Source organism: Silurus aristotelis (genome assembly GCF_946808225.1).
Source record: "Silurus aristotelis genome assembly, chromosome: 5".
NCBI classification, from domain to species: Eukaryota; Metazoa; Chordata; class Actinopteri; order Siluriformes; family Siluridae; genus Silurus; species Silurus aristotelis.
In genome coordinates, this window is record NC_139578.1 from 16659978 (window position 1) to 16726425 (window position 66448).

At 39.2% G+C, this 66448-nt stretch overlaps 2 protein-coding genes across 4 annotated transcripts in view; one reads left to right on the forward strand and one right to left on the reverse strand.

The window, feature by feature from the left end:
* Positions 1-29875: 29875 nt before the first annotated feature.
* dhx15 (DEAH (Asp-Glu-Ala-His) box helicase 15) lies at positions 29876-60597 on the reverse strand. Of its 3 annotated transcripts, none has more exons than XM_083540846.1 (14): positions 60338-60597; positions 56473-56836; positions 54937-55130; positions 52922-53081; positions 51256-51474; positions 47688-47855; positions 42539-42625; positions 42165-42314; positions 40883-40991; positions 34440-34631; positions 33453-33575; positions 33107-33297; positions 32063-32232; positions 29876-30434 (listed from the first exon to the last, which is right to left on the reverse strand). In XM_083540846.1, the coding sequence occupies exons 1-14, from the start codon at positions 60343-60345 to the stop codon at positions 30317-30319; spliced, it is 2253 nt and encodes a 750-aa protein (XP_083396972.1). In that variant the 5' UTR covers positions 60346-60597; the 3' UTR covers positions 29876-30316. The 3 variants fall into 3 exon arrangements, with proteins under 3 accessions (XP_083396972.1, XP_083396971.1, XP_083396973.1); XM_083540845.1 differs by having other exon boundaries at positions 60151-60588; XM_083540847.1 differs by having other exon boundaries at positions 56473-57043; positions 58124-60588.
* A 5466-nt stretch (positions 60598-66063) lies between these two features.
* Positions 66064-66448, forward strand: part of sod3a (superoxide dismutase 3, extracellular a) — a 1089-nt gene continuing 704 nt past the window's right edge. Inside the window, exons 1-2 of the mRNA XM_083542444.1 lie at positions 66064-66137; positions 66390-66448. The exon at positions 66390-66448 is cut by the window's right edge and continues 704 nt beyond it. Coding sequence (XP_083398570.1) covers positions 66135-66137; positions 66390-66448 — 62 coding nt within the window. The 5' untranslated portion in view covers positions 66064-66134. The remainder of the gene's footprint in view (positions 66138-66389) is intronic.

A 66448-nucleotide genomic window follows, 5' to 3' on the forward strand; every position in this document is an offset into this window, starting at 1 on the left:
ACAGCAGGACAAGGAGACGTGTAGGAGAGTGGATGTTTGGGTGGGCACTTTAAATGTTGGTACTATGACTGGTAAAGGGAGAGAGTTAGCTGATTTGATGGAGAGGAGAAATGTAGATATGTTGTGTTCAAGAGACCAAGTGGAAAGGGAGTAAGGCCAGGAACATTGGAGGTGGGTTTAAACTGTTCTATCATAGTGTGGATGGAAAGAGAAATGGTGTAGGGGTGATTCTGAAGGAAGAGTACAGTAAGAGTGTAGTGGAGGTGAAGAGAGTTTCTGGAAGTTGAAAGAGTGATGACAAATGTCATCAGTGCTTATGCTCCACAAGTGAGAGGAGAAAGAGAAATGCTGGAGTAAGTTAGATGAAGTGGTAGAAGGGGTACCTAGGAATGAACGAGGCAGATTTTAATGGGCATGAAGGTGAAGGGAACAGAGGTGATGAGGAGGTGATGGGTAGGTATGGCCTTAAGGAGAGGAATGTGGAAGGGCAGATGGTGGTAGATTTTGCTAAAAGGATGGAAATGGGAGTGGTGAACACTTAATTTAAAAAGAAGGAGGATCATAGGGTGACGTATAAGAGTGGAGGAAGGTGCACACAGGTGGACTATGTTCTATGTAGGAGATGCAACCTGAAGGAGATTGGAGACTGTAAGGTGTTGGCAGGGGACAGTGTAGCTAGACATTCAAACATAGATTGAAATGGTTTGGACATGTGCAGATGAGGGACATGAGGTATATCGGTAGAAGAATCCTGGATTGAGCCATCAGGCAGGAGGAAAAGAGGAAGGCCATGAAGGAAGTTAATGGATGTGGTAAGTGAAGATATGCAGGTAGTCGGTTTGAAAGAGGCAGATGTAGATGACAGGGGGGTATGGAGACAGATGATCCGCTGTGGCGACCCCTAATAGGAGCAGCTGAAAGAAGAAGTAGAAGCTACTGATATGCTGAGTGGGAACAATGGTAGTAAGAAGGCTAAGATTCTGCCACCACTACCGATTGAATACAGCTGAAGGAAATTAAGTTTGACAAAAGCATCCACAAAGGAATGAGACATAGCAAGATAAATTACCTTAAAACTGATGTCACATTTGCTTTGCTTCAATCTGCAGCCAATGCTTTGCTTTGTTTCTGGTTTATCACTTTAAAACAATGCACCATTCTCCCAAATTAACTTTAGAAACTAATTAAATAGATACAAAATGATTATCATTAGACATACACATTACAGACAAAGGTTTGTGGACAGCTGTATGTGTTTTTTTGATCATCCCATTCCACATTTAGTCCTCAGTTGCTGTTATAATAACCTCCAATCTTCTGAGAAGATGTTCCACTTGATGCTTGTGGAGATTTGTGCTCATTCAGCCACAAAAGTCAGCATTTCAATTAATCCCAAATGTGTTCAATAGGGTTGAGATCAGAGCTCTATTGCAGGCCACTCCAGATTTTCCACTCCAAACTATATAAACCTTATCTTCCTGAAGCTGGCTTTAAGCACAAGGGCATTGTCATGCTGGAACAGTTTCGGATCTCCTAGTTTAGGTAAGGGTAAACTTTAAAGGCATCGTATACAATTGTGTGCCTACAACTTTGTGGTCAGGGGAAGAAACACCGGAGCTGGAAAAGTCAGGTTTCCAAGTACCTTTGTACATATTGAGAATGCAGATTTCTTTCCTAATCTCTATATAACTGTACAGGCTCATTCAATGCAGTGCTTTTTTTTTTACAGTTTGTAGAGAAAGCATGGGACTAGGGACAAAAAATCCTGCCACTGGCTGGAGGAACCCAATCAGTTTAAGACTTTCGATGACTAAGAGTGACAGATTACCATTCAAATATAATAAATAGTAAAGTAGATCGGCTTTCTATAAGTATTCCAATTGAAACAGTATATATGTTGGATGTGTCATACACCGCCTTTAATAGTCTCTCTGATTTTGTCCCATTCTAAGAGTCTGTATTCAAAGTTCCACTTTAGGAATAAAGACTATCAAAATATCAGACATTGCAGATACCCAAGTGTTATATGCATTAATGAGAGGCAACTTTCTATCTATAAGACATCACTTTAAAATACTTACGCCAGGACTTCAGTAGCTTATTAGACAGTCTCCCCGAGGGGCACCTCTGAGCTGCTTGTTTTATATTACCTCAAACACAGAGAACTTCTTATTGCATTTTATGCTGAGCAAATAGTCAGTGTAACAGCATAATTGTGAGTGTGAGATTTATACTATAAACTGGACAAGAAATTAAGTACTAAATAACTAACAAATATTTTCTTCATTTTTGTTCTGTCAGTGAAAATAGTTTCCAAAGAAGTCACAGCTTAATCCTGGCACGCATTCCTTGTTAATGTGTTTTAAATGAGACATACTGTAGACCTTCTTCAAGTGGGTTTTAGTCAGCCTCACAAAATTCTGCCCGTGTTCACTGAAAGTGTTTATTGCTATATGAACAGTAAAAAACAGAAACGTAAAATGTACGCATGTAAAGAAAACATGTGCATGATGCACTAATTTGTGTTCACCACTGGGCTTTTTGACTGCACACCATTAGTCAGTAGACTTTTTCAGACTTCTGAACTACAGTCTATGTATGATATATCTTTATCCTGTAAAGTTATCGTCAACACTGATCATGACCAAAAACCAGACATCAGATGTCCACCGTGCAAACGTTAATTACATGATAAACTTTTACTATATTATTTCTAATTAGACAACAGTTCTGGTGCATTAATCTGAATGGTCAAGCCAAGTGACTTTATTATATTTAATGTAATGCCAGTTACTCAATGTTTAAGGCTTGTTTATAGACCTGTGGTATAAACGCTACATCACAATCATCTCATTTTGTTTAAATATCGACATTGGCTGCGATCACCTTTTTTCTTAGCCGGTGACCAGTATAAACACATTTTTGCCTGTGAAATTTTGCTGAATTATTTCCCTCTGAAGTTGATCCCCTGCACTTGCCTTTCCTGACGTATCCTGTAGCTTCGGTGACGTGCTGGTTTGGGAATCCAAAGACAAATAATCCATGTAGAGCATATAGAGCACAAAGAAATTACACATAAATAAAGAAGAAAAAGAAATCCAGAGAACAACAAACCAAGCTAAATCCTTTTTTTTTTTTTATATTTCTTTAGTGGTTAAGATGCAGCGCTCCCACCGCTGCGACCCGGGTTCGATTCCCGGTCAGGGAACCATCCCCAGCCACTCTTAGTGCCGGTCCCAAGCCCGGATAAATTGGGGAGGGTTGCGTTAGGAAGGGCATCCAGCGTAAAACATGTGCCAAATCAAAACGTGCGGAGGATCCGCTGTGGCGACCCCTAACGGGAGAAGCCGAAAAGAAACTTTTTTTACCTTTAAAAATGAACTGCTTTTAAAAGTTTAAAAAAGGTTTATTTGTATGTGAGATAGCAAACAAGATGGAGGAAGTAAAATAGAAAAATCAGAAAGATGGTAAAAGGTATTAAAGACAAATTAGCCAAAATAGAAAGAGAAAGTGTGTAAGTAGTCTGGTAAGGACACATTTGACCTCATGCTCTATTCATGATCATGATTTTTGATTAAGTATTGGTGAACCACTCGTATTTGAGCATCCCATAGCAGCTGACTTTGTATATATTTCTGATTGGAAGAGCAGTGATGTATACAGTTTGTAAACCTGTATAATTAACCGACAAGTTGTACTTTTTAGTGACCATCCAGTAGCGTTGCATCTATGTTGAGGTCCCGCCCCATCATCCCATCATGTTAGGTGCTAGTGTGGAAGCTATTTCGGGGTTTTTTTTTCTGTGAAAGTGAAGAGATGCACAGCGGAATTCACAACGATGCATCGACATAAACGCATTGATTTAAAGGCGTGTGCATCGCATACAAGTTGGCATTTGTATTGCGATGCATTGTTTTTTGTTTTTTTTATATTTGAATTGGTTAAAAATGATTTAATTATATATAAATATTAGTACATGCGCTGCACTTTTATTACTTAGATACTAACCAATAATTTGTGAGCAATATTTAGTGAGTAGATTGATTTCTTCTCGCTCAAATCGTTCCCTCAGCATCACTGCTGCTAAGTGAATATGACATATTGCAACACTGGGCGTGTCCTGAGTCACCCAGAATACAGATTAACATGGCAGAGGTAGAGCTGCAGCTTCCTAGAGAGAGAACAGGGAGAGAACGTCAGATTTAATTAATCTTTTTTTTTCTTTGTTGCAATACAAAGGCGGGTTTGTGAAAGTCAGAAGGCCCTTAAGTAAATTAATAATTTGCTGTTTTTCTGACCCAAAGTAAAAAAAAGTAAACTTCTGTACCATATTGAATTGAATAGCATCATATTTTTTCCATTGCATCGTATTGCGTTGAATCAAGTTGAAAGCGGATCGCACTGCATTGTAATTGGGTGAATTGTATTGCATCGTATCAGTAGCTGCTTCATATGTATCTTTACTGTATCTCATCGTTGGCTGTGCATCGAAATGCGAGTCACATCGGCCTTAGTAATGGAGATGCACATTCCAAGTACATATGACCCAATTCAAATATAAACACACTACGCGGCATTTAGCAGCAGGGTTATTTCTATTGCCTTATCACTTGCACTAATACATTCTCACAGAAGCCTGGGTGTCCCTACGGGTTAAACTCTATACTCGCCCTTAAACAGAAACCACAACAAATTGATATTTCGATAAATCATATAAGTCCAGACGTGCACTCATCGATCAAAGTGACTCTTTAAATGTTGAAAAGCACAAATTGTGCATAAATGTATGAGATTGATCGGCCTTCGTCATCTCTGTGTGCTGGAAATATCCATTTGCAAAGTGTCGCGTTTGATTTCGCTGTGATTTTTTTTTTAAGTAAACAAAAGCAGTGCTCATGGGCCTGTTACGAGGGTAGTCACCTTTGGGAGGGAAGAGAGGCACCTTGTTAAGGATCAATTTGTGCGGACAGGCGTGCAAATGGCAGCGAGACACAACGTTGTCTTTGGCGCACACCCATGTGATTGATGGCTCCACACCTGCGCCGTAAATCCTCCTGACAATGCGGAGACGGATCTCCTGTGTGCGTTCGCCCTCTCTCCCTCCGCCTCCATCTCTCCTTACGTCCCCATATGCCTGTGCCATATGCTTCCAATTCTTCCCTTTTTAAAAAAGATATCCAGAACACACCACACACATTTCCTCTTTCTTTCTTTTTTTTTTTTTTTTTTTTACAAATTTAGCACTGTAATGTGCAAAGTCGCATGGGCTGCACATAAATATGCTTATCACACACTTTATATGTAAATTCACAGCGAGCGGTAGGTGGCGAAGAGTTTATACTGTGGAAGCTGTTCTAAAAACTCAAAAGCAATCTTCAATGGGTACAGAATAAAGTCTCTTTAAATTAGTCATCACACTGTTCTCCTTTCTTTTCTCTCTCTAACGATGTTAGTCCTTTATATAACACCGAGCATGAAGATGTTGGCAGTTTTAACCCCAAAATTAACAGGAGCAAAAGATAAGATCACTTCCCTGGGGGGGGGGGGGGGGGGGGGACTTGCCTGAGAACGAGAAAAGAAAAGAAGAGACAGACAGAGGGGAAGACAGTAATAAAAACAACAGGAGAGAGAGAGAGAGAGAGAGAGAGAGAGAGAGAGAGAGAGAGAGAGAGAGAGAGAGAGAGAGAAAGATTCCCTCAGGAGTCCACACTTCTGTCTGTTTCTATAGCGCCACCATAAAAATCTCTTTCTCAAGGCTGGTGTTCTAATCAAATATGATCTGCCCACATGTGTGATGCCTCTTCACACAGCTGGCTTTAGTCTCACTGATAAAAAAAAAAAAAAACATTTCCATTCCACATTTCATTTATGTTGTTAGACCACAAAGTATATATATATAAATAAATAAAATAAAAAAAAGTTTTTCCATATATCCTTTTACCCGATATTTCTCTGTCATCGGGTCTGTGGATGATATTCAATATTGTTCATGAAAAGAGCATACATTTATACATGTAAGAAATATGTACAAGTGCTGCATAACGAATCACCTCGTAGACTGTTTGCATTCCCGTGTTTCAACAGCAGCAGGCATGCAAATTCAACATCAGTTCATCTGGCAGTAAAGCGTCAGTACAAATGAACAAAAAAAACCCTTGTATTCTTTAATTCTTTGCACTATGTTCAGATCCTAACCAGAATACTTGTGTTATGAAATTGAAGATTGTTCACTTGTGTGTCGTTTGGCAGTCAGTAATTATAAGTGGCCTGATTTTGGTGAGAAATTCTTTCAAATTCTCTGAGGAAGCTGTTATTCCTCTTTCATTCTGCGATCACAGAATCCTAAAAGAGGGCTGCATATGTTTCAGGGCTCGGTTCCTGTGTGTGACATTTCTCAAAGGTCTGCAGTGTATGATGTAAATGAGGAACGATGTGTATTGTTTATTACGTGTAATTGTGTGTTTCACGGTTTCCGCAGGGTCTTAAAAATATATTTTTTTTAAATAATCTAAATGTTAGGCTTTTAAATGTTAGGCTCTGATCACATGCACATTATCAACTTGTGCTGTTAATATCATGAACAGCAGCTACGCTAATTCCTCTCCACTGCTTCTCTTTCTCTCCCCATCCCGAGGCTTCCTGAGGTTTGGCCAGCTCCAGTCACGTCCCACCTCGTGAAGATTATGGACCTATGGATGATCATGTAGAAGTAGATGCCGAGTGTTTAAAGGCCCTGGCATGGAGAAGCTGATGCTGGATCTATGATGATCACAAATTGTTCTGTATTGTTGAAAGATTTATGACCAAACTTTTGATGTCACCCATATGAGGATGGGTTCCCCTTTGAGTCTGGTTCCTCTCAAGGTTTCTTCCTCATATCATCTAAGGGAGTTTTTCCTTGCCACTGTCGCCACGGCTGCTCATCAGGGACAAACGCACACCATTCACCTTCACTGTTGTTTTCTGTAAAGCTGCTTTGAGACAATGTCTGTTGTGAAAAGCGCTATACAAATAAACTTGACTTGACTTGACTTGACTTAAAAAGTCTTAAATTTGCTGTTCTAAATAATAATGTTTTAAATAATATTTAAAGTGTCTTAATTTTCCGATGTCCAAGTAACGTTACCTTTAATGCTCATTGAGAGGCTTGTCCAAATATCATTTATTACGACTACAAATGAGACCAACATTAACAGCCAATTAGCTTTCTGTTATTGGTGGTGAATCTCTCTTGGATTGTACCACAGACATAAAACGTGAAAATTGTAATTTTTCTCAAGTTTAGCGATATTTAGCTTAAAAAAAATATTTTAGGTTTTGGCTTAGGCCAGATACTTACAACATATTTGTGTGTGGGTTTGATGTTGTAATATATGTCTTAAATTTCATTGTTAATGGTCCTAAAAAAGTAAAAGAAATTTTTTTTTATTTGACTATGCAGAAACCCTTGTCTTTATGCACTGTAGATATTATTTGCTCATGGGAAGTGCTACCTTATTGGTTAAGATGCCGGATTTCCACTGCTGGGCCCTTGAGCAAGGCCCTGAACTCTCTGCTGCTCAGTGTATAAATGATCATTGTAAGTCGCTCTGGATAAGAGCATCTGCCAAATGCCATAAATGTAAATATAAATGTTGCTTAAAAATACATTTGTTCTCTAACGTGACTCAAAACGGAATAAAACTAAAAGAAACATTGGGAGAATAGTAGACTTCAAACTCTTCAAACGGTTTTTAGTGCAATAGAAATGAACGGTATTTATAAAGGAGAGAAGGAACAAAGCAAGCCATTGTTTAACATCATGCGTAATTTTCTATCCTATTTAAAGAGCACCCATTAATGCGAGCTGTTATGCATTTTTAATGGCATACATTTATGAGCACAGATCACACACCACTGATCGATGATGGACAGTTGCCTCGCAGCATCCTGTGATTAAGTGATGAAAACACTCAACCGCTGCGGAATAAAAATAGAAGATACGCGTTAGCTACAGTTTCTACAACAATATACAAATGTGCCGCCACTTAATGCAAGTAATGCGTCTCTATGCCCTGCCCTACCAGAATTATTTGTTAAATCTATCCCAATACCAAAACTCAAAGTTTACCCTTAAGAAGATTTCCTAATTATGGATAAATCTCTGATTAAATATAAAGGGTCTTCTTTTAAATTTTTATAGTTCATCATATCCAGAAAATTGGCAATTAATCCAATCATCCGATTAAATGCGACAAAAAATGCAAAAAAAAATAAAAAATACAAAAAATATAATGTGTAATGTAAAAAAAAAATCTGTATGAAAAAGTTGATTAATTCACTGATATGGCCTCATTAAATTATACAATTATACAAGAATGAGAACAGGATCAAGTGAGGCAAGTAAGTCAGGAGATCACTACACTATAGTTTATGTTAAAACATATGTTTACTTAATACAGAATTGAATGTAATGTTTCCACAGTGCCACAGAGAGCATAAAACTAGTTCAAAAGTCATTTAATGGGCACACTGTGGATATATTATTGTTCAAAGAACAACCTCTTTACTTATTCCTTCATCCTCAGTAACTGTTTATGCTGGATCTAAAGCTTATCCAGAGAACAAGGAAAGGGGGAAACTTCACTACAAAAGATATAGCGGTCCATCTCAGGGCACCGTAAACACGCAACTAGGGAGCATTTACCACAGCCAGTGAACATACCTGCATGTTTTTGGACAGCAGTGTAAAACAGAAAAGCCCCCACAGAAAAGCCAGGCAAAGGAGAATAGTGCACAAACTCCAGAGAAACCAAAGTTCAGGACCAAACCCTGGAGCTGGGAGACAGTTGTGCTGCTGTGCCACCTGAAACAACCTCTGAAATGACAAGAGAGACTCTGCCTTCTTACTTGATCAACTGACCTAATCTAGCAGTTCATGCAAAGCACATTTCTGTCTCACACACCCACACACACACACACACACACACACACACACACACACACACACACACACACACACACACACAAAAATCACTGCTCGTTCATATTTACTGTCTCTCAGGGAATCTTTACTGTTCGCAATTTACTGACATTTGTAGAGCACTTAAACTACAATTCAAGTAAATGAGCTCAACCTGGAAAGCTGACCTATCAGAGACAGCTTACAGCTTTATCCCACCCTGAAGAGGTATCTATCTTTTCTTAAATCTATGGCTTAAGTGACTGGCTAATAAGAAATCCATCAACGAGTACAGGCCAGCATGTGGCACAAGGAGGAGTGGTATGTGTTATGGATCTGCAGCTCAGCACCTTTCCTTGATATCTAAATTACTGCTGAAAAAGCAGATGAAAGAGGATGGAATGAGCACAAACTGGTAATGAAGTTCAAATCCCAGCACCACCAAGCTGCCTCTGCTGGGCCCTTGATCAGGACCCCTAACCCTCAACTTCTCAGGATAAGGGCATCTGCCAAATCCCATAAAAACAATCAGGAAAAATAAAATTGACCCTCTGTTCACTGAAGGTGATAAACCTTAAAAAAAAAAAAAATGATTTCGTGTACTCTGTTTTACCACAAGTTTGACTTAAAGTGAAATAATGAAGCTCATGACATCATTTTGAATTTCACTGCCAATGTGTACAACACACAACTGTACAGCTTAATGAAAAATCTGCCCTCGGATAAGCATCTGTACTGAATAAACCAAGTCATTATTATGCATCGTCAGCGCAGCAACCAAACTTCAGCATGCAGGGAGAACCAATGCCTGTGATACAGGACTTTAAAATGCCTGTGGCACTTCGCTCTAATCCGCTGTACACTTTGGTTCTATGCATTTCAAATGGGCCAGGAATGCAGACAGAATGCTCAATTTTCATAATCTACCCACTGATAAGCAATCGTATTCAACTTATCCGCTGAGTGAGGAGAAATTAGATGGAAGGGGAAAAGAAAAAAAAAAAAAAAAAAAAAAAAAGAGAGGAGTTGGGGGGGGGTGTAAGAAAAGTCAAGCTGTCCTCACAGATGATGTGCGGCCATGAATGGTGAATCTCTTTTCTCGCACAATTAAACTGAGCATGTATTGATTTCCGATGGGCCTCTCAGGTGACTCTTGCGATTGTCTGCCGTCCCAATGAGCCCTGTGGTAAGGTGACCACTTCCTCCTGTTCTCCGGTGTCCTTTCGCAGGTACGAAAAGGCACGGCGTTTCATAGGGAAGTGCCGCCGCAGCAATTTAACGACTCCGTTCACTTCATTAGCTAATGTAACCATCAGGAGACCTGGGTGCAAGAGTCTGCGCAGGTCCTCAAGGTATATCATAGGATTAAAGAACTTTACTATAAAGACACCAAGTTTTGTGAACTAAAGTACATTAAAAAAAAATTTAATTTTATTAAAGTACATTCTATTTAACCTCTAGCTTCTTATTGATGAATTACTAATTGTGTCATTTAATCCATGTAAAGTGATCAAGTATTAATCAAAACATACAGCTAGCAGCGGCTGCAGCAAGAAAAAAAAAAAAACATTCCTATCAACCAAGACACACAGACCCTCTGAATAAATAACCTTGTGGGATTTGAGGCTTTGATATTTATTGGCATCCATATGTACAAAATAGCTGACTGCTCTCTGTTTCAATAACAAAATGCCCTCTAGAACAAATCTCCTTCCTGCGAGCGAAAGCATTTATTAAAGTCTCTCCATTTTAATAGCCTTCCATTAATGCACAGCAGCAGCACTGCTTTCTGAGGGTTTTAACTGAAGACTGCTACGGTAAACATTACTGCTGTGGAGACCATCAGTGGATCACCACAGTGTTGATGTTGAAACTGTCATATCCTTTAACGGCACAAACTCGAGGATGCAGCAGAAAGGAAGCCACTTTTCGTGTGCATAATCGTCTGCTAAAAAAAAATCCCTCATATTCATGGATATTCTTCATATTCCTACTCATTCTGCCTCTGACAAGCTACATTTTAGCCCGACGCTGGTAAATTCGCAATTTCGACTGACCAGAAGGTTAATTAATTTTCAATAACAACATGGCACTGAGTGTAGCTCAGGCTGCGAGGCAAAATCGCAGGCTTATATTGATGCACTACTTTAAAAAATATCGGAACACTTGAAGAATTTGGCTGGCTAGCACAAGCTTTTTTAAAAGGAAAAAATTTAAAATCGTTTCTCTGGTGGAATGTTTGGGTTTCCCTTAATATTTGGACATGAAACCTTCATGCATCCAAGATATCTGACACAAGAAAGTATCACTTTATTGTTTATCCTTTATAGCACTGCATTTGTTCTCTTGCTAATGATGAGGGAGATTTTTTTTTTTTTTAAAAGAGAGAACGACTGACGAGGGGATGACTGTTTAAAGGGACTGAATGTGCCAGCATTTAAAAATGATCAATTCTAATGAAATTGCTGTGGTGGAATGAAACTCTCTGAATTGTGCTGCTATTTAGAGTGGAAATCTGTACTTGCTTGGCAGTCCAGTTTGATTAAAATTCGGTTATCTTCCCATTACAGCATGATTATAGCATTTCACTTCTTAATTAAATAGCAGAGCATAAACTATATAACCTAAACAACATGTTAACCGCTGAAGAGAACTTCAGAGCGCTGGCCATGTCGAGTAAGTTCTATGCAAATCACCATGTGCAACTTTTTGTTCGGAAAAAAAAAAAGCTCTCGTGTGCCTCCTTCGCTAACTTTCTATGGGTTTTTCTGATTGCACTCTGGAAGCTGTCTGATTATCCTGAAATAGATGCCTTTTTAACACTGCCTTTCTGCAATACAACCGAAAAAAAGCATAAAACATTAGCAGACAGCTTGACTCATTCCTTTCATAACTATTTTTAGTCAACATATTTTTAGACAGCAATTAGACATATACACAATTGCTTGAGTCGCCTGGCAAGTTCATAATCCATCTTATTGCTGTCAGGGTCTGTACAAATGTGCATTGAAGAAGAAAGGAATTATCACGGTGGTCTGTGCGTGTTCATGGAGAGAGGTGAGAGGAAGTGACGTAGACCTTCTCTGGAGGAAAGCCTCTCTTCCAGCAGGGACTCCCAGCTCAATTAACTCAACTCCACCTGGCTCTTTCTGCTGAAGGTGGGAGTCAACGTGGGACATAAGAGAAAGAAAGAGAGAGATGAAGAGAGGAAGACTGGATGTCCGGGTGGCCCAGAACTCTCCAAGTCTTGTGAATAGGAACCCCACAGAGCTTAACCTAACAAGTCTGGACTTGGGGATTCCTTGCAGAACTGCTGAATTTCAGTGATGTTAATTGAGGCAAAATATTAGACAGGGGAGTAAAAATAAATCCAACTAACAAAATAGCTGCAGGTTTGAAAGCTCCTAACACTGGTAGAAATTACACAACTAAATATGCTTAGCATAGGTTTATGTAGGTAAACGAAAAAATAGATGTAACCTGTGTTATTTTGAAATACAAGGAGTTTGATACGTGTGATTTTCTTTAGCAACACTGACAAACAAATAACATGTCAATAAGCCAAAATTGAGGAAAAACAGCAGCAAATCTCTTCCATTGAACTTTTTTGCATCTTGTCATCATTGTCCTTCGCAAAACGACTTTACTTCGGGTCCAGTGCGTTGAGGGAACGTGTTCTGCAATGAAGATCCATATAAATCATTGAGATGGGAAATGGATCTGCCTCCAGGATGTCCTAAAAAGGCCAAGGACAAGCGGGAGGTGCTTGGGGAACGCTTTTATACAGATATGGAGGTGTGGTCTCATAGAGGGGTACATGCAGCACACGCTTCAAAGTCGATGTTAAGGATTGGAGGGGATGCTGGAGGTTTGAAGAAGAGGGAAAAAGTAAGAGAGAGAATTGAAGAAAGTGCTGGAGCAGCAGATCTCAAGGCCAGAATCTAATTAATCACTGAATAAGGACAGTTCAAGAAGTGGCAACGTAATATTGCCTGTATAAAAATTCCCTCAACCTCTCCTCGTGACCTAGAGATAGTGGCTCTGACTGCTTTTATGACACAGAATACATTTTCACAAGAAAGAGAAAAAAGAAACAAAAAAAAAAAAACCCTCACCACCCTCAAATTCATTTCATCTTTTCACCACAAACCGATCTTGAAAATTAATATACTGCTAAACCAGACTAGGCTTTCCAACAAAAACGTGGGAAGTCTGTTGAATAATTGGGCTCAGTGCCCTGTGGTTCAGCATATGAGAAAACCTGCTTGTGAACTGCACAGACTGTGGCGATAAAAACAATTTTTATGAAGTGTAACAACCAAGGTCAGTAATTGGGTGGAAATATGAAAAGGAAGTGTGTTTTGTGTTTGGTTTTGTGTTAAATTTACGAGGAGTGGAATACGATCCGCAGCGAGGCAGCGTAGACCCAGGAATTCTCTTATTTTACCTTATTCTCTTTCTCTCTCTTTCTCTAAGGCTTTGGAAAGCAATTAAAGCGCCATTGCGATGATCAAAAAGATGCGCAAAATGCTGGACCCAAGTAAGACCTGTTTTAACAGCTTCAGAGTGCACAATCATCAAACACAAACTCTCTCCACTGAGCACAAACACATCTTTCACAGATGCTTTACTCACAGAAATAGTCCTTTTATGTAGCTACGAGTCTCATGGAATAACTTTCAATGGCTTTAAATGGAGAACTTGTCCACTGGATTCTACACACTGTAGAAATGTAGTCGGTGAGACAGTATCGGTTGTTTTTCATTTATATTCCTTCTTATAGGAAGATTCTACCTTTGGGCACATAGTCTGCTTTGTGGCATATTGAAGTGCCATGGATGGATGCCTATCTAATCAGACTTCAGACTGCATAGAGCTGCAGCAAACTCATACCTGGCCTGTTCAATTTTGCCCTGTCGTCTTGGTACTTGCAGAAAAACAACATGAGCATATAACTAGTGGTCCAAAGGCCCTTTTTACAAGCTATTACTATTATTTTGATTCACACAGGGCTGACATACTGTCTGTCAACCATTTCTTAATGGTGTTTCAATGCGGGAAAATGTAAAGTGAGAATGCTTTCAAAAATATAATACAATAATAATAAATATAAAAACATAATAACTTATATTTGCCCACTAAACCTAATAACTGGTACCACCCTTAGCAGCAACAACTGCAATCAAGCGTTGCGATAACTTGCAAAGAGTCTGTTACAGCGCTGTGGAGGAATTTTGCTCCTCTATGCAGAATTCAGACACATTGGAGGGTTTTCGAGCATGAACCGCTTTTTTAAGGTCATGCCACAGCATCTCAATAGGATTCAGGTCAGGACTTTGACTAGGCCACTCCAAAGTCTTCATTTTGTTTTTCTTCAGCCATTCAGAGGTGGACTTGCTGGTGTGTTGTGGATCATTATCCTGCTGCAGAACCCAAGTTCACTACAGCTTGAGGTCACGAACAGATGGCAGGACATTCTCCTTCAGGATTTTTTGGTAAACAGTAGAATTCATGGTTCCATTCATCACAGCAAGTCTTCCAGGTCCTGAAGCAGCAAAACAGCCCCAGACCATCACACTACCACCACCATATTTAACTGTTGGTATGATGTTCTTTTTCTGTCAGACGTAATGGGACACACACCTTTGTAAAAGTTAAACTTTTGTCTCGTCAGTCCAGAGTATTTTCCCAAAAGTCTTGGGGATCATCAAGATGTTTTTTGGCAAAACTGAGACGAGCCTTTATGTTCTTTTTGCAGGTTTCCTCTTGGAACTCTGCCATGCAGACCATTTTTGCCATGCAGACCTCTTTCTCATGAACGAGTCATGAACACTGACCTTAACTGAGGCAAGTGAGGCCTGCAGTTCTTTGGATGTTGTTGTGGGGTCTTTTGTGACCTTTTGGACAAGTCGTCACTGTGCTCTTGGGGTAATTTTGGTCAGCCGGCCACTCCTGGGAAGGACACTGTTCCATGTTTTTGCCATTTTTGGATAATGGCTCTCACTGTGGTTCGCTGGAGTCCCAAAGCTTTAGAAATGTCTTTATAAACTTTCCCAGACTGATAGATCTCAATTACTTTTATTCTCATTTGTTTCTGAATTTCTTTGGATCTCAGCATGCTTTCTAGCTTTTGAGGATCTTTTGGTCTACTTCACTTTGTCAGGCAGGTCCTATTTTAGAGATTTCTTGATTGTGAACAGGTGTGGCAGTAATCAGGCCTGGGTGTGGCTAAAGAAATTGAACTCAGGTGTGATAAAACAGGGGGGCAAACACTTTTTCACACAGGGCCATGTAGTTTTGGATTTTGTTTTCCCTCAATAATAAAAACCTCTATTTAAAAACTGCATGTTGTAGTGACTTGTGTTATCTTTTACTAATATTTAAATTAGTATAATCATCTGAAACATTAATGTGTGACAAACATGCAAAAAAATAAGAAATCAGGAAGGGGGCAAACACTTTTTTCACACCACTGTAGCTATAATACATCAGCAAGGTCTCTCCCAGGCAAAGATACACACCGATCAGGCATAAAATTATGAGATTATAACATTACGGATGGTGAAGTGAATAACACTAATTATCACCATTGCACCTGTTAATAAGTGGGATATATTAAGCAGCAATAGAACATTTTATCTTAAGGGCCAAACTGTGATAGCTAGACAACTGGGTCAGAGCACCTCCAAAACTGCAGCTCTTGTGGTCTGTTCCTGGTCTGCAGTGTTCAGTATCTTTTAAAAGTAGTCCCAGGAAGGAATAGTGGTGAAGCATTGACAGGGTCATGGGCAGCTGAGGCTCATTGATGCATGCAGGGAGCGAAGGCTGGTCTGTGTGGTCTGATCCAACAGTTGAGGTTCTGTAGCTTAAATTGCTGAAGTTAATGCTGTTAATGCTTAATGGATCAGAACTGTTTTGGCAGCAAAAGGGGCACCCATACAATATTAGGCAGGTGGTCATAATCTTATGCCTGATTGGTGTATGTTACCTTGCTCTGTCTGGATCATACTCGAAAAACAGGCCGCCATTTACTAAGAAGGAAGTGAAGCAGCTAATATACCATATAACCCAATTGGATCCTTGATTAGCCTCCATTACATTTAACTATTAGAATCAGTCTAAACCAGGGGCGTCCAAACTTTTGTCATTGAAACTGAAAATCATTAGATTTAAACAGGTAGAGTTTGGTGTACAATTGCTTGGTTGGAATGAAAACCACACTGTTTATTTTTTGTGGAAAAGATTGAACACCGCTGGTTTAAGCAGTGCTGAAGCAGTCAAGAACACGTGGTCACCTTAAAATGATTTTTTGTTCACTCATGGGAATAAATTCTAGATGAAACACCAATCCATTTCCAGACACTATTCACACTCACACACACACAAATGTTCTTTCAAGGTAGAAAACTAGAGAATCTAGAACAAATGTAGACAGACACTAAATAAACTACGATGTAACCACTTTTTCTCCACCTCAGCTATATTTTACTGTTGCCCTGTTGGTCTGCGATATCCCAAATACTTGTTCACATTATGCCAGCAGAGTTCCAGCAGGCTGTACACCATGTACACAACACTGTTGTATACAACAGTGCTGAGGTGACACGTCTGTTCAGATATTGAATGCTCCACAATAAAGTGACGGATAAAGCATGATGTGTGGAAGTCTTGACCACACATCAGTAATGCAGTCTTCCGATAAACTTGGATGAAAGATGCATGTGAGTATGAGTTACACATGACATATACATTTCAAAGCGACTATTCAAAGTACACCATTGTCTTATGTTCAAAATAATATACTGTACAACAAGATATATATTTATTTTTTGTTCACACAAAGTAGGCCTATGTCCTGTGTATGGCCTGTGTCCTTATTTGTACAATTTGGAAATACCAAAGGGTAGTTTAAAAAAAAATAGAATGTGAGGTTAGAAAGATACTACAATTGGCACATTAACATCTTGGTCTTGGAATATCTTGGTCTTGTCCCACTGTCTTACCCACATTCCATTGGATATGGTCTTTTTCATAGTTTTCAAAGTTTCCAGATTGCAATAAACTCACACTTTGCAATAAACTTATAGAATAGACCTGGACTTGAACTCTCACCGTATTCCTTTTAAATGATGGGTTTCAGTGAAGACAGCAATTCAGACTGATGATGTTTCAAAAGCAAAAAAAAAAAAAATCATATTCAGCACCTTGGACAGCTACTGACAGAGCCAAAGAAACCAAAGCAAAAATCTCAGAAAAAGGCCAATGTCTGTACACCCAGCACGTTTGCCTCTGTTCAGCTCCCAAATTTTCTACTGTCAGGGCTGCCGACAATACAGCCCAATCCGTAATAAAAATGAACCTTGTGAAGCCTGAAACACTTAGCTCATGGCTGAAGGGCAGACTCTAGTACTCCAGTAGCAGCACCCAGTGATTTCACAGCTCTGGCCAGACCCAGCACACCGCGTACAGCCACATAAAATATTGTAAAAACTTCCCCCACTGCTCAAGCATGAGTGGATAATCTGGTCACGAGGATGCACTGCATTTATTTATTTATTTGTTTGTTTGTTTGTTTGTTTGTTTATATTTCTGCACCTAGCATCAAAGACAACAAAACTCACACAACTTCTTTTTTCTTTATGATTCTTTTAAGGAAAAGCCTTTTTAAGAAGCTTTTAGGCTCCATCAGCCCACAGTGACTCCTGTGTCTGTGGCGCATAGAAGCGCATAAACCTCTTGATGCATTGGGAGAGTAATTGGTTGTGCATGTGAAAAGCTCCCCTGGTTTTTAATTACCCAGTTTAATTCTGTTTTCCTCCCATTTTTAGCCTCTTTGTGGGAAACTGCGCACCCTGCAGTCTTATTGACGTGGCAATTATATAGCATTTTGCCAATGTGGTAGATCAGTGGTTATGGTGCTGGTTTACTGATTGGAAAGTCAGGGGTTCAAGCCCCGGTATCACCAAGCTTCCACTCTTGGGCCCTTGAGCAAGGCCCTCAACCCTCTGTGCTTCAGGGGTGCTGTAACATGGCTGAGCCTGTGCTCTAACCCCAGCTTTCAAAAAGTTGGGAAGAGAATTTCACTGTGCTGTAATACATATGTGACAAATAAAGGCTATCGTATCTATTAAAATTACTCTTTCCTGCCTTTTTTTGTTTTGTTTGATGCCTAAATATTCTAATGGTATTAGATAATTATGCCCAAAACCCATAAATCTCTGTAAAAATGGATGCTTGTGTGGTCTGAAGTGTGCAAGTCTTTCAAACTGAGACAATGATAGTATAAATATGCAACTAGTACACACAGCATCAGTCACAAGATTTCATGGAGGTTCATTATTACATTATAAAGTGACATTTCTCTTAATGACTGCTCATCGTTTTGGAAGATTAACAACAGACAGACAATCTTGATTATTTAAAATTTGTCTAATCAAGTGACTTCATATAAAAGATCATGTTCAGGAAATGAAACTGTTGAACTCAGATGATGAGATGTTAACGTTTGTGTTCTATGTTCAGGTTCATCATCTGCACTGTTTTCAAAAGGACTGAACTCAATCAAAGCATTAAGGAAAATACGAACACCCTGTAAATATCACCAAGCACCCAGCCAGATTAGAGCATTGCGAAAATAAACTCATCCGACAACACAGAGGAAAGTTTAGTTATCGTTTTACGGAAGTGTTCACAAAGCACAATAAGGCCATAAGTAGAAACCCCACCTACTTTACCACACCACACTACTAATAATAACTGTCAGACACCCATTCTCACCAAAATGCTCGTACATCCATCACCCATGCCTTCACGAAATACAATTTCCCACTAAAGTTATCTAGAACACTGGTATCAATATAGAAATCTGAATTATAGACCCATGCCCAGCGTCACACTACTGCATCAAAGCATGGCCTCTTCACGTTTATTTCATTGACTGGATTTCTGGGGAAGATTTGATGCATTCTGTTTATTGTGCTTATTAATGATTAAAATCAAGGGCTTGGGGTTTCTATCGCTTGCAATGCAATGTAACTTTGAATTGTTATACTTGTAAAATAAATGTTGCTGCTCAGAAGTGAGATGCATGAAATTCAAACATTATTTAAAACAGTGCTTCTCAATGTGGGCTCTATTAAGCAAACAATTTTTTTTTTTACTTTTTATTGTTTTATTATTATCATCCAGCTTATTTATGCAGGGTGTTCCAAAATTCTCCATGCATACAGGATTATGTATGCCAGTGCAATGTCGGTCATGCCTTCATTAGTGGATATTCATATACATCCTCTTCTCGGGTTTGTCTTCCGTCATTTTTGGAAAAAGAATTTGTCTCGCATCAGCGTCATGTCTGATGCGAGACATTCAGCAACATAAGAATGTCAAAACTTTTTAGCAAATCTTTTTTTAGTCTGTTTCCTCTCAAACTGTCTTCCTCATACTGTCTCAGGATAGTTTTTCCTCGTCACTCTCGCCACTGGCTTGCTCATTAGGGATAAACGTATCATGAACAAACAAATAGGCACTAAACTTTTACATTCCAACTTCATAACAGTTTTATCAATGTAAAGCTTCTTTGGGACAATGTCCATTGTTAAAAGCTCAATAAAAATAAAGGATTATCTGAAAATATATAACAAATATAAACTAAGCATGAAATATTTTGAAAGGCATTGTGCTAAAAATGCATTTATCTTCCCCCATGGACAGAGATTTTTGGGACACGCTGTATGGATTCCCGGTTTGAAGGTCATGTGAATAGACAGAGTTAAATCCGAACACCTGAAACTGAAGCACAGGGCCTATTCTTTGTATTCTCCATGCTGTATATATGTGTGGGTTGCCTCTGGGTTTCCTCCCACCTAATGAAATATGCCAGTGGGTGAAACAGCTATGTTGACTTGGCCCTCGGTTTGAATAAGTGCATGAACTGACCTTGTGATGAACCAGGAATCCCGTTCAAAATGTTTTCTCGCCTTATATGCTGTGGTTCTGAGAATCCAGAATCTACAATGACCCTGGAGAAGTGTTTACTGATGAATGGATAAATGAATGAACCAAAGTAAGCCTGTACGCCTATATATATATATTTTATCGCTTTGCATTCCAAGAACACATTACGCCTAATAGGTAAATGTCAGGATTATGTGAGTCGGTGAATTTTCGCAGTTAAAAATGCTCCCTGGCTGCGTAAAAGTTAGAGAACCCCGTTGCTTTAAAGAAACGTTGCTCAGCATCTCAATTCACATTTTTCTGACTATAAGCCACTTTATACAGATCATATAGTGCAATTAAGGCTTTCACTATAATTACAAAAAAAAAAAAAAAAAAAAAAAAAAAAAACACGTGACCTTGTACATTTTACGTCACTGGTTGATATCTTCAAATACAGGCATGTGAGGATTACCATTATTTCAGGGTTTGTCACCTCTGAGGTCATTTTAGAGCACTCAATCAATATCAGCTTTCATTTCTAGACTTTACCTTAGATATATCCACCAAGGTATGCTTCATCACGAATATGGCGAATGAGAGCCATTTTCTCGGTTCTGGATGAAGTGGAGCAGCAAGGTGAAGCGGATACAGGGCTCGTGTCCCCTACCTGCTCAAACGAATTCTCCCAGGTGAAGTTGTGCAGAGACGAGGCGAAGAGCTCCTCTTCCGACAGCCCGTAGCCTTCCATGATCTGAGAGGCTGTGGGGACTTGTGCTGGACAGGATGAAGGTGGTGAAGAGAAACGCCTGCAGACGAGTGTCGGTCGGCTCGGCTCGGTTCCGCTCCGTCCTGTCTGTGGACGCAGACGGCGGATGGAGCGCGAGCTGCTCGGCTCGATCACGTGGGAGTCCTTGAGCGGCGCGAGCCTTCAACGCGACCCGTGTCCTTATTTCTCATGATCCACTTCCTCCTTCACTCTGTGCACAGCGAAGTCCTCCAGCTTCATCCCAAACCAATTGGATTTCAGTTTGGCACTGTAGTGTCACAATATGGAACTTGGACAGTATTTCCCTGGCACGATGGAGTGCAAAAGTTTGCACCCCCTCCTCCATTCTTAAAAGAAATGCAGCTCTAGTTTACAATTAATCTGCAAAGATGCATATCATTCCAAGATGTAGGAATCAGACAACCATTTTAGAAATGAAAATAATAAATTAAATAAACAGTGTTTAGAAAGTTTTACCAGAACCCTTTTAGTGAATGAATGATATCTGGCATATTATTAAAGTTCTACCAAGTTATACTGCAACTAGGATCTTAAGGAAAACTTTTCTTCTGTTAAATTTATTAATGAACAACATAAACCTTGTTTTTGTCTTAATTGAAACTTCCATTTCAAACCACATTAAATTCACAATAGGGATAAAAGTATGTGGACACCTGACCTGACCACTAAACATCCCATTACAAGGATTTGGACATTGATATACAGTTGGTTCCCCTATGCTGATAAAACAGCTCCTATTCTTCAGAGAAGGTTTTTTTTACTTGATATTAGAAGGGGGCTATGGGATTTGTCGGGTACTATTGCTGTCATGTGTGTTTGTATGACTCACTTTTTCACTTCACTGAGATGAAAATGATGTCTCATAGATTTTCAAAGAACGCATAGATACACTAGAACCCTAGAATGCTTAATGGGGTCACTCTGTTTTTGAAAAAAAGTTTTTTTCTATAAATAAAAACATTTCTTTGTTTGATATTCCATGATTTTTTTTTTTTAGAAACATGTTTTTCACTCTCATCAATAAGTTTTTAAGTATTTGGGCATAGTATGGGAAAATAATTGTATTCGTATATCAGTAACAATGACCTATATTTGTGCCTATGTAATTTTGATAACACGGTTTTCTTTTAGAAGTACATGTCAAAAATTAGATAGATAGATAGATAGATAGATAGATAGATAGATAGATAGATAGATAGATAGATAGATAGATAGATAGATAGATAGATAGAAGATAGATAGATAGAGAATTTAAAATAATTTCTCAAAACTTTATGGATTATTCACAAATCTGTTAAAACCTTTGGCTCCAAGCCAATATTTTACTCCATCTTGGTCGGTGCCTTTTGGCTAAAAGAATTAGAATGTGTTGTCCAAGAGCTGTTTTGTGACCCATACTAAATCTACCACGTATAAATATAATGAGGTAGATTTTGATCTGATCTTTAGACCTTTAGACAATTGTTTTGATGATAAGCAAACAAAAGCTGCCTGTCTAGCAACAGACCACATATAGTTGGGACCTCTTTATGGTCAACTGTCAAAAGCGTTTCATCCCTAGTGACTGTGTAAGAGTTGATGAACAGCTGGTACCCTTCTGAGGGAAGATGCAAGTTTACCCAGTACATGCCAAGTAAAGCAGCAAAAAATATGGCATCAAGATTTCCTGGCTCTGTGATGCATATATTCCTTATGCCATAGATAGTATTATTTATACTGAAAGACAGCCTGGGGAGGATATCCAGAGGAACACGGGTACAAATGTTGTCAGAGGAAACACAAGTGTGATATCTGAGTCACTACAACATATTTTACAATAATCCTACAGAAGCTCGAGTTTGTTTAGAACAAGCAGAACTATATTCAAAAAGAATACGTTTTATCTCTTGTTGTATGTAAAAATAAAAGTAAAGAGAACAAATAAGCTTGATGTATTCACACACTTGTGTAACATTGGTTCTTTTAATTAGTTTATTTCTGATGTTTTAAAGAAATTCAATAAGTCTAATAGGGTCAAAAGATGTTCTGAGCATCTGTTTTTTTCTTGTTCTTGCTCCACTGTCATAGCCAGCTTGGCTCAGACTCCATAGTTATGGTATGACTCGGTTTTGATTAAGGCGAACCGAACACAAGTCATTTCCACCATTTTATTTAAAGTAAGGAACACACCGGCACTGTATTCACCTTTGGATATTGTGCATGAAGGGAGAGCTATAAACGAAAAGAACCTGAGTAGCCTCCAGAGAGTCCTGACCTCAACCCCATTGAACACCTCAGAGATGATTTGAAACACGACTGCACACCAGGTCTTCTTGTCTGACATCATTGCTCGACCTCACTAATACTATTGTAGCCGACGGAGTGAATCTTCACCACTTTTTAATAATATAGTAGGAAACACTTCTAAAAAAATTGGAGTTTATAATAACAGCAAAGGGGGAACTGAATTTATAATGGTCAACAAGCCCATGTTGGGTGTATATAGTGTAGAGTGTAGCACAACAGCTACATCAGACATTTATTCAAAATAAGTTTCTTTAATGATTGACAGTGTACCCTGTCATTTTCAAAATATAGTACAGCAACATGTTGGAGCTATTTCTTCAGTTTTTTTCACTAAAATTAGCTCTCTTGGCACTGGTATTGTGATGCTAAGAATACTGCATTCAAAGACTCATCCTATGTGCACCTGACATTTATAGCAACTTACCGTATACGAATGTTTCTATGACTTAAGTGTAGTTGTTAAGATGAGTGGAACTGTGTTTCATCATTCATTCACAATCATACCTGGAACTTTATCCTGGTCAAGGCTGCACTCGATCCAGAGTCCAGAGGCATAGTAGGAGGTGGTCCTAGATGGTACACATTAGATAGTACGCTAGTCCATGTGCATTATTTACATACTTATTTGCTATAGGTCATTTAGCATAGCCAATTCACCTTCCAGCGCAATAGCAAAGCTTGTATGAACATATACAATATTGCCAAAGGTTTGTGGCCACCTGACCACCACAACCATGTGCTTGATGAACAACCAATTCCACTAGACTACCATAATGCAACCCTGCACCTGCGACTTATTTTGGAAATATTATCTGCCTCACTTTTACATACCCTGCACAAATTATATATTTAAAGTCTCTATCTTTATTTATTGCTTAATTATTCTTTTATTTATTTTATTTTATATATATATATATATATATATATATATATATATATATATATATATATATATATATATATATATATATATATATATATATATATTATTTATTTATTTATAGCACAAGCACACCATGACAAATTCCTTGTACATGCAACCCATGATACTTATGGCAATAAAGGTGATTCTGTTCTGGATTCTGATTTACCCCTGTGGTTAAAATAACCTCCACTCTTCTGAGAAGGCTTTTCACTAGAGTTTAGAGCTGTTGCTGTGGGAATTCGCCTTATCGGTCATTAGAGCATTAGTGAGATCAGATCATGTATTAATGTTGGGTGAGCCACAGACAACATTATTTGTTCCATTGCAAACTTGGCAAACCATGACTTCAATGACTTTGTGCACAGAGGCATTGTCATGCTGGAACAGGTCTGAGACGCTTACTTACAAAGTTAAAATCATAATGATATAGATACAAAGACATCCTTTACAGTTGTGTGCTTTTAGAGCTCATATGGGTGTGATGGTCAAGTATCCACAACCCTTTGTTCTGTGTACCTGTATCTATAGTGTACTGTAAAATTACACACAGAGAGAAACCCAAGCTCCGAATCAATCCAGCTGTGAAGCTTCAGTGCTCTCGACAGTGTTTTGCCATTCATCCAACAGGCTTTATCTGAGCAAAGCTGACGAAACTCTTCAAATGAGCAGCAAAATGTCATAAACTGTAATTAAGGTATACCATTGATTGTATAAGATATAATGTTGAGGTATTATTAGATTTATTTCAAGCCAGTTTCGACATCTTTGTGTCCTTTCGCAAAAGTTGTTCTATATTTACATCCAAATAAATACTTAAATCAATCTTTCAGAATATAAATAAGGGGTAATAAGGAGGTGTTATAAGACAAATGAACCTGAAATTGGGCAATTTTTAACTAATCAGGAGAGAATTTCCCAGAGGCATGGTACTGCAGAGTTTTTTTGTTTTGTTTTTTTTCTCAAGATGTTGCCGAGTTTCATTTACATACTCTCTGCAATAATTATGCTGACTTTGGGAATACAAGAACAATAAAGCCGTTCCTACATTACTGATACTCTCATCTTAATATTACAGTCTAATTTGTCCACACAATTATAAGTAGGCGATTTTCGTACAAAAATTAACTTGTCCCTCTGTCCCCCTAGAACACTAGACAAAACCTTTTGGAGCACGCTCGAATAGTTCATTTCATAGGCATGTTCATGCTTACTGAAATTGTCAAGATTCACTACATTGGCTGAAGTAATGAGAAAAAGAAATTGACATTGTTCTGTGTTGGTTGTGTCGCCCAAAGTCATGTCTCACAAAGCCAGTGTGGGATGTGATTTGTTTGAAGTGCCTGATAATATATTGCATACCCACATCTCAAGTGTATTAAATTAAATCAGGACTCAAATAAGTTAACAGACGAATAAAAAAAATTTTCACTTCTGAAAACATTGAAGGTTATCTACGAGCGGAAGGCTCGGGAAATGGGCTTTTGAGCGTTTGCAATCTTCTGCAGGATGTACATTTAAGAGATTAGCACAATGCTCAAACACTGTATTATTATTAAAACTACACACTCTAAAATAACCTGGTCAGGCAAATGTACATTGTGTATTTTTTCCCCCACAAACATAATTTTTGGCAATTTTTTTATGTAGATCTAATCATCGAAATTGAATTTATCTTACTACTGTACTGTATATCCTGCTATTGTTCTCACTCAGTAGTTCTGCAGTGTGTCTAATACATTTTTAAAAAAGCACCAGTACAGCAGATCAAGACTTTCCCTAATACGCTGTTAATCCCACCTCATTGCAGAGGAAGTTTCTCACCCAGAACACTGGTGCCATCTTGATGTCAGTGGCGTAACCTTTCTGTGAACTTTCATTAACCCGGGGTGAGACACACGTCTCAGGGAACTCACCATTTCTTTTGTTTCTGAAATGCGCAGAACACACCTTCTTCCCCGAAGGGACTATACATCAGCACAGACGCACTGTACATCACACAGGAACCTATCACACGCGGGCCGACGAGTTCTGTGTCAGAGATGCTATGATTGAATTGTTCCATCGTTCAGTCACCAGAGGGGCCATTACTCCAAATTAGCATACAAATTCAAACCAGGACAGATGGATTTGTCACATTCCACTCGACTGCATCGTCTTCCAGGCAGGCATCGGCAGCACCGTGTGATGGAGATAAGACACCTGTCTCAGCTTCGTTTGGGACAGACTGCTGTATGAGCGGCGAGAGGAAAGGCTTTAGGTGTCCGCAATAAACTTCCTTAGAAACCTGACAGAATATCACAGGGGGTCGTAGGACACGTGGTGACGATGCTTAGTGCTCGTCTGGATGATGGAGCAACGTTTGTGTCTGTCAGCGAGACTTAAATAGACAGCGGCTGTACGTATGGACATTTCGTATGACTGGATAAAATGTCCCAGGGAGAAATAAATGGAGCAAGGCAAACAAGGGCTGACACTTTTAAGCATCATTTTTATTTGACAAATTACTCTAAGCTCCATAGTCATTAGCACACTCAATTTTTTTTGAGCATGGCTAATGCTAATTTCGCAATTTATCTCTCAAGTTAAAAAAAAAATACAATTTGAGTAATAATTTGGCAAACAGGTTATTGATGCAAAGCTAATTGACTTTTACAAACCTGTGAAGGAGGTCAGTTTTCACATCACAAGACATTCGGTGGTTAAAATAATCTATATTGTGTTTATGTGACTTCATTAATATTATCCACTGACCAGGCATAAGATTTTTGTGTATTTTGGATATCACAGGGCAACAGTAAATTATAGCTGAGGTGGAGAAACTGTGGTTACATTGTAGTTTAGTCTGTCTACATTTGTTCTAGATTCTCTAGTTTTCTACCTAAGTATGATTGTATGAACATTTGTGTGTGTGTGTGTGTGTGTGTGTGTGTGTGTGTGTGAGTGTGAATGTGTCCGGAAATAGATTGGTGTTTCATCTAGAATTTATTCCCATGAGTGAACAAAAAATAATTTTAAGGTGACCACGTGTTCTTGACTGCTTCAGCACTGCTTAAACCGGCGGTGTTCAATCTTTTCCACAAAAAATAAACAGCGTGGTTGCAGGTTTTCATTCCAACCAAGCAATTGTACACCAAACTCTACCTGTTTAAATCTAATGATTTTCAGTTTCAATGACAAAAGTTTGGACGCCCCTGGTTTAGACTGATTCTAATAGTTAAATGTAATGGAGGCTAATCAAGGATCCAATTGGGTTATATGGTATATTAGCTGCTTCACTTCCTTCTTAGTAAATGGCAGCCTGTTTTTCGAGTATGATCCAGACAGAGCAAGGTAACATACACCAATCAGGCATAAGATTATGACCACCTGTCTAATATTGTGTTGGTGCCCCTTTTGCTGCCAAAACAGTCCTGATCCATTGAGCATTAACAGCATTTTTGTCTTCAGCAATTTGAGCTACAAAAGTTCTCCTGTTGAATCGCACTACACTGGCCAGCCTTCGTTCCCCACTGTTCCTTCCTTGGAGCACTTTTGAAAGATACTGACCACTGCAGACTGGAAACAGCCCACAAGAGCTGCAGTTTTGGAGATGCTCTGACCCAGTCGACTAGATCAGTGGTCCCCAACCCTCGGTCAGTGGGTCAAATGGTACCGGGCCGCACAGAAAGAATACATAACTTACATTATTTCTGAACGATGTTTTATTTTGGAAAATGACTGGAATCTCTCTGCCACATATGTCTATGACTCACTCTTGATGCAGGTCAAGATGCCTCGGTCACATGTCTTACCTCCATCCGCTACCTTCTTAAAGGGGCTGCTCCGGCCGCGAACACAATACATTACCGCTAAATTAAAAACCCCCAAGCTAGCACAATAAACAAAAAACAACACAGTGGATTCACGTTTATTATTATATTTAGAAAATACCAGTTTTTATCCCAGTCATATCATTTTGTTGTAATTATCTGCCACACCTTAAAGGCAGGTACGTGAAAATATTGACATTAAACCGGTCCTTGGTGCAAAAAAAAGTTAAGGACCGCTGATCTAGTCATCACAATTTGGCTCTTGTAAAACTCAAATCCTTATGTTTTAAATTTCTGTAAAGCTGCTTTGAGGCAATATCTGTTGTGAAAAGCGCTATATAAATAAACTTGACTTACGCTTGCCCATTTTTCCTGTTTGTAACATCAACATTGAGGACAAAAAGTTCATTTGCTGCTCAATATATTACACTCACTAACAGGTACCATGATGAAGAATCTGTGTTATATCACGTCACCAGTCATAATGTTATGTCAATGTTATAATAAACATAAACTGACCAGGCATATTTTTGCTAATTACATAATTATTGAGAAGCATTTAAAAAAAACAAAACCCAATCCCCTTTCACATCTGAATCAATCCGACACAATTTTCCAGTCAACTCCAACTCCCAGTGTTCTCTCTCTTGCCTTTGGAGAGGTGTGAATTCTAGCATGTTAATTTAAGGATTTAAAAAAAATAAATAAATCTGTTGCTTTCTGTTCAGCAAAGATCTAAACAACAGCGGTTCTTGCTCTCCGGACGGTGCGCCTTTCAAACTGGGGGCACACGCTAACTTAGGGTTGTTTTTGAAGTTACCATGCCTTCATCAAGTGCCATTTTGCATAAAGCTCATCCCCACTTCTCCAATACTACCATGGTGTATAATGCCATAGGTAAGAAACGTGGTTTATCTGCGTCTAATGGATTAACAAAAAGAACCCCCTGGGTGTTGTGATTAAGCGTGCACTCTTCTAGCCGAAGTGTTGCATAAACACAGGGATGAAGCAGTAAATGCTATAATCTCAGGCTAGCGGGGCAAGGCATCGAGATGGATTATGCCTGGTGCCTTAACTAGGATTCTAAGAATTCCCACAATTGAGGAGAAACAAGTCGGATGAGTATTCACTAAAAATTGAGAATGTGGAATGCATTAAACAGCTGGAGTAAGCTCTGAAAGCAGCTCTAGATGCATGCACTTAACCATTTGCATATAGTGGGGTTTTTCAGCTGTCTGGCATCAATGCAAACGAGTACTTTCATGAGCATCAGCACCCGGGAATCCATCCCAACAACACTGGGTGAAAGGCAGGAATGGCTAGAACACCAGTGCAAAGCATGAATGGATCTATGACCAAATACTCAGGTGGCCTCCTTCCAACGGATATTTGACCCCTACTCAAAAGCCAGTGATGTGCCACAAGACCCAGCCTTTCTGCAGAGACGACCCACAACCCACTTTCCACTCTGCCACTCTCGTTCCCTTTCATTTTGCGCACTCGATCCAGAGAATAAAAAATCTTTTCAAGAATCACTACAATAGAGGTCAAGCAGACGCAATTACACCCAGTCTACACACACTTTCCCCAGTCCCAACCATCTTACATGATAAAACTGAAAAGTTATCTACATGCCTTTGTCAGGCCCTACAACAAAAAGAAAAGAATCCAGGCCGCTCAATAATATATTATATATCTGTCTGGTCTTTAAATCACAATATTGTGAAATATAATTGGATATGAAAGAAAAAACAAAGACCGCTTTTAATTTAATTAACTGTACATAAGGGAGACAGGAGTTTATAAGGGAGTACTATTGGAGAAATGACCAGTGAGGAGTTTCCTTTTTCAGTTCCCCCTCCCAGTTTATTCATCCCACCTCTATCCATTCTCAATTGTGTCACCTGCTAAAAATAGAATCAAAATTGACCAGGGGCTTTGTTGAGGTACCATGAAGACTCAGCGCTACTCACATCCCAGACGCACTTCTGAAACAGTTACTCATCAGTTTTTATTAGTCAGCGGTCAATAATAAGGGGAAAGGCCATCCTTTTATATCACATGTAACACGAGCCTGGATTAAATATCTTAACCACTATCACATCCTTTTTTTTTTTTTTTTATGATGTACGCTGCTTAAAACATATTATACATATTTCAATCGTGTTCTGAGAGTCGATCCACAGCCGGTATCAATGTTTTTTTTTTATTGAATCCAAAGTTTTTCTTAACAGAATAAACAAGTACTTGTCTACTCAGTTACATTTCAGTAAAAGTTTGCAATGCCTATAAGGAATGTCAACATCCACATGAATGATCATGCATAAAAATGGTCGATGTCTGTATCTCTGTTGAGCATTCACTCCCAATCAAATGAATCGTTTGTGTCTAGTGAACACTGTGTAACGTCACAAGTGGCCATAAAGAGAGAAAAGCCATTAATTATCCTTATAAAAATAATCTTACCGATAAACTGAAACAAAGAGCGAGGGAGGAAAAAAAAACAAACAAACAAACAAATGACAATCTAATTGTTGACAGGATGACGATGTACAACTTTCAGAGTTGAGAGAAAAAGACGTCAAACAGCTGCGGGTTAAATTTCATATTGTCCTTGAAGCCGTTCGAGTCGTTTAGTATTGAGTGTATTCCTTGGTTTGAAGTTTAGCGACGATGCGCTCCAACTGCCGCTTGGCTTCACACTGAGGGAAATTGCCCAGCTCGTAGTACTGTGGGGCGATTTTGACAAGCCTGGAAGAAGAAAAAGAAAAATCCAGAGTAAGAGTGGTGTAGCTTAAACTCTCAGACCTTACACATCAAGCTAAACTTCAGTTATTAGATCAACACCGATAGTACACTACATTCAACACTAGCAAGGCACAAACAGTCAAGCAATTTTCTAGATATATTCCTGACATGGAGCAACGATTTCAGACAAGGGAAATATTCTTGAAGAAGGAATGACACGAAACAAATGGCTCAGATTTCTCCCCCGACCGATTCTTTAGTGCATGTAGCAGAGCTGTTTTATATCTTATTGTCCATGATGTACCAGTACATACATACATATACACACATTATACACACACACACACACACACATATACACACATATATACACACATACATACACACATACATACACACATACATACACACATACATACACACACATAATATATATATATATATATATATATATATATATATATATATATATATATATATATATATATATATATATATATATACACACACACACACACACACACACACACACACACACACACATACACACAGACATACATAAATATATATACACACATACATAAATAAATAAATAAATATATACACATATACATACACACACACAAAGACAAAAGTACTGAGACACCTGAATTCACCAACTATATGAAGTGAAAGCTCTATTGCAATAGAGCTCTGACCTCAAACCTATTGAACACATTTGGGGTGAATGAACGCTGACTGCACCCCAGACCTCCTCACCTCAAATACATCAATACCTGTCTGAACGAGCAAAACCTACACAAAAACATTCCAGAATCAAATGGAACATCTTCCCAGAAGAGTGGAGGGAATTATAAGGGAATACAATTGGGACTAAATGTGGAACTCAAAAAGAATATACAATATTTATTGACCAGGTGTCTGCAAACTTTTGCCAATATAGTGCAGATATACCAGACACTCAACTCCCCATGAGAAGAAATGATCATCCTGCGATTCTGACATGTTTAGACATTGACTCGAATCGTTCTTGTGTTTATATACCATTTAGATGTTTGGCAGCGTATAATAAGACTTTGTTAAACTTGCGCTGTTTAAATATTATGCGCAGTTTTACATACAGAAGAAAATTATTTACCATGTTTCTATTTTTTTTTTCCTGGGGGTCACACTTGTGTTTGCATTTTTTTTTTATTGGTATATTTTAATAAGATGACTTACTACTTCTGATTAATATTTGGGCTTTGCCTGGCTTTTAAGACTGTGACTTTTTGTGACCAAAAAGTGTTGAATGTTACGATTTTTATATCGTTAATTATATAGTTCAAAAATACCCCCCCCCCCCCCCACTATTATTTTGTCTATATTTTATATCATTCTATTAGATGGCTTCTCACTTTCTGTTGCCTTTGGCGAGTGTATGTAGTTAAAATGAATTGGCAGATTAGCAAACCAGGATCGGTCTCTGCATGTCCACTAAATACACAAAGAAATTGTTGCTTACTATTGTGAACACAGGACTGATTAACACACTCTCCGGCTACTTTCTCCATTATAAAGCTTAGATAAATAAACAAAGAAAGTGCACATCCATACATAGAAAACACAAGCACCAGGAATTTTTTGCTTACCACTCAGGTTTGATGTCTGTACAGGTGCGGATGTAGTTCTTGGTGGTCAGCACAAACTCGTTGTACAGCACCCATTCGGGCTTGTGGTCCAGCACGGTGGACGGGTGCAGCTGGACCACCTGGTTGTCCTTCACTGTCAAATAGTGGCCTGTACGCTCCAGGTGGGCCACCTGATAACACAACGGCAGCAAATTAACAAATAAATCCCCTACTCTCACGGATGCGCTCACACACGCACACACGCACACGCACACACACACACACACACACACACACACACACGAGCCAATTAAACATTCAGCGAAGAATGCGCAGATTAAACGGGGTGATCCGTCTCAATAAAATCCCACTGCAAACAAAGACGTCGGCAACAGTACACGAAGGCACGAGTTTGCCTTGCCAGTAAAGGTTAATGTTGACAAATATTTTGATATTAATGGAGTAATTTAACTAGTCAGGTCACTTGTTTCAGGCGCCCCTTCTAGAGACAGGCCCATTAAAAATGCCATTTATTTTCCTTCAGCGGGCCAAAAAACCAAATTGATTTCTGATTATATGCTTAAATGGTTACACTTTGAAAGAGAGCTATCCATTATAATGGCAAGCCCGAGGTGACTGTGCGCTTGTAGCAGGGTTTAAACCCATTCATTATTCAGTCAACTCTAACTTTCTGGTTGCAGTTCTAAACTAAGAGAGAACTTATACGGAGTGTCGAGTACAAAACCACAGTGCATCTGACAATGTCGAAAGAATAATTATCTGCTTATTAACAACAATAAGCTGTTGAGTGGATTCACGCAGGACCATTTATCTATGGCATGGCAACCCGAACGTCCCTTTTGGCGCAAATTAATTAATTATGATCTGCAATGAGACCCACAAAACAGCATTTAATGAAATTCTTTTTAATTTTATATGACAAACGGGTCATTTTGGAGAAGTATTTAAAGGAAAACAATCAGCTCCCATTCAAAAAAGATAACTCAACATTAGCCTCCGCTACCTCTCGCACTCAATGCTGAACTTCCACACACACAAACAAACCTGCATGAAGAAGCCGGTGACCAGCGCACGGCGGATGTTGATGTAGTAATCTCGGCTGGTGAACTCGGTGCTACGCCGTGGCAGGTTGAAACGGTCCATGATGCGCGACAGCTGCTGCCGCACGTTATCTGCCGACATCAGCGAGCGGTAATTCACAAAGTTATCATAGCACCATTGCACTGACTCGTGGTCTGGGGTTGGGGGAAAGAAGAAGAATAAAAAAAAGTTGAGAGTATTAATTATGTGCCTCGTTTCACATGAAATAACTGCTGCCACCATCTATAAGTCATGTTACTATTACTAAATAAATAAAACTGATAAAAGTCTATTTGTGTGTGGTACATACTCTGTTTAAAGGCGTGATAAACGTTGAGCAGGGTGAGATGGTCTCCGTCGATGTGGGCAAACCTCATCTTGGCCTCGTCAGCCGCCTTCTTGGCCTCGGTTGGGCGCACAAAGCACTGTGGGACTAAACAAGGTTGGTATGGGCCCCAACACAGCCGCCCATAGGCATGAGTCACGCGTTCAAACAGAACACAAGGCCTAGTTGAGAGGCTAGAGCATGGCACAGGCTATGCTACACGGAGGGGGGAGGGAGAGAGAGCACACGCCACTTCTGCTTGCCTTAATGTGGAACGTTCCAGAGGCTTAGGCTGCAGCACATAAAGCCCAGCTTCTTACGAACCTCTCCGGAACCACCCCAATCAGGGCGAGTTAAGTCTTTCACCAAAGAGGAGCGCAAAAACCGCTCCAACTCGTCCTTTCTCTTCGGTATAAATCAGCAAGGCTTAATCTCAAAAAAACTTTTGAGAAATCAGCTCAATTTGGATCAAAACGCTGAATTAATTTCAGACTCAAATAGTGACCATTTGTGCGAAATGCATGCAGGATTAACTGAGCAATGAAGCGCTTACCTAAAGCCTTTTTTTCCGTCTCATTTTCCCCCTGCTCTCCCCCACCCCTCCACTCAACACACCCTGAAATCATCTTCAGCAACCGGACACGCTTACCATCTACATAACTACAGCAGCACACTGAATTATTTACAGTGTTTTTCTTTCTGTACACATACTCACTGGGACTTTATGTTTATAATAATAATAATAATAAAAAAGAAAAAAAAAGAAAAAAAAAAAGAAAATCACTTCTAAAGTAAAAAAAAAAGTGAAACTTTCAAGGTTTTTCTCGAGGAAGCAAAATATGAGACGCTCCAGACACTAGCCAACTGGAGCACTTCTTTACCAAACATGACACCACAATTTGTCCAAATGAGACAGGTTGAAAAACAAAAAGTCCACCGATTCAAAGCCACACTGTGCCGAGTGTGTATTACCTGATAACATGGCGGTGATGGAGAGGATCTCGTTGGAGCAGTTGTATTCGCAGCTGGCGATGACCATCTTAGCCAGCTGAGGGTCCAGAGGGAACTCTGCCATCATGGAGCCCAGCTCGGTCAGGTCTCCATCATCGTTCAGTGCTGCCAGGTAGTTTAACAGCTCCAGAGCACGCATCAGAGTCTCGGGAGCTGGCAAGCAGAAAAGCGATAAAATAAAACGGTGATTCAGTTTCTCCAAACGTACACACGCCACTTAACACCAGTCTTATATTTCAGAAGTAAATACTATAAATACAACAGAGTGTAACAGAACGTCACATTATTCTAGTAAATAAAAGTTCTATTAAACACCTGCTTCTCATAGCCAGGGCATAACCTACTGCTTTAATAAAATCAAGCTCATCCGCTCCTTTTCACTGCGTCCGGTAAGTGAAATTCCGTTGTTCGATCGATGGATTATGTTTTCAATCCAGAATTAGAACCTGATGTCTGTGAGACGAGGTGTATACACGAACGTAATGAGATCGCAAATAAAAATTAATTACTTGCTAATTGCTTACCGATAAAAATGGACCTAATTTACAACTGAAATGCCACACGGCAGCTAATAATACTAAAGTATCGTACGACTAGCAACACACCAGACACGCACAATCCACACACTCTCACACCCACAAAACAAAATTCAATTATTGACCTTTAGCTCTGGAGAAGCAGAGCCTAACAATCAGTTGCATGTTAAGTGAAAACTGCCAGTGGAAGAATCAAGGGTCTGCATGCAGTCAATCAGGAAAGATTTATTCCTTAGAAGGCAGCTGTTGGTTAGTTATTAAGACTTTGTATCGATCGCTTACACTTATACTGTTTTTTGGGTTTTTTTCTCTCTTCCCACTGTGATGAAAGCATGCACAGTTTTTTTTCTCGGCTCAACGGGTGGTTTTGGCCCGAGTGGATGACCATGGCATTAAGGCTAAAAAAAAATAAAAACATTTATTGATACACCATATGCCCTAATCATCAAAAAACTTTATGATGAAGGGTGCTGATTTGCTGACCCAAGGCCAAATGGAAAATAGGAAGACATAAAAAGGGAACACATAAGCAAATATCGCTAGGCAAAGGGTTCACTTTGGCTTTACTCCCACAATTACAAATTCCCTCATTTTCCTAATTTAGCAAAAGGAACCGTTGCTCCAATAGAATACAGTAATCCCCCTTTTACCGCGGTTCGATTCTGGAATTGCATTCACCATATAACTCTCTCGCTGGATAGCACGATAATTATAAAATGAAATGAATTTTTATAAAGGATAAAATGTTAATAAAGTACAGTACAGAAAGTTAAGAATGCGGTGACATGTATCTTTAACTCAGCCTCTTTTTTTTTTTACGTCATAGGACGCTCCAACCAATCAACAAGCAGAGAAACTGCGCACAGGCTACGCTACTACAGAACTGTATACTGTACAGTACATGTGCTCACTATAAATGATGCAGTGTACTGTTTTTCTACAGATTTACACAAAATTCCTCTTGCTATATTCTTGCAAATGTTTTCTGTTTAAAGTGTGTGAGAGGAGGATTTATAGCTTAAACAATAATATATTTTTTTTTTTTTAAAGTAAAAAAGCATTTTGGGGTGGCGTCCGTTTATTGCGGTTTTACGTTTATCGGTTTTGGAAAGAAACCACCATGATAAATGGGGATTACTGAATATATCGTTTACTGAATAGTTCTTCAATAAGATTTCAGATATTTCAATAATTTTCATTAAACACGACTGGAAATATTCATATTAAAACGTTTGCATTGCCTGAACAAACACCAATATTTACATTTTAGCTAAAACAAAACAGGGCAGCAATAAGTAAGAAAGGCACCATAACACTCATCAAGGAATTCTAGAGACGCTAGTACAAAATATTAGAACAGGGAGGAAAATTTTAAGCAGAATTGTATGAGCAAGGTTTAGACAGACATGGATGTTTAAATGTATAAAGGAGTTTCTGGCTTGCTTTACGCCCAAGGCGGACTGACTCACCCAAAGAGATTGATTCAACCCACACAGAAATGCCCAGTCACCCCAATTTCATGTGTGATTAAATCATGAAGAATTAACAGCAGAGCTAGCAGCAACGCTGTGCCAAGGGGCAACTTCTCGATGCCTAGTCAGAGGAGTCAAACTTGCCCGGAACATAAAACCTATATCTGTGGGTGCACATTATACTAGTGTGGGACTGGGTGCCTCACATTTCTCATCACTTTCTCTCAGAGATGCTGCAATTAGTAACTTTTCTGGCACCCTGCTTCATGTATGTAAAACACAGAACATACGCTTTTTACACAAGCAGCGTTTATGCAGACGTTTAATACGGATTTCAAATCTAGACTTTGATTTGGGTCTGATGCGATGTTCTCTCAGAGCGTTCTGGAAGTTCGCAGCAATTTGCTGCTGCGATACAATGGTATCATAGCATATGATCTCAATGTAAAGACGTACACGGGTACTCCCAAAGTTACGAGGGAGATGCGTTCCCGATGCCCCCATCGTAATTTCAGACAGTGAAAGTCGAGACATGGCCTAGCCTACCTAGGAGTCTTGAGGAAATGGGAATCAGTACGGGGTACTGTACGGTCATTTGTAGATAATTTAACAAATCACAGTACATTGTTTAGCACAGCAGAGCAATTTATGCTACATAATGTATAAACTTTATAGTATATACGTATGCGGCAGTAGGCGCCGGTTCGTGAATTTCAGTGTCTGGCGATGCCAATAAAATGAAGAGAGTCGAGTGCTAAAATTGGGCTTTGAAACATTGGAAACACAGAAGAAAAAAAAAATACCCAAGAACACCAAGACAACTGAACTCAGTCGACTGCGTACATCCTGGCAGCATCCCAACGTATCCTACTGCATATATATTAGAGCTGCACAACTGATCGGGAAAAAAAACGATAATGAGATTCGCCGTCAACGAATACCGTTATTGATTAGTTGGGCTGCTCAAGTTACGGTTAAGCGTGACGCCAAGAAAGCACAGCCGCCTGCGAAAACAACGGACAATACAGGGTCAAATGGCAGCAAGGAAAAGTGTGCGTCCCAAGTCATCCAATATAATGTTTAAGCATTTGTACACCAATTTTGCCTTTTTTTTTTTTTTTTTTAAATAAGCATTTTTGCTTGCTTTTCTCTGTTCCATTCTCAGCATTTGTCTGCTACAACAGTCAGCTTCGGTTCTCAAACGCGATTCACTGTGACTTTACCTCGTTCAAATGCTTGTTTTTAACGTTTTTATATTGAATTTATGCATAGATCATTTAATTATTTTACAACATTAGTTATATTCTATATGCTTATATCTTCAAAACTAAAATATTTTTTTTTTTATTGTCAACAATGTATTAGAGATTTTTTTAAGCATGGTTGTCAACTTGCCATCTGCAAAATACAATACAAATGTTGATTAACACGAATGGCTTTACCTTTCATACTCAATGGTGTTTTGTTTTTTTACAGAAACGAACAGCATGAATGAATTTGTTTAAAAGAGAGATAAATAATGCACTCCAACAAGCAGCCACTATGAGCTTTAAAATGTCAGAACATTTTTATATATTAATAACCAGAATTAGTGTTTTATAAAGTTATAATAAGCAAACATAATTGGAAATAGTTTTTAATACGATTATTCGAACAATCCTTCATCCGATTAATCGATGAGAAAAAAAAAATCGTTTGTTGCAGCGCGCGTGTGTGTGTGTGTGTATATATATATACAGTGAGGAAAATAAGTATTTGAACACCCTGCTATTTTGCAAGTTCTCCCACTAAGAAATCATGGAGGGGTCTGAAATCGTCATCGTATGTGCATGTCCACTGTGAGAGACATAATCTAAAAAAATAAATCCAGAAATCACAATGTATGATTTTTTAACTATTTATTTGTATGATACAGCTGCAAATAAGTATTTGAACACCTGAGAAAGTCAATGTTAATATTTGGGACAGTAGCCTTTGTTTGCAATTACAGAGGTCAAACGTTTTTCTGTAGGACAGGACACACTGCAGGAGGGATTTTGGCCCACTCCTCCACACAGATCTTCTCTAGATCAGTCAGGTTTCTGGCCTATCGATTAACTGCCTAGAGTTTGAGCTCCCTCCAAAGATTCTCTATTGGGTTTAGGTCTGGAGACTGGCTAGGCCATGCCAGAACCTTGATATGCTTCTTACAGAGCCACTCCTTGGTTATCCTGGCTGTGTGCTTCGGGTCATTGTCATGTTGGAAGACCCAGCCTCGACCTATTTTCAATGCTCTAACTGAGGGAAGGAGGTTGTTCCCCAAAATCTCGCAATACATGGCCCCAGTTATCCTCTCCTTAATACAGTGCAGTCGCCCCGTCCCATGTGCAGAAAAACACCCCCAAAGCATGATGCTACCACCCCCATGCTTCACAGTAGGGATGGTGTTCTTGGGATGGTACTCATCATTCTTCTTCCTCCAAACTCGTTTAGTGGAATTATGACCCAAAAGTTCTATTTTGGTCTCATCTGACCACATGACTTTCTCCCATGACTCCTCTGGATCATCCAAATGGTCATTGGCAAACTTAAGACGTGCCTGGACATGTGCTGGTTTAAGCAGGGAAACCTTCCCTGCCATGCATGATTTCAAACCATGACGTCTTAGTGTATTACCAACAGTAACCTTGGAAACGGTGGTCCCAGCTCTTTTCAGGTCATTGACCAGCTCCTCCCGAGTAGTTCTGGGCTGATTTCTCACCTTCTTTAGGATCATTGAGACCCCACGAGGTGAGATCTTGCATGGAGCCCCAGTCCGAGGGAGATTGACAGTCATGTTTAGCTTCTTCCATTTTCTAATGATTGCTCCAACAGTGGACCTTTTTTCACCAAGCTGCTTGGCAATTTCCCCGTAGCCCTTTCCAGCCTTGTGGAGGTGTACAATTTTGTCTCTAGTGTCTTTGGACAGCTCTTTGGTCTTGGCCATGTTAGTAGTTGGAGTCTTACTGATTGTACAGGGTGGACAGGTGTCTTTATGCAGCTAACGACCTCAAACAGGTGCATCTAATTTAGGATAATAAATGTAGTGGAGGTGGACATTTTAAAGGCAGACTAACAGGTCTTTGAGGGTCAGAATTCTAGCTGATAGACAGGTGTTCAAATACTTATTTGCAGCTGTATCATACAAATAAATAGTTAAAAAATCATATATTGTGATTTCTGGATTTTTTTTTTTAGATTATGTCTCTCACAGTGGACATGCACCTACGATGACAATTTCAGACTCCTGCATGATTTCTAAGTGGGAGAACTTGCAAAATAGCAGGGTGTTCAAATACTTATTTTCCTCACTGTATATATGTACGTATGTACGTATGTATGTATGTATGTTATATATATATATATATATATATATATATATATATATATATATATATATATATATATATTACACATACACATATACATACACACACATATATATATATATATACACATACACACATACATATACATATATATTTATACATATATATATATATATATACATATATATATATACATATATATATATATACATATACATATACATATATATATATATATATATATATATATATATATATTACACACACACACACACACACACACACACACACACGATGGCAAGTTTGCCTGCAGCGTTAAAATATTTAACATTTTGTCGCTTTGCTATGGTCATCATAAGCTCAATAAATTGTAACTCGAACCATTGCAACTCTGGGAATACCTGTAAACAGGGGAGGAAAATTTATACCGTAAACAAGTGCCAATTCACTACACTATAATTCACTATCAAATTGATACGATTTAACTCTGCCCCGATTCAACATGATTCGATTCAGTTACATTTTAAAGTTTTCGATCATGAAAAAGACTTTAGGGCAGAGGGCTATGAGCTTTTGCTGCAACATGTGGGTTGGGGAGGAATACAAAATTTTAAGTCTATAAATTAAAAAGTGTTTACAGAAACTAGCCAACATATAGAGGTTTCTTTTTTCTTTTTTGTCACACACATTAAACAGGGAATACAGAGAATATACACAGATGCAATATCGGTTTTCAACTTTTTTCTTTCATAGCAGATTAAAGCTAATAAAACCACTTGAATTGTGGACCAGAACAAATTTCCTATTGGTTTTTAACTTAAATTGTGAAAGCATGCTTAGATTTTGTAACTGCAGCATTTTAAAGAGAAAGTGCATTTCATTACTTGGATTGAATAATTCAATTCATTTTTTTTATTTGTATAAAGTTTTTAACAATGAACATTGTCTCAAAGCCGCTTTGAACAGATAATGTGTTGATAAATGAATGAATAGCAGTATTAGTATTAGAGAAGTAGATTCATATGTATTCACTAAAAAGCTTAACGTACCTGGTGGGTCCATAAAGTCGAAATGCACCAGGTCATCGATACCCAGCTTCTTTAGCTGTAACACTACAGAGCCCAGGTTAGATCGGAGAATCTCTGGGTACGTGTTATCCTTGTCACAAAAGAGAGAGAACAGAGAGAGAAAGAGTGTAAAAAGAGAAAATGAATTAGTCAGGGTCTCCCATCAGGCACTAACACGTTCTCATGTGTCAAGAGAGTCGAGACTGGCGCGTTTGAGGAGCTATTTAACATGTTTTAAAATTCACTTTGTCGCCTCACGTGACGGGGAAGAATTACTCTGTTTAAGAGGAAGACCGTGTTCACTTGGCCATTTGTCAGGGCATCTTACTTTCAGTTCGGCTAGTTATCAATTTAGGGAGAGGAGGGGAAAAGAGAGCGAGGGAGCCATCTGGCACGGCTAAACACTAAAGTCAAGAAGCAAAGTAGTGATAATGACAATGGTCACATTCTCTCCATGTCTCAGATCCTCTTTTCAGGATACTGTAAACGATGGAAAGCATAAACGCTCGCACATACCACGATTCCACTCGGGTGCACAAATATCACGCGGGTTCACAATGACCATTTGGATACAAAATGGTGAACTGAGCCCCTCATGTAATCACTTCATTTAAATTACAATGGAAATATAAATGTGCATATATATGGAAATATAAATGCATATTTTATATATATATATATATATATATATATATATATATATATATATATATATATATATATATATATATATATATATATATATATATTAAACAAAAGTGCTTATACGCTGATGGTTTGTCGCTTCATTAATAAGCAATAGTTTCGGCACAAGTCAAGGCTTCAGTGTTTAAAATGTAAATGACTGTGGACTACAGCAAATGACCACCCTACGTTATATTACATAAAGCAGGGGTCCATGAAGCAAAGCCAAAAGGTCCATGATTTATTCTTTTCTTTTAACAGTGTCGGAAATCACAAAGCGTTATCGATTATATTTATTGAGTAATAAAATATAACTTTTTCCTATAGATTTAATCAAAAAGCAAATTCAATCAAATCTGTGGAAAAAGTGTAGGAACTTGAAAAAAATAAAATGGCTACAATATTATTGTACACATTTCTATACTGAGCCAAATATTTGAATAGCTGGATTAAGTTTATAAAAAATAAACAATTGAGAAATTCGCTTCATAGACAAAAAGGAAGGCGAACGCAAAAAGTTTGCAAAGCCCTGAGATAAAGAAAGAAAAGAGAGTTGAGATTAACGGGGCCGTTTATTTACCTGCATTTCAGTCTTGTACGCCTTCTCCGTGTAAAGGCGGAAGCATTTCCCCGGTCGCGTACGCCCGGCTCTTCCTGCCCTCTGCTGAGCCGATGCTTTACTGATCGCAGTCACTAGCAGGGACTCCACCCTGATGCGTGGGTTATACACCTGCGCAAGATGTGCAGAGACAACAAACTGAATGTGTGACAGACACGGCAGCAGAGTCCCAAAGCAATCTCTCAAACTCCGACTGGATTAGAACAGGCAGCAGAATATCTAACTAGCTTCTCCGTCTCTACGGCAAACGCATTCATCTGAGGGGTGGTTACGTAATCGGCAAAAACTAATGATGTGGCATTAAACAGGGACGAGGGAAGAGGAGGGTTGCTGACCTTTTGCTTAGCGAAGCCAGGATCGATTACGAACACCACACCGTCGATGGTAAGCGATGTCTCGGCAATGTTTGTGGACACCACAACCTGTAGAAGTGCAACAAAGAAGAGAGACCAGAACATTAACACACTTGGCGCGGCGACGAAAAACACTATTTTTAATACTTTTCTTTAAGCAGAATCACGTTCATCTTTTACTACTTCTACACATACAATTAAAATTTCAAAAATACATGAATTAACGGTTCAGTTCACAGTTATATCTTTAGGCATAATTACACCGATATGGCAACGGGATAAATGTTTGAATCGTTTCGAATCGCGCGCATCATCGCACGTCTGAACCAATGAAAACGATTTCTCTACCGTTGCCTTCAGTTTCTCGGCGTGGCTTTGGTGATAAAAACGTCTCTGCTACAATAACTCCTGCCTACAGACGGCTATTAACGAACAGCACACGCACGTTTCTTTGTTTTCCTGTATTTCATGTGAGGAATTGATTCAAATGATCCATAATTTCATACATTTATTTACAGAAAGCCACATCATAATATTGTGGCAGCTGTGAAAATAAAAAGGTAACACTTTATGCAACAGCTGTAGTTGTCATTATAAAAGCTGATTTAATCGACCTGCGATATCGTGCGCTACATTTCAAAAGAATTGAGAAGTTTTTCCCATGATTGCTAGAATTGTGGATTTAAAAACTAGTAAAATGTGCTTCAGGGATCATTTCTGTTCAAACTGCCTTTTTTGTTTTGAGGTTTTCTTACTGTATAGTCATAGTCAAAGTTACTTTTGAGACTTTTAAACGCTGCGCTTCGTGTGGATTTCATCATTGCGCATAAACACTGCCCCCTGGTGTACGTGCTCATGTTGCGTTCAAAATTGAAATTAGGCAAGCGCCCACACGAAAGGTGACCTGACGAGCTTGCCGTTAAGACAAGAAACCACACCTTAATCACGTTCATTCATTTCAGAGCTTGGTTTTTTAGGAGTACACGTGAGTACACGTGGCCCCCGCGTGCAGTATAGCAACATCCCGAGCAGAAGACTGCTGGCATCTTTAATATGGCGAGACAACAAAGCATCTGTTCACGAGGAGAAAGAAAGCCCTGAGAAGAGTCTGGCAGTAGCAGGGATTTGAGATATAAATTGCTTCAGAGAAGCCTGGCACATTGGACAAACAAAGTAACACAGAGGTAGATGATTCATGCACACCGAGGGGTTCACAGCACGCACATTCGCAATGCGGCGCAAAAACAGAAAAGGCCAAATTAAAATCTGTCACACTGACTAATAGAGGGAAGGTTCCTAAACTTCAAAGTTTGATAACCTAATTAAATTAAATATAAAAATGAAGAAGCTGCTTCGAAGCCAAAGGGCAAATCTTAATTCAAAGCAAAATCACTTTCCCCATTTCAAAACAAGGACAAAATAACAAGCTGGAAACTACAGAACAAGGCTTAAAAACAGGGTGGACAGCTCGAAGGATTAGGAGTCACATTTGCAACCAAGCAATCAAAGAAATAAAGGTAGTAGGAACGTTTGTTTTCTTCTGAAATTAAATAGAGAGCAAAACACACACTTAAGAGTCTGTAAGAGGCCGGGAAAAGTGTGTGTGGGGGCTGTGACGAGAAGATTCCTCCGATTTTCGATCGCTTCGTGTTACTGAAGCAGGTCTGTCCATGAGGAATGACGGCTGGATCGGGACGGAGAAATCAAATGAGTCACATTACCCAGTGGGTCTCTCCATCAGCATTTATCCAAAAGAAGAAGAGAAGAAAAGGTCTGAACAGGAGGGAAAGGGGAAAGAAGCAGCTCCTCGCCTGTCCTGCTGGTAGATGTTCCCGTTCTGTAAGAGCGCTAATGCATTTCAGCCTGCAATGGATTGGTCATGCAGAACTCTCTTGTTAGAACTTTCACTGAAGAACTGCTAATGTGGGCTCCTTGTCCAAAACTACTGCAGCCCTGACACGCTGTTCATTGGCTGAATTAATGATCCGGCCAAACAATTAACGATCTATGCAATAATAATAATTAATTGCCATTAACGATCTGGTTAAATAAATTTCCAGAAAGAGGATTTGCTGACTGGTGGATAGAGCAATGACCAAGACCGATAAAGCATGCTCAGAGCCACGCACTGGAGCATTTTCTTAGGTTGACATTAGAAAGCCCCATCTACCTTTAAATATTCCAGTGGGGTAAAAAAATGGAAATTATATAAAAGGTGGATGCATCGGCATAAATTGCATATCGAAGGCAACTGAATTATTACACAGGCGGATTCACAATCCTTGACCCACAGGGTGTAGAGAAATTGCATCTTCATGGATTCAATGATCCACATACAAAAGGTCTGGAACAAACGCGGCTGAGGCTGAGCGCATAAGGCCGAGATGTGCTATATCTTACTTGAGTGGCTTCAATCTAAATGTTTCAAAATTCTCCAGATCAGCTCCTCTGCCCTATCCAACCCTCCATCAATCTTCAAAAAAAAAAAAAGGACTTTAAAACAAATTACTTTGGCAACCTTTTGTCTTTTCACCCCACAGCCAAGATATCAAAAGGTTATTAAAAAAACCTGAAATTCAGAGCAAAAACTGAACTAAAACGATCCCTGGTTGAATATACCACCAGTAGGTATACAACCTGCAGACATACCGAACGTAGCTGCTGAGATTTGTACAATTTTATTTGTATAAATGGTCTCCTGATAAACACCTCAACATTTCATATTCGAAACATAAAACCATGTTTGTGTTTTGTGATTGAAGGCATTTACGACTATCTTTTTGCCAGCATGGACAAGGCAATCTAAGATGCTTTGAAGTCAGTCCGTCAGCAGGCTATAGTTTCATATATGTGAGAAAAATATGTGAGCGAAAGGATTCGAGCAAGTTTTACAAGAGCCAAATTTTGAAGACTAGACGACTGGGTCTGAGCATCTCCAAAACTGCAGCTCTGGTGGGATGTTCCCGGTCTGCAGTGCTCAGTATCTATCAAAAGTGCTCCAAGGAAGGAACAGTGGTGATCCAGCGAAAGGGTCATTGATGCAAGCTCCTGTAGCTCAAATTGCTGAAGAAGTTAATGCTGTTAATACTCGATGGGGAGAAATGCTTTGGCAGCAAAAGGGGGACCAACACAACATTAAGCAGGTGGTCATAATGTTATGCCTGATCAGTGGTCATAAAGTTATACCTGGTCAGCATATATGGACTCCATATTTCCAGTGAAGGGAATTTGAAATTCTAAAGAAAGACATTTTATACAAAGAGTGTGCAAACAGTTTGGGGAAGAGAAAAAAAAAAAAAAAAAAAAAAAAAAAAAAAACGCACCCAGGTGTAATGATATACTGTCCACATACTTTTGCATATCACATTGATGTGTTACTTTTCTGAAGCCAAGAACAGTCGATTGGCTCCTACCTGCCTGTCCCAAAGAAAGCCTTTTAATCCGCAATATCATCAGGGTGTCAGAGGGTGTTACTTCTGGGTTATTAGCCAGTAAGAGAGGCAGAGACACGATCTAATTCAAGCAATCCTTCACTGACATCACCAGGGAAAGTGTCATACTGACAAATTAAACCCAATATAAAATCGAGCATGTGCGCTTCATGTTGGGCCAAACAGCATGGATACAATGAGAGGGGAGCAGAGTGTGGAACTGACTGATATCTTACATTAAAAAAAATAAATGTAAAAAATTAAACAATCCACATGTACGGCAGGGCACTAATGTTCCCGACTGCACTTCAAGCAATGACATTTCCACAAACCCCTGCATGTAATCCTCCTGGTGCTGATCTGCACAAATTTAGGCTGCTTTCAAAAGGAAATGCACGCCAGGCCTATAAAAATCTGTGGCGTCCAGAAAAGGACTGTTCACTAGGCTCCTTCCCAGTGCTCTACAGACAACATCCACATACGGCCTCAAAACTATCACCAAAGGGGGCTGATTTGCATTGTGGGCAACGTATGCCAGAGCGTCTGACAGGATGACATTTTAACAAGGTAATTTGAGCTCATCTCTATGCAACCAGGGACAGACAAGGTAGGATGAGGGAAAATAATACCTGAATGCCACAAGGCTAGTCCGACACCTTCAAGAAATCACCAGGGCGTGGGTGGAACTGCTGTCATCTCAAAGCCAGAGTCTGGGTTTATGGGCCAAGGAAGGGACCGTTTATGACGGAGCCAATTTACAACACTGCTGGCATCCCTGTTCTGCCAAACGCTTCATCAACAAGCACCCTTCCTCCTGCTCTTCCCATATTCCAGTCAAGATGGAGTGGCTTTGCATCCCAGGAGGACCGCTGCAGCGATACGAGCGCCGGTATATCCATGTCGCTGTTTCATGTCAACACTTCTTTGAACAGCCTAAGCAAACACCGGGTAGTGTTTGAACTTTTAAAGCAGTCAGAAACCCCGGCTTACGGGCAATCAAACTAGCGCAAATTTCCGAGCCTCTGTAAACATGGACGTGGCTTGGGGGAGATGAAAAGATGACATGAAGCAGAGAGAGAGCACGGAGTGAGAGAAAAAGAGAGAGGGGTGTTGAGGTAGCAGATTGATTCAGTGTAGACATCCAAAGGAAGCTTTAGATGAGCAAATGAAGCGCGCGGAGAAAGACGTACCGGACGCGGAGGGGAAACTATAAATGTAAAAACTAGCAGTTCAATTAGTTCCAAATAAGTCTAACAAATCTATTGGATTGAAATGTCAGCAGAGGTATAAGTCAAAGCAACAGGATAATCTATTATTCCATCACATCACACCTACATAACAAGGAACGGGTAGAATGTGAACTGAATCTGAACCAAAGCAGCATGATGGAGGTCATTTTGTAAGAGGTGAAACCTATTGACAGTGAGATCCAGGGGCTAAGACTGCATGAGTAATACTTCGCTATTTTAGTAAGGAGAATCGCATGCTGACAAAAACAACATATGCTGTGAGTCAATGCTGCACCAAAGCTTGGGGCAAGGATGGGACGTTTAACAACGTCCTAGCACCGCTTGGTGTTCGGCAAATTTCTAATCCATCATCAGACCATTTTCAACCTCCAGCTCACTGTTTATTCGTAAGAAATGACTGAGATGATCGGCGTTCACAATAAAAAAATAAATAGAAAATGTATAAAATACCTTTCTACCAATGGCTCCGCTGGATTTGCGAGGTGGTGGAGGCTCAAAGATCCTCTGCTGCTGCTGGGGTGGCAGTGTGGAGTAGAGAGGGATTATTTTGATGTCGCCTACTTCGGGGCCAAGATCGTCAATTTCCCGTTTGATCCGCTTGCAGGCTTCGTCGATCTCCTGAAAAGGTGAAAGAAAGAAAAATGTATGAAACTCAACAAGTGATACAACAGTGCCATTAACAAGAAGACAATTACATGGAAGGTTTGGGTGCGGTGTAACAATCTTAGGGTTTCTGCAGGTTTCACCAGATCAAATTGAAGACCTTTTAAAAGACCAAGATCACTTCGAAAACACACGGATGCGTCGTTAGCAGCTGAAAAATGAAATCCGTTTTATGTCTGCGGTATAATCCAAGAGAGAGTTGCGGCGATAACAGAAAGCTGATTGGCTGTTGCATGTTGGTCTAACTTGTTGTCGTAATACAGTGAATTATATTTGGACTAGCCAAAGAAAGAGGTACAACACCAAGGAAACCGCAAACATTTGAAAGTGCTCCGGGAGCATTTTAAGGAGCATAAGAAATAGCGTTACATGAACATCAGAAATGTAAGACCTGTTTAAAATGACTTATGACCTAGAACAGCAAATTTAAGACTCTTATACTATATATTATTTTAAAATCCTGTACAGTAGATAAAGTGAGCTTTCAATTTTACAGCAAAAGTTTTGAGAAATACCACGTGTCTGTGATGAACAGCTGGCCATATTTTTTTTTTTGTGTTATTTCCAACAAAAACATTTTGGATTACATACTTTTTTTTTTTTTTTTAGCCTTTTTAAGAGCCTGCAGAAACCCTGAATCTGCCTCTAGGAGTAAGCCGAATCATGCCTTAGTTTTTTTACGTTTTGTTTGACCCAGTTGCATAAGCCAGCAGCTGATTTTTGTTTTGCTTTTTAAACTCCCATCGACCCCGGTTTTCTCAACAAATATCACATTAACTTGTTCTGGACCAGGTTCCAGAAGCATAAAACACAAACATTTGTCAGATACCGGTGCGTCAGATCAAGTGTACTTTGCGAGCCAGTTGTGACATGGCTGAGAAAATTAAACCTGGAGTGCATGCTGCTTGGATGAACTTCCTGTGGTTCTGCTGTCTAAAGCAATAGTCACAAGGACACATGTGCACTCGCACACACAGGGTTCATTATTCCAGATGGTAATGTAAGGGTAATGTGAAATAAGAACGCTGCACTGGTGCATAAACAGCAGCAAGTCGCAAAGGATTGGTTAAGTGAGGGCAATCATTGCAGACACGGTGATCAGTGAAAAGAGGTCTTGAGGAACCGCCAACAGCCAACACTAAGATTTACAAACGGAACTAAAGTAACCAACTGTGAAATGGCTTTAAAAGCTAAAACGGACTAAACAAGTGGAGAGACAACGAGCACCAAGCGTCTTGTAATGCAAACTTCCTGGCGAGAAACCAACAACATTAAAGCTGTTGTAGACAAGCGGATAAAAACTAACAACTTGAAAGCAATTCATCATATGCATTAGCAGTCAGGCGGGCTACTCAGGTCAAGAGCTAGTTTAGACATAATGTAAATATCGCATCTTCTAAGACACTCGGCGTTTATATTCTTACTCGATGATTGTGGATGAAATAAACACTACCAATACAATAGCACCATCCTGTGGCTAAAGAATGCATTGCCAGGGGGTGCTGTTGCTGATCTGTAGCCAAACACAGCACGATTTCTTCGAGCACACAAGGAGAGCAGATAAATAACGCTTTAGCAACATCAACTAATCTATATCTTCCAAGACTGATCAGAGACTGATTGTGAGGTCCAACGAGGGCACATGGATTCATTTCTACAACACAGTAAAGATTTGGCAATTATTATTCAGCCCATGTTGGCTCTAGCATTAGTGTTCTATCAAATATATGAGCACAGCTTTGGGGCCATGTGGAAGTCCTAGCATGCACAGATTTACTCTCATGGGTGCAGTGTGTGTATATAGTGCTGGTGGACATGTGCCTTTTAATCAAAGCCTTTCCATGGCAGCTTGCGGGAGAGTAAATGTGAATTGATTGATCAAATTAGCTGAAGTATTAATAGATCATTAGCTCTGGGGATGCAGCAGCTGTCAGGAGAATTGGCACCGAGGGAGACGGACGGGAGGCTGTGCCCGACAAGAGCGACTGCACCTGGGACACAACAACACCAGCCCACCGACTCTACTATTCTGTATAAACATTCTTGAATGAATCTTTTTAATTTTTAAAATTAGTAGGAACAGATGCAAGCTGGCTTGGGACTAATTCGAGCCACTGCCGTTGTACAAATAACAGATTTTCATCTGGAGCAGCTTGTTTAAGACTGAGACAATACCAAGGACCCATTTTTGCATGAAACCGCAATCCTTTCTTATAACGAGAATAAGGAAAGGAAATAAACTCTGATTGGAATCGAATTGAATCATACAAAACGAAGGGGAAAAACTAAAGAATTACGTTAGAACATTTTATGTACCAGTCACAATGTCAGACAATTTAAAGATTATAACAGATAATCATCAATACTGCTATTAAAGATATTTTTAGAGATGTTTGTGATATGGTCGTTATTTGACTACAATTACAACAGACCAGAATATTTTCCCTTTTAAAATTAACGTGATATATATATATGGTTGGTAATGCTGATATATTCTGCACTTTCAAACCTGGTTGCAAGCACTACCATATAACTTAAAATGACATTAATAGACAAGAAGGATAGGAATAAATACGAAGCTATGCTCTAAAAGGGGGGGGGGGGGGGGGGACAAAACCCGCAAATCCATCATTGTCCGAATACTTATGAACTGCACTGTACTTGAAAGAGACACACACACACCCACCAGAAGCAGGACACTGCTGACCCATCATCTGTGACCATATTTATCATTCTGGCCAGGCATCTAACTCCCCATTCCAGTTGGGTGAGCACCAGTTGCAAGAAAGGAAAAATAACAAATGACTTAATTTCAGGCCTGAATTTGGGTCACACACTGCCATCACACACACAGGCTCTTTACCCAAGCGCCAAGGCCAGCTGTGCCCGCAGCCCGTATCAATCTCGGCTCTGATCTTCTCGGCAACGTTCTGACGGGATGGAGGCGGATTCGCAAAATCGATGCGTGTACCTTTCGAATCCGCGTTTTAAAAGGCGGTTTGTTTACACCCATCAGTCACATCTACTTCTATAAATACCCTAATGATCAACTGATGGGTTTATACAGGCTTATCAGCAGAAAGCTTAATATTACAGGCATAAACACAATGTATTTTAGAGGCATAAATCACAAGGTTGAACCCCCCGAGATGCTGCATATCTCGCAATTTAATAGCTGAGCTTTCAGTCTGTGGATTCACTGACTCACTGTTTGTGCAGAAAGCACAAGCGACACACTGCTGGAGGCGACCGTTTTATCTAAATCATTACGCGCTGCTTTAAGCACCTGTTTTACTCCATACACCAGCTGGACGACCAACATACGACCGAGTCCACCACCCTAAAAGGACTTTACCTCTTGTCCTGTAAGGAAGAGGAGCACGTCTCCCTCGTCTTCCTCGCACATATGGATCTGGATGACCGTCCTGATGGCAGCCTCCAGGTAGTCACGCTCGGGCTCTGGTGTGTAGAAGATCTCTACGGGGTGCGTTCTACCAGGGATAGTGAGCAAGGGGCAGCTGTCGAAGTACACCTGGAACTTTCCAGCATCCAAGGTGGCACTCATGACAATAACCTGAGGCAAAGAGGAGGAAAAAATGTTTTAATAAATCACCTGTCCAGTGTTTAGTCCTGAGAAAAGATAAAGAAACAAATTAAAGCTTGAGGTTAGAGAGGATGGGGGGGGGTTTACCTACAACCCAAAACTTTCTTAGCTATATTTCACTAAAGAGTAAGCCACAGAGTCCTACTTTATGTGGAGGATGCAGTACGATGCACTGTATTTTGCTATTTGGGCAACATCCAATCTTTCCTGAAGGCCTTTTCATCCAAAACTTACACCGCCCCCACCCACCCACCCCCACCTTTTTTTTTCTTTTTTTCTTTTCTTCTTTTCTTCATACAACACTGTAAGGTCCACCTCAGTATCTTTCTGCACCATGAGACATAATTGCTGTTACCCAAGGGACATTTAACTTCAAATTTATATGGGAAGATGACCAGAGCTCATTTGGAGTCACCTAGACCTCATTTAACAGTTCCTGAACAAATGTAGAACCTTTGATTTGATCCTGACAACAAGCAGTCATTACCCATCTGCTTTATGAGAACAGAGTTTGGCACAGTGTGTTCATAAAAGGCGACATGCTTCTGCTCCCTCAGGGTTGATTGCCTTAAAATGGGGTGACCAGAGGGCAGATTAAGCTCTGCTGAAAAATCAGACTGGCCTTTTGCATTTCTGAGACTAATAGCTGCATTAGTCAAAGAACAAACAGCCACACAGCTGTCAGGCTTTCAGCACTAGAGGAGGTTCATTAGCGAGTGCCAGCCAAAGTTAAGAGAGATCCTTTAAACAGGGCCCAGAAGCAGCACGGCGAGGAGGTGGTTGGGCGGTTACGCCCACAAGATAGTTACTATAAAAAAAAATTGGGATTAAGGTTATTTTACTCACAACCAAAAACTCTCAGCAGGCGTGTTGATTTTTATTGATGCAATTTCATATACATCACTTCCTATTAATTAACTGTGGGTTAAAATGAGATATTTGGCTAAACATATCAGGCAAAAGGAATATGCATCGTAAAGTGCATTAAAGTTTTTTTGTTTTTGTTTTTTGGTCAAACACTAAAATTTAAGAAATCTCTCGGATATCTTTCACATATCAACCGGTAAAGAAGAAAACTGAAACAGACAGCACTATTGTAGATAATGTTTCTGGCTGCTGCCGCGTCATGCTGCTCTCCTGTGAAGCGGAACACCGGGACAATCACATATCAGAGCACAGTCGGTCAAATCAGCTCCCAAGGAAATGACTTCTGATTAGGTTCCAGGCTTCAGGTGACAAGATGGTATTACAGCGGCCCATACGCAACAGACACTGAGCTGTCACTAAGTGGTCCCGGAAAACATCTGCTTATCTATTTTTCCAGCTTGAACTAGAAATAAAACGGAGACGGGCTGCAGAAAACTGACAGAGAAAACAATGATAGAATGATTCCAGACACACACACACACACACACACCTTTAGGTCTGCTCTCTGGCGAACAACTTCTTTCAGAACGCCCATCAGAATATCTGTGGCCAGTGTGCGTTCATGAGCCTCGTCCAGAATGATTACACCGTATCGTTCGAGCAGCGGGTCGTTCATGGCCTCTCGGAGTAACATACCATCAGTCATGTACCTATATAACAAAACAAAAAGAATGACAAAATATTCTGTGAAATACCAAAAAAAAAAAATATATATATATATATATATATATATATATGGTGATTCATCCTTAAAGCCTGCTAATATATCATCACATTAGACTTGTTTCAAAGTCATTTTGCAATTTATGTACAATCATAAAGCAATGTACACGGTTGTACAGCACCTTTTACGTTACCATGGTGATTAATAGAGATGGTTAATATGAATAAACCTTTGACTGACTGTTAACAGGCATACATACATCTTAATAATTATGTTCAAATCCTTTTCCGATTAAAATAAAGAGTGCACTGGTGTCACAGAGCAACTGGAAATGAACAGGCTGGTGCTTTCACCATCAATACGCTGGCTGAGGAGAGCACATGTTTTTAAGCACAACAAGGATTTTCTTGGGTTGTGAGGCATTGCAATTCCAAAGAGGTCTTGTCTTGGCATTGTTTTCTGTATTGGAGCCAACAACGAAGTGAGAATTGTGGTTCGTTTATGTGCATAGGAAAACATGCGTAATATATTTCATAGCGTCACTGGGGGGGGATGATGTGATTAATCTTTGATGATTCTTATAAGACCTCCAGTGTAATATTGGTCCAAAAACATTGAGGGTAAACGATTTTCTTATGAATTCGATACACTTCTGTTCTGCCCCAATCAGCTCGATTCGAAAGTGTAAAACGATAGAAAGCTTACAAACATTTTGCCTCTTAAATGCAATGCCATATGCATTCTTTGAGCTCCTCAGAATGGCTTTTGTAAATGATCGAATGGTTATACATTAACAGCACAGGCACATTTCATCAAACCATCAGGTTTCCTTTTCTGCATTCCATGAGTAACAGGACAATATGATCACATCACTGTATCTAGGGCTGAAATGATTTCTCGAGTGATTCGAGTACAAAAGAGCTTCGTTTAGACCATTTAACTACACAGGGAGCACTATGTATCCCCACGGACGTACCACCTGCTAAACTCTGGCACGCTCTGGACAGCAAACACAGAATGAAAAATATAGGAACAGGGAGAAAACGGCGAGGAGAAGATTCAGGCCAAAGAAAATGACAAAGTTTGGGATCATTTCAAACTAAAACCATATAAAACACAGTACCGTGTGTTTACTTTTTTTGTCGTTTGAAATTGATTTGTATATATTTAAATATGTGCTTTATTTTATTTATACATTCGTACTTGCATTTTGATGTAATATGGCAATTAGATGCACTAAACAGGTTTTCCTTATTTATTTATTATTTTTTAAAGATATTCTTGTATTTAAAATTTGGCACAAATAAAATTTCCATTTTTCTAAAAAGGAAAAATTACTTCATTTTAAGAGACCCGTCCTATTGTCTCTTAAGTATTGCTCTTTAATGAAGAAAAAGTACTTCTTATCCAATTACTTGATTAATCGAGGGAATAATCGTTAAAATACTCCATTACTAAAATAATCACTTGCTGCAGCCCTCATTGCATCAGTGATTTAGTTACAGAAAAACAGATTCATGATACTGAATATAAAACAGGAGGCTTGATACTGATAATAGCCTTCCAGTGATTGACATTGTCAAGTAAAACATTTGTGCTTTCTTCTATTCCTATGTTAAAACCTGGAACTATGCTTTGTTGTTTGGCTCATATATACTTCCCTTTTAAACACCGATGGTGGCATCATACACGAAACCAGCATTCTCACAGATACGTTCTAAACTGTTGACTATGTCTCAGAATACTACTAGTCCCAAATCAAAGCGAGGCATTTGCAACATTTACTCTAATAATCTGCCAGTGTACGTTTCCTTTTCAGGCTTTTTCGTTTATAGACTCACTTGAGGATGGTTTTCGCCGAGCTGCAGTCTTCGAATCTGATAGAGTAGCCGACTTCCTGTCCAAGCATGACATCCATCTCGTCTGCCACTCGCTGTGCCACACTCATGGCTGCCACTCTGCGGGGCTGGGTACAGGCTACGCCACGCTTGGGCCCCGGCAGAGCGCGCACCATATCCACACACCACTGAGGGATCTAGAAGATAGAAACACAACTATAATCATCATCAGCTCATCTCTGCTGTAACCGTGGCAGTGTACGACCAGTCCAGGGGCATCTAAAATATACTATTTAAGGAAAAATTATTTTATATATATATATATATATATATATATATAAAATAATAAAAAGATATATTGCTACCATAATGAATAAATGACTGAAAAACACCAATAAGATCTAATCAGAGGTCTGAAGTACATAAACATTTTTAGATGAATGAACAGCCAAGCTACAAAATTAGGGAATAAAGCCAAACATTGGTTAAAGTAAATTATGGTGGCAGATGCCAGTCTATTTTATATAGTAACTATGACCAACATATCACATAGCCCATAGAAGTTATAGTTCTACAGAATTCGTAGGAGTAGAAATGGCCGATAAAGCAATGTGTCTTTTAATACTATACAGAAAATCGGCGTTCATTAATGTGGTGCCTTTTCATTTAAGGTTTATTTTTAGAAACTTGCTGCGGGGTGCTAATCACTTTCTTTGTGAACACAGGGCTTCGCTTGACAGCTCTCTGACTCATCAAAGCAGCTGTTTGCTATTTGCATGAACATTAAAACTTTCATACCCTTTAATTTCTGTGGGAGAAGATGATGTGCAAACAAAGTTTTCCACTACGGCTTAAAAGCAGATGCATGTTGATAAGGTTAATATTAATAACGCCATTTGCAAACACGGCTCCGTTACATCCCAGTGCAACTGTGGGTGTGCGATTGTCTGTGGTAAAGACTGAGGATGCAACCATATTTAAGACCATCAGTGTGATATTGTTTTTATACGATAGTTCTTTAAATCAAAAATTAATATTGCTTAACTCATTTAAAACAAAATCCGGCCAAATATTTGCTTTATCCTTTTCTCGCAAAAAAAATCAAAGAATAATTCAACGACAGACTCACTACTGCCACTGGTATAGAAATGGCTTCAGTTTAACAAATTCTATAAAAATCTAATCTGATTAAATTAGTGCTATTGCATATAATCATAATTATTAATATAAGTTAGTTCAAGTTATACCAATACTTCACCTGCAAAATGAGAACTGCATTTGCATAGAATACATATTTAAACCTGACCCAAATTCTTTATATTTTTATTACATATAGAAAAATATTTATAAATGAATAAATTTCCACCATTACAATTATACATTTTTGAGAATTCTGTCTGATGAAAAGGCATCAACAATAGATTTAAACAAATCTATTATAAAAGCACATATACATATCTCATATACACACACACGTGTGTGTGTGTGTGTGTGTGTGTGTGTGTGTGTATATATATATATCCTGCCGTTGTAACACACCTGTGTGGTCTTGCCGGAGCCGGTCTCTCCCACCAGCACGAAGCTTTGGTGGCGTGTGAGGATCTCATGGAAGCGCTCTTTGTACTCCCAGACAGGAAGCTGCAGACGCTTCTTGAGGATCTCGTAGTAGCGTGGCGTGTGGGGTAGGTTGGTAAAGGGGTTGATCTGCTGATTGATTGCTGCTTGTTTCAGGGGCAGCATCCCTCCTCCAGGCGCCACGCTCACGTTTATGGCTGAGTTGGGGGCTTTGCTCTCCCGGTCTCGTTCCCTGTCTCTGTCTCGCTCCCTGTCCCTGTCCCGATCTCTGTCGCGATCCCGGTCCCGGTCCTTCGACCTTTCTTCTCGATCTCTGTCACGGTCTTTTCTGTAAGGAATTAAGGATTTTGGATTAACGTGTCAATTCTAAAACAGATGTACTATTATCACCAACTTTTATGTGCTGTTTAACATGTCACAATACAAGGACTTTTGAACATGCATTATCTATAAGCCCTGGCATTTAGGAAATGCTGCTGAAAACATTACAAAATAGATAAAAACTGTGCTTCAGAAACAGATTTACAGAAGCAGACTTGCAGTGAGGAAAATAAGTATTTAAACACCCTGCTATTTTGCAAGTTCTCCCACTTAGAAATCATGGAGGGGTCTGAAATTGAGTACCATCCCAAGAACACCATCCCTACTGTGAAGCATGGGGGTGGTAGCATCATGCTTTGGGGGTGTTCTGCACATGGGACAGGGCGACTGCACTGTATTAAGGAGAGGATGACCGGGGCCATGTATTGCGAGATTTTGGGGAACAACCTCCTTCCCTCAGTTAGAGCATTGAAGATGGGTCGAGGCTGGGTCTTCCAACATGACAATGACCTGAAGCACACAGCCAGGATAACCAAGGAGTGGCTCTGTAAGAAGCATATCAAGGTTCTGGCATGGCCTAGCCAGTCTCCAGACCTAAACCCAATAGAGAATCTTTGGAAAGAGCTCAAACTCCGTGTTTCTCAGCGACAGGCCAGAAACCTGACTGATCTAGAGAAGATCTGTGTGGAGGAGTGGGCCAAAATCCCTCCTGCAGTGTGTGCAAACCTGGTGAAAAACTACAGGAAACGTTTGACCTCTGTAATTGCAAACAAAGGCTACTGTACCAAATATTAACATTGACTTTCTCAGGTGTTCAAATACTTATTTGCAGCTGTATCATACAAATAAATAGTTACAAAATCATATATTGTGATTTCTGTATTCATTCATTCATTCATTCATTCATTTTCTCCCGCTTATCTGTAATTCGGGTCGCGGGGGCAGCAGTCTAAGCCTTCGACTGCTCCCCAATCCTCACAGCACCGTCCCTTACGGTCCCTCCTGCAGGTGGTGAACCCACGGGAAGGCGGCCCCACGTCACTCCGACGTCACGGACCTTGATATTTCCCTCGTAAGGGACCCCCGGAGCATAGAGGGTTAAGGGCCTTGCTCAAGGGCCCAAGAGTGGCAGCTCGGCGATACCGGGGCTTTGATTTCTGTATTTTTTTATTTTTTTTAGATTATGTCTCTCACAGTGGACTTGCACCTACGATGACAATTTCAGACCCCTCCATGATTTCTAAGTGGGAGAACTTGCAAAATAGCAGGGTGTTCAAATACTTATTTTTCTCACTGTATAGTTTGCTCTCTTCTCATACTGCCCAGAAAGAGCTGTATATTTCAATTCAGTACATACAGTAATGGCAAACTGACCACAATATGCACTATGGACTCTTTATTGCTGGGCACATGCTTTGTCAGTGGACCATTAAGGATAATATATTATCTAAGTGCTGGATCATTTCTATCACAGCAGAAAGAGTGGCATGGCAAATACCGGACTAACTGTTCAATGTTACAAATGGGCTCGAATGGGCACCAATACTACAGCATGCACTTATAAATCATTTCAAAAGGATGATATTGCAGATGTCTGGTCCCTAAAGCATTTCGGGACCTGTCAAAACCAAACGAACACGTTCTTCTGAAGTTTAGCTAAAACTGAACAGTTAAGATCAATATAAAAGCTAAAAACAGATGATAGTGTGGAATTACCGAACCCCTTATATCATACATTAAGGCGATTCATTAATTAATTCATTCAGAAACTTTTAAACGTTTACCTCAAATACTGTATAATGTGTACTATTGATGTGTTTACGATTAGATTATCAAAGTGTGTATGTTGCTGGGATTCTTGTTGTGGTGGAACAGTGTGTGTGTGTGTGTTTTAATGCTCCATCTGTTCATGAATAAAAAAAGGTGGTGCATGCATTTCAATGCTGTCTGACGTGTCTCTTTGTTTTGTATCTAATTCATACTAAATTTTAATTTTAAGTGTAGAAATCCAGTAGAAACCCAGACTTGCTAGTCAGTGTCCAGCCTCCTCTCTTCACTGCTGTAAACCAAACGTTTATTGTTTTTATCGGATATTTAACCACTCTCATTTTCCGACAGCAAGTTAGTTCCTGGCCTGAGAAAGGTCCCAGTTTTAACTCTGACCATTTCAATCGCAATAATAAATAAACTGTCGCAATATCACTGTAAATAATCCGCCTCTCGCCGGTGTTTTAAATGTGCGCGTTATTTAACCGGAAACGTCCGATGACGTCACGTCCTCACATTAACAAATGGCCGTACTGGTCTATAGATATATCAAATAGCGAAAATGGCATATAAAATCGTTTGTTTAAAGCCCATAATGTCCAAAATGAACTTTCTTCCCGTCCAAGTATGCAATTATGGACATTTAAGCAGCTTTATTGTTGAAATTAAATACACTGAAATACCTCAGCGGCTTGTCAACAGTCCGCCATACTTCACTACATTCACTATTCTGCACTGCCGCAGTTACTAGCGAGCTAATCAGCCTTAGTACATTCATTCTCTGTGGGTAATAAGCCCTCATTAATTGTTGGTGGCTACTATTGATAATAATTAATAACGTAGAAAATAAATTTGGTTGCTGACTGAAACCAGTGTATGAACGGTTCCTAGCAAGCTAGTCAGCCGTCTTTCAGGAATACCGGGTGGCTGCAAACACGAGCACAAAGATGCTACGTATTATTGCATGCCTTATAAATAACATTGAATTACCTCGATAATCTTAGATGACATTGGTGATAAAGCAAGATAAATGCTTAGCATAATATACGAACTCATTAAAACGGGCCAGAAAGGAAAATTATGCGGATAGCAAGCGGGTCTGCTAGCACAACTAGCTCGCCTCATGTGCGGGATGTATCCCAAATGCCCTGCTCGCTCCCTTCATAAGGGCACTTCCATTAAACATATACTACAGACTCTAGGCGGTCACGCAGTGCACTATACATCCAATAAGGCGGCGTTTTGGGATGCAGCACGCGGTGCTTTGCTAATCATCAGCGCCAAGAGCAGTCAAGGTAACAGACCCACGTGTTCTGGCGGCAATCGGCCAAGGATACTAAATGATATGGTCGTCTTAATCTACAGGATATCGAACGATAGATTCGGAATTACGAAATGTGTATGAGCCATAGTGAAATTGCGGTTTATTTTGGGCTCCTGGCGGCTCCATTTGTCTGACTAACCCGACACAAAGAGGCTGAGCGGCCGGGCCGGATCGGACACCACGCAGCCGACAACAGACCTTCCAAACTCATCGTGCTGCTTTTAACTCACCCGTCTGATGATCTCTTTTTGCTCGAAGAGTAATCATCGCCCAAATCCAGTCGATGTCGTTTAGACATTTTAATCAAACAGCGTCAAAAACACGCAAACACAGATCGTGGTCGACGATTTCCAAACAAACCCCTCTTCAGTGCTCTCAGCACTGCTAAACGACAAGATGGCGACCGGAAGCACTTACCTCATCATTCTTATTTCTGGAGAAGGAGATAGAGGGAAATATTCGAGAGGAAGAGACGATCAGATGCGGATAGAAAAAAAGCCCAGTGATGATAGTTTCTACTGCTGAGAATGTTGCATGAGTTTATTCCTAGTAAAAAAAAAAAAAAAAAAAAACCTTAGTTGGATTAAGAGCGTAAGTTAGCGCGGCTCTGTTCCTTGTTACCGGGAGAGGATGTTGTAGCTTTAGCGCCAAAATTCCCGCTGCAGTTCCAATGTCAGCCGCCAGGAGCGCTACAGTGAATTGCAGAGAGAAAGCGCGCCATTGAACTTCAGAATACATTACATTTGGCCTTTGACAGCAGTCCCTGAACTTTTTTTGCACCATGGACCAGTTTTACCCACTGACTGGGGTTAACAATATGCATATTATATGGATATTATACATCTTATAAGATGTAATTATTAGTTTGTTACGAAACATATATACAGGGTTATTTAAAAAGAATGAACTGATATCATGACGCATTGCTTCAGTTCAGTTCATGAGTCAGTGACCATTTGAAAAAGGAGTTCTCTATGTTGATTGTGAATATAATACTTGTGACTTTGCTGGAGTTTTGCATTACTTTTCCTTAATAAAATATTGTGCAATGAAATCGGTTCATTCTTTTTTAATAACCCTGTATGTGTATGTATTTATATATGTATATGTATGTATGTATGTATGTATGTATGTATGTATGTATGTATGTATGTATATATGTATGTATGTATACCAGGAGTCACCAACCTTTTTGAATCTGAGAGCTACTTCTTGGGTACCGATTAATGTGATGGGCTACCAGTTTGATACACACTTCTGAAATAACAAACTTTCTCAATTTACCTTTGATTATATGTTATTATTAATAATTAATTATATTTATCTATGTGAAGACACTGATCATGTTAATGAGTTCTCACAATAATTATCAACAATGATTTAACAAGGAAGGAAACGGATAAATATCAAAATGCAAAACTTTATTTCTATAAATATCTGCTAGTATTTACATTTTCAAATTATCACTTCAAAATTTTCACTAGCCACTAACGATTTTTAACAAATCATGCACTGCGTTGCATCATGTTTGTACAGATTATCAATTACGTAACATACAAAAATCAACTTGGAGACCAGCTAGCTCTAATCTAATATGAAACTTGTTTTTTTAATATTGTCATTTACAAATTCACACCAATGCAAGTGTGATTTAAAAAAGAATAGCAACAAAAAAAAAATAATTGATGCAGCTCACTGGTAAGTGGCACTATGGTCATCTATTTTTAGAAAAGCCTTCAAATATACTTAAATATCCGAAGTACTGTACTATGTTTTTTTAATGGCTATAATGTTCTTCTTATCATTTTTTGTCACAAGACTTTAAAGTCTCTTTAAAAGACTTTGTTACTCCCAGCACACCAATCTATTAATAATAATATTAATGAGTCAAACACTGATTGATATTTATTAAAATTATCATGAGCCCAAAACCTGCCTCTACTACTTAAAGTTTGCATTTTCTTTCATCAGTTATTACTATTAAAAAGGTCTGCTTGCTATTGAACTGATGCTGAACTGTATGTTGGTGATAAGTAGATACCACCAAGCACCGATCAAAACAAGTTTAAAATGGAGCGCGCGCTCGACCCTGATTGGTGGTTTGCTGCGTGCTTGACCAGTTAAGATTTTATCCACACATAAATACGATTTGCGACTGATTTAGCTAAATGTAGTTGAGTAAAAAGTACAATATTTGACTTTGAAATATTTAAGTTTAAGTAAAAGTTTCCCCAAATGGAAATACTTCAGTAAAGTACAGATATGTGAAAAAGCTACTTAAGCACAGAAACTAATTACATTTACTTTGTTACTGTGCAACACTGCATATATAATGAAAATGTAACTCAACTTACAATAATGCTAAATCTATGTGCGCTTAATTGATTATTGTACTATGGGAAATTAAATAAATAAGTGGTCAAATAAAATGTTAAAAGATTTTTCTTATTTCTGTGCATCCGAGTACCTAATATTCCACAGCCCAGTGGCTGGGAACCCCCAGACTAGAAAAGGTTCTGATGTAAAATATCAGATTTTCTTTAAGAAAGAAAAAAATAACAGAGCATTGTGTTGAGATTACAATACACGTTATTCTGCAGAACTGGATTTCTTTTGCAAAAAGTAATAAGCACAAGCTAAATAGAATAATTGTTGTGTTTTTTTTTTTTTTTTTTTAAGTTAAATCCCTTGTCACTTGTACTTGACTTAGTCATTACTTCTTGAAATCCAATTTTTTCAGCTGATTATATAAGGTTGAATAGGTTTATATATGTATATTTAATATATATAAATGTTGGATGTGGAAGCTCAGGGAATAGGATGTTGTACTCCTGATAAAAAGGCCATGGGTTCAAATTCAAGGACCACCAAGCTGCCACTGATGGGCCCTTGAGCAAGACCATTAACCCTCAATTGCTCATCTGTATAAAAAACTGAGATAACTGTAAGACTTTTTGGATAAGAGCATCTGCCAAATGTCATGCATGTAAATATAACTCTAATGTATGGTTCTGTAAAATCATGTAGGTTGAATATAATTTCTGAGCACTTTCTCCTTCACCACTGTTTCCCACACATAGGCATCTATCTTTCTTTCAGACAAAGGGTCCCCAACTAATCTATATTTTATTGACTTATGAGGTGACTGCAGGGTGTTTAAATTATTATTTGTATTCATTCATGACCACTTGTTTCAGTTGCAGTTTTTTATACTGTGTGCTGAAATAAATTAGGTTCCCACTAATTCTGCATTATAGTGATTATAGACATTTTCAATTATATATGTAGTAATTAAATTAAGATTTAAGTCATATGTATTATAGTAATATGCATGTTATTGCATGTGACAATATATGGGCACCCCCACCCTCTTGAAAAATTTTCTTGTGTGAAACGGATTTGTGATGTAAAAAAGATTTGGATTGCTGTTCTAGACCATTTACCCTACACAAGGACGCCTGGAGCATAAAGCACAATCATACAAACACTCAGTTGCCAATAACACATTTCTTTGGAATGGGAAATGAATCCAGAGTACACAGAGAAGAAGAACATGCAAACACAATGCACACAGGACACATGCATGTGGTTCTTCCCCGAATTGACATTCCCCAAAATCAACATTTATTCCCGTCCAGAGTTGCAGTGATGTATCACCAAAATCTTGTATTGATGATGGGAGAGTCAAGTCTTCTTCAGCACATCCCAAAGTCTCTATGGAGTTAAGGACTGGACTCTGTCTAATGCTTCCTGAACCACTATTTCACAAATTGAGCACGATGAATCCTGGCATTGTCATCTTGGAATATGTCCGTGCCATCAGGGAAGAAAAAATCCATTGATGGAATAACCTGGTAATTCAGTATATTCATGTGATCAGCTGACCTCATTCTTTAGGCAACGTTTCTGAACCCAGACCTGACCAACTGCAGCAACCCCAGATCATAGCACTGCCCCCACAGTCTTGTACGGTAGGCACTAGCCAAGATTGGTGCATCAGTTAATCCTCCTCTCTCCCTGATACGCCCATCACTCTGGAACAGGGTAAATCTGGACTCATCAGACCACATGACCTTTTTCCATTGCTCCAGAGTCCAATCTGTTTGCTCCCTAACAAATTTTAGCCTTTTTTCCCCCGATTAGCCTCACTGATAAGTGGTTTTCTTAAGGCTAAACAGCTGTTTAGTTCCAATCCCTTAAGTTTCCTTTGCATTGTGTAGATAGATAGATAGATAGATAGATAGATAGATAGATAGATAGATAGATAGATAGATAGATAGATAGATAGATAGATAGATAGATAGATAGATAGACAAGTGCAGATAAATATGTAAGTATATGTACAGCATGTTAATATATATATGTAAACATGCCCAGTAATTAAATATTAAAGCTATAGCAGTGAAGAGATGTGTAGACACTGCTGAGAAGTACCAGTATTAAACATAGCCGTAAGTTCGACTGTTTTGACTGTCAATTTGTACGATCTGATTTCACCAAACGTGTAAGTGATCAGCAATCACAATCCTTCAAGATTTTTTTCAAACTAATTTCCTTCCTCGAAGATGATGGTTTCCCCACTATCCTTCCAGTTTTTAATAATGCGTTGGACAGTTCTTAACACAATTTTAGAAGTTTCCTTAGATGTTTCCTTAGATGTTTTCTTTGCTTGATGCATGCCAATCATTTGACCCTTCTGAAACAGATTAACATCTTTTCAACGACCACAGGATGTGTCTTCTGACATGGTTGTTTAATAAATGAGAAGCTACTCACTGCATGAGTTTGGGTTAAATCATTCGTAGCCAGCTGAAACATAATCATCTATGCAGTAGTTATTCAACTGGAGGCTCTTACCTATTTGTTCAGTTAAATCCAGGTCGTATTCTTTTTTTGGACAGGCAGTACATTTTGTAGCTTTACAATTTGCCTTTGAATTAGGACACCCAAACCTGTTATGCCCTGTGCAAAGTTTGCCAAGGTTGGTGTTGAACAAACTAACTAATGCTTTTGTGGCTGAATGGGTCCGTATTAGTTTTGAGATTACCAGGTACCACAATCTAAAGGAACATGACCAACCTGTGTTTTGTACATTAACAAAATGCAGTGATTTATTGCTTTTTTTTATTTCTTTTGCACACAAACATATTTTTTTGGGAAAAAAATTGTATAACAGAATAAATCAGATCCTTTAAATTTCCCAAGTCCTGTCCCAGAACTGCTATTATATTAGAATGAATCAGCTAATGCAGAAGACAATCGTTGCCACTGACACAGGTAATTACGCCACCTGGGCATTTCTAACAAGCCACATAACAGCATCTGGCTCATTGCATGTAACTCGCGACTAATGGTGATGGGGACAATGAAGTTAATATTACGACAAAGATTTTTGCGATGCTCTCAATATCCAAGGCTAATCTAAAATACTGTTTTTTTTTCCTCTAGTCTCACTTTCACAGGTAATTAAGTAATAGTTCAGTTGTGTGTGAAATAGGCCTGGCAGACAGCCCTGTACGCACACATACACAAACACACAGAAAGCTCAGGAAACAGAGAATTGTAGCTTGTGCCCAGTAAACTCGGCTTCTTTACCACAACTAAATCTATTCACAACTAAACAGTTCAAATCTGATTCCAAGTCCCAGAGTAATTTGATTATGCAGAGAAACCTATGAGAAACTAAGTATTATTGAATTTTTAGGCAAAACATCTTAGCTAACCGTGACTGGTCTGGTTAAAATGAGTTTTACATGAGGTTTCAAGTTTGTAAAAGAAAATCCACTATGAAAGTAAACACACAGTTCATAGCCAGTTACCTAGTTGGGTTGTAGCCATTTACCGTAGCTAAATTACATGTCATGGAAATGTAGCTTGCTACAAGACCTATTGAGAAAGAAAATGGTGAGAACAGATAACATGAGCTCCTGTGTTTAAAGAATCAGTTTAAAGAGAAGACATTCACGAACAATGAATGACTAGAGGATGTACAGGATATGTAATCAGCAGACTAGCGATTTATATTTTTCTGCACAATAGCAAAACATTATATATATTATATACTTTGCCCTCTAAAACTTTGTGTAGCTTAGTGTAAATAAAGGCGATCAATAACGTATGTATAACGTCAGCGTGTTCTCAAACAGGAGTGGGGTTGAAAGTCCAAGATTTCACATTTCACCTGACGACTTTGCTGCGGTCGGGACTAACAGAAATGGTAATGTACATTTAGGGGATTATTGTGTGTTTGTATGGCATTTATTGAGTGAATTTGCTATTTCCATATGAGACTGCACAGATAAATACCAAAACGTGTTAGAAGAGATTATTCCAGTTGATTAGGCTTGTTTTTAAAAACTGGTCATTGGTGGGCCTGACTAGTTAGTATACTACAGCATATTTTGGGTAAAAAAACTTGTCAGTGAATATGAATATGCATATCACAATTTCACTCATCTGCATGTTTCAGATAAGGCTAATCCACAAGGGAAATAGAATGTTACCACTACTTCTGACATGGGTAGTACT

What these genes read in the sequence shown, in the direction of transcription:
- dhx15 (XM_083540845.1), bottom strand. Translation starts at nt 60,218, where the DNA reads ATGTCTAAACGACATCGACTGGATTTGGGCGATGATTACTCTTCGAGC. An exon ending in GCGGAGCCATTGGTAGAAAG is followed by an intron (nt 42,626 to 47,687) that starts GTATTTTATACA and finishes GCACTTCTACAG; the next exon opens with GTTGTGGTGTCCACAAACAT. An exon ending in CGTACAAGACTGAAATGCAG is followed by an intron (nt 40,992 to 42,164) that starts GTAAATAAACGG and finishes TTTTGTGACAAG; the next exon opens with GATAACACGTACCCAGAGAT.